The following is a 72089-nucleotide window of genomic DNA, read 5'->3' as shown; positions in this document are numbered from 1 at the left end:
GTAGATTTTTTTCACTTATTTCAAAATGGAAAATAATAGTTAATTCTGATTCAAGGGTGTTAATGAGAATTTAAAAATAAAGCAACAAAAAAAATGAGCTAAAAAATATTCTCTTTTGATGGAGGGATTGTACAGTGATTGTTTGAATTTTGAATTTAATGTGGAAGATTCAAATAAGACCTCTTTAAATAAAGAAGGATGCACCTCTGTCACATGCAATTCAATTTGACCAACATGAAATGACCTGTCATAATAAATGCACCGGTCATTAATGCGATCATTTATTAAAATAATAAAATTAAAATAAGATAAATGATTATTTATTACTATTAAATATTTTTTTAAAAATCAAATAAATCTTTTTTAAATTATTTATTTTATAAAATTAATAGTGCTCTTAGTTAAGGTAACTAACGTTTATCCTTGCGATATTGACTTCACCAAAAACAAGAGTTTATTTTTATTATTCAAAAGCGTTTAAATTTTAAACTTAAAAAGTAATTATTTAGAATTAATTTACTACGCCAGAAGTAATCATAAATTAAAAATAAGATTTAAAAAAAAAATACTAAACTCTCGCTTTTAATTAAAAACAGAGAGTTTGAAATGTTTCATCCTGAGAAACAGAATACAATAATTTTTTGATATTACATTTTTTTTAATTCTAAAAAAATAAAATAATCCGAAATTGAATTCTAAAACAAAAATAAATTAAATAAGTCTAGATATTTATAATATATATATAAATCACACCTCACCCATCATCTTACATAAACCCAGTGATTATGATTAACAAATTCATTAGTAAACTGAAACCAAAAAACTCCCTTAAAAAAAAGTTAAGATTTTAATTTTTTTTTTTTTTTGGAAAAAAAGTGGATAAACCACATGCATTAAAAAAGATAGCCAACAAACAAAGCTCCAGAGAGGAGCGCCAACAGTCGACCCACCAAAAGTGGGAGAAGAGAAGAACAACAAAAACAAAAACAAGGGAAAAAAACACAGACCACTAGGAGGACAGACCCCTCCTAGGAAAACAGGAACATCAAAGAGCTATCCCTCGCACTGAGGAGGAACCGGATCGGACTGAGCCCCCTGCTCCAAGTCACGAGAGGAGAGGAAATCAAGGCTTCTCCTGAGTTTGCTGCTTGGCTCCTCCAGTTTAGCTTTCTTCGAATCAGGAGCTGCATTCATCCACATAAGCACCATATGAATAATCTTAAAAATAACCGAAGTAGTAGATGAACAAGCACAATTAAAAATGCGTGCATTTCTCTCCAACCAAATATTCCAAGTTACAGCTCGAAGGATCAAATCCCAAGAGGGAATCAAGGATTTAGTAACCTGGGAACGCCAATTCCCCCACAGGTCCATCAGAGAAAAAGGGGTGCGATGGCCACCCAGTAACTGGCAGAAAAAACCCCAGATTTGAGAGGCAACAGAACATTGGGAGAAAAGGTGATCTGCCGACTCAATCGCGGAGTGACACATCACACAAGTGATATCCCGGAGGATATTACATCTCCTAATCGCAAGGTTTTGTAGGGTAAGAATTTTGTTGTCCCAAACCAACCAATTAAAAAGATTAATTTTCCTGGGGCAGCAACCCTTGAGAATGGAGGGAGTCCATCTACAACGGAGCCCTCCATCATTCAAGAAATGATAGAAGGATCTGACGGAGAACACCCCGTTAGAAGAGAGCCCCCAACTTCGATCATCTTTAATTGCGCAATTCTGAAGGCAAAGAGAAGTAATCAGACTACCCTCCCGAGGGAAGTTCTCGAAAGGGAGAGTCAACCCCCCATTGAGCAAATCCCTGACCGTGCCCTCCTTGTCCCTGGAGGACAGGAACAAATGGGGCCAGATGTCAGCAGGGGCACGACCCTCCACCCAGTTATCAAACCATAATAGAGTGGTAGATCCCCCTTTAACCAGAGAGCAAATGTTTTTTTTGAAAGCAGGTAAGATTTTGAGGATACCATTCCAGAAGACCGATCTTCTACCATACTGTTTATGGAAAAGATTCCAGGTTGGCCTGCTACCAAAATAATTTTCTCTAAAAATCTCGGCCCCACATCATCTAGCCCCCAGAATGATCTTCCACCACCACTTGCCGAGAAGGGCATTATTAAACACTTCCAAATTGAGAATATTCCAACCCCCTTACTCTCTAGATCGACATAATCTTACCCAGTTAACTAAGAGAATCTTAGGATGATGCAAGTCTGGGCCAGACCAAAGGAAGTCTCTCCTAATTCTATCAATGCTCCTAATCACCCAACAAGGCAGCTTGAATAAGGACATCCAATAGGTGGGAATGGCAGTAAGGACAGAATTCAACAACGTTAATCTTCCTCCCAAAGATAGAAATTTGGACTTCCAAATTTCCAGTCTGGATCTAACCTTATTGATCAAGATATCCCAGTCCTGCTTCCGTGGCTTTCCCCCAGAGATAGGTATCCCAAGATAGGTCAAAGGGAGAACGCCGACAGAACAGTGGAGCGTCCTAGCAAGGAAAGCCTAAGGTTCAAGATTCTTTTGTGAGGTATAAAGACATGTCTTTTCAGAAAGCCCCTCAAACACATAAAGGATCAATTTGATAATCCTAAGATCTTCCGCCCCTCCAGTAGACATGACCAAGAGATCATCAGCGTACTGTAGGTGACACATTTTGACCCCAGAAACCCCAAGTGGGATCCCATGCAGAATCCCCGTGTTAAGGGCATGATTAAACATTGAACTCAAAACATCCACCACAAGCGCAAATAGTAAAGGGGAGAGAGGATCCCCCTGTCTTAACCCTCTACGAAAGCGGACATAACCACATTGAGCGTTGTTGACGAGGAATTTAGCCTTAGAAGAGGCCAAAATAGTTTGAACCCAACCAATCCATCTTTCACCAAACCCTCTTGCCCTTAACAACTCCAGGAGGAAACCCCAATCAACAGAGTCAAAGGCCTTAGAAAAGTCAACCTTAAGAATAAGGCCCAAGAGATGATGCTTCTGCATGTAGAAGATTAGTTCCTGAGCAGTAGCAATATTGTCAGTGATGCATCTTCCTTTTATGAACGCTGACTGAGTTGGATCAATTAAGTCATCAATCTTAGTGCTAAGCCTGTTAGCAAGGATTTTGGTGATGATTTTCAGCGAACAGTTAATCAAGCTAATTGGGCGATAATGTGAGGGGTCTTGAGGGCCTTGCCTTTTTGCAATCAGTGCAATATTTGACCAATTAATCCTTTCAAGGTTGGCACGCCCCCAGTAAAAATCTTCACAGAGTAAAAAAAATGTCCGCCTTAACAATGTCCCAGAATTTCTGAAAAAACAACATAGGAAAACCGCCCGGACCTGGTGCCTTATCAGCACTCATCCCAAACACCGCCACTTTAATTTCCTCCAGAGTGAAGGGAGCATCCAGGTTAGACAAATTATGCATACCCTTGCTCCCCAAAAGTGTTGTCCAGTTAATCCGATGTCTATAAGTCTGCTCCGTGCCATAAAGGTTTTGATAAAAAGAAGTGAACGTTCTTCCAATACCCCCAAGATGTCTATATGTCTGCTGTCCAGTTAATCAGATTTTAATTTTACTCTTTATAAATTTTCATATTGACAAAACTAATTAATACTTAAAATGGCGCTTTAATTGGGTTTAAAAAAACAAGTAAATCATGTGAAATCCACCCATAACCTTATCCACATTAAATCCATACCCATAAAATAAAAACCAAAACAAAATCCCAAATCTCTCCTATATATATCACCAACACATTTTATTTATTTATTTACAAGAAAAACAAATTACATAAACAAAAACAATATAAACTCATACAACACTCCAATAATTATAAATAAATAAATAAATAAAAGAATGATCATCCGAGGCCAGCAACCACATCAATCCATTAAAAGTAACGAACATCACACTTGGTCCTCTCAAAGGTGGACACACCCCTGCTGCCACCGCTCGTCGGCGCCGGCAGCTTCAAAGAGCAATCAAACTCCGGCTTAAACCCATGAATCTTAAAAACCCAAACCTTCAACCTCATCCTCGTATAAACCTTAACATTCACATAAAAGAAACCCTCACCCTTCTCTCTATTATAAGTAGTCACAACCGAGTCACCAAGCACAGCTGTGCGGCTGCTGAACTCAGGGTGCAACACAGTGGTGTTCTTTTTGCCCTGGTAAAACGGGTCAAGGATTTTGAAACCAATCCGAGAGTCATCATACAAAGCTTGAGTTTCAATGTAATCATAGTAGAAGCTGATTCTTTTGTTGGGGTTGCGGATGCTGAGGTCCATGGTGAGGTTGTAGGTGAGGAAGTTGGTGGAGTTGTTGTTGGTGTTGGTGGAGAGATTGAAGGTGGAGAGGGTAGCGGTTTCAACGTAGGGTTTGATCTCGTTAGGGCGGAGGATGAGCCAGAGGATGAGGACGATGATGCCTACAGTGATGATGATGGAGAAGATGAACTTGAGGAGAGTGGTGATGAGGCAGCATGGGAAGCAGCAGCAATCGCAGCCGCCACGGCCGACGCTCCTGTGAGTTCTTGATGGAGGGATTGCCGGACCGTAGTAGGCTCCGTTGAGGTTTGATTGTTTGTAGTCTGCCATGTTTGTGTATGTTTGAGTGAATGATGAGGACTTATGGTTTGTGACTTGTGTGTGTGTATATTTATATGTTTGTATGCTGGGTTTAGATGGAAAGGGAGAGGAAGTTAGGGAAATGGTTGCTTGGGCGCGTGAAGAGAGGAACGCGTTTAGAGGATGGTGGGGGAAGGGAGTGGGGTGTTTCTTGGATGTTGTGAACCCGTGTGTGGGATTTTGACTGTTCGGTTTATTAGGATATATATTTGGTACGATAAGATTTTGTTAAAAATTTATGGATTTTTTTTATGAATTTTTTTTTTATCGTGAATAATTTAATAAGGCCGTTGCAATGTTTGATGAATGAAATTGGTCAGTCAAGCGTTTCGCATTTTGAATACATTATTCATTTATAAAAAAAAATACATTATTCATAATATTAAAATGAAAATTTAAACATAATTAATGCATAATTTTATTTTAGACAAACACAAACAAATTTCTCTTACTTCATATGGTTATTTGGTCTGAAATGAGAGAAGTACTACTCCCCACGATAATGAATTATTATATAAACCTACTTCCTCTACTTCTTTCCACAGTTCCACTTCAAGATTTTTTCACATTCTACAAAATGAACTTAAAAATTATTGAAAATGATATTAATTTCCAACCACCTCAGGCTACTTTCCTTCCGGTGAACATCCCATCAATTTATAAAATATTCTGCAATAAAAAAAATGGTCTTTTATTCTCCTCCTCACTCAGAAGTAGAAGATGACTTATCCATATTATAGAGTCTGGGGCACGACATGGTTAATAGGGCTCGACTTGTAATTGACTCGTCAATAGTGACTGACCTTCGAGGTAGGGCTGCTCGACCCCCAAAAAAAATTGGACTAGGTCAAAACTCTCCAATTCACAGGCCCCACAGCGCATTTTTTATTTATTTTATTTAAATAAAATTATAAAATATAATTTAAAATAAAAAATATGTGAAAAAATGGGTTGGTGGTACCATTGCTTTTTTATAGGCAGTTGATATGTCTTATTTTTTTTACCCTAGCCATGCATGTAAAGCTTACCTATTGTTTATATCTTTTAGTAAAAAAATAATTTTAATTAAAAATTTATTGATGGATTAGTTAGAGTGATGTTGTTATAAATGCATCAGTTTTATGAAGTTTTGAGTTCACCCTTGTTTACAACTATTCCTAAAATAATTTCAAATAAATTGAAATAATTAAAAATTTTATAGTTATTAATTTTTTTTTATTAAATACTTATTATAGAATTTTTGTAATAAATGTTTTCAAAACTAGATATTAGTTGATGTGGAATTAAATTTAAACCTATTAGAGAACCTTTGATTTAATTAAAGCGCATCATTGGATAGCGAGAATTTTAAAAAATTTACTAAATGAGAAATTTATTTTTAATTGTAAAATAGTTAAATATAGAAATGGTAAATCTAAACAATTTTAAAATGTTAATGGTTATTTGGTAATGAGACGATCGTTAATATAATCTTATAATGAATATTTTTATCCTAATTAAAATATATTGTTAATATGTAATTAATAAATTTTTATAATTAAAATATTTTTTTTATATAAATTATACTGGAGTGAAGAATTTTTTTAATCTAATAAAATTTTAATTTAATTATTTATTAATCAAAATTTAGAGAATATTATGATTTTAAGTTAATAATATGTTTAAAATTTTAGAGATTAAATTAAAAAAATACACAATTATTATAGAAAGAATTATATTTATTTAAACGCCATATAATATTGTAGAAATTAGAAAAGATTATAATTTAAGATTTTAGAGATTACATGAAAAATATGTTATTATTGTTGAAATGATGATGTTCACCAATTACATGTATATATATTATGTCTATTAATTAGAAATAATAATAGAAAGGAACGCGTTTAGAGGATGAGGCCGGGAAGGGAGTGGGGTTACTTGGACGTTGTGAAACCGTGTATGGGATTTTGAACGTTGGGTGTTGGGTTTAATAATATATATACTCCCTCCCTCCATTTGTTTTTATTTGTTATAAATCCATATTTTTTTTATATATCATTTTTTAATATCAAAAAATATTTATTATTTTTTTTAAAATTACCCTAATATTTTATTTAATTTTTTTCTTCAAATTAAATATGAGAAAAAAATGTGAGGATATAAGTTAAGAGTAATTTTTGAAAGATAACAAATTTTTAATAAAAGTTTGTGAAATAAGTAAGTCATGTGAGATTCGGTTAACTACAACAGATAAAAAAGAATGAAAGGAGTATTTTGTACGATGAGATTATATTGAAAATTTATGAATTTTTTTGTTTGTTATGAATTTTTTTTATCGTAAATAGTTTAATGTGCAACTTGTGAATGTTTGATGAATGAAGATGGTTAGTCATATGTTTGGAAAAACTGAAAAATAGTTAATGCATAATTTTGTATTTTTTTTTTTGTGCTTGAGTTGGTGAATTACTACGGTTAATACATATATGCCCTCGCTCGGGAGTATTTTATTTGAGAAATTAGTAAGAAAGTTACTGAAGTGAATTAATTTTTTCCAGGATATTCGTTTGCTCTGAAGTAAGTGAAATGTCACTTCTCCCGCTTTAACATTTCTTTTGAACTGAATCCACTTCTGCATTTTTTTATCGAGAAAGTGAAATTTTATATAAATCCACTTCTTTTCACTTTCCTTCAACTTCAATGACTTCATGTGGGCCCCACACATTTTTTTTTATTTAATTCATTTAATTTTTGCATGCTTGGCTGTTACGGAAGAGGAAAAGAAACTTTTTTTTTATTTATTAAATTTTTTTTTAATCTTATTAGGTTTTCAAACCCTAGCCGCCACCTCTTTGTTTCTCCCGATATAGATTTTCATTTGGACCAAGAAAGAGGGAGAGATCTTGTCTCTTTCTTCTTCTCTTCTCTTTTTGGTGTGTGGTGCCGGTGGCGAGGACGGAGATAGGCCTCTTCGTCAAGGGTTGTGTTGTTATCGTTGGGAGGTAAGCATTCTCTTCCTAGATCTAGGGTTAAGTGGTGGATTTTTTTTTTATCTCCTAGATCTTGTCGTGGCTTTGTTTATTGATCTTGATTAGGGTTATGTTGTGTGCTTAGTGGATTGATATTTCCCATGATAAAATTGGCCATTGAACAATAAATTTTCTACATTGATTTGCAAAATTGTTGTTGCATTTGCTCATGGTCAAGTTCTTTGTGTTAAAAACATTATTCTTGATTTGAAAAAAAAAAAAATATTATTATTTTTTAAATTAATATGGGATTAAGTGGTGCTGCCGTCCACTTTAGCACTCACAAATTTAATATATATATATATATATATATATATATATATATATATATATATATATATATATTAAATTTATTGGATTGGATGATTGTGTTCATGCAAAGTCAGGTTCTTAATATATTGTTAAATTGTATTGCTTTTTATAAGAAAACATAGTTTTGCTTTTGTTTATTAGTAATTTAGAATTTGCAGATGCTACTCAATTTTGATGGATGTAACCCAGGTTCTATATTCCACTTAGATATATGAGTATTAATTAATTAATTTTTTTTTAGATATTGTATTTGCTTAAGCTTCATAAGTGGAGTAGGACAACAGAAGTTTCGTTCCCAGCTCTCGCTGTGAACCGGATTGTTGCGGAAGCACACAACCCAACAAGAATATGATTGGAACACTCAATGATTATTCAAGAAAAATTATTGCCTAAAGCTATTACAATGCATTCTTAAATAGATAATAATGTAAACTAATGACAAAACAATCAATGCATACGTAAATAGGAAAGAATGCTAAATTTGCATAGAATACTCATGCATGGAAAGCTCATGCATGGAAAGTATCCATATGCATGAAAGATTTTATTTCAATCAATCACTGGTTGGGTGTGTGATTGATTCCACCTGTGTGATTTGTTCCACGTCATTCCCCTTCACTTGGAAAGGGCTCGTCCATGAGTCCACAACAGGATACAATGGCTCATCAGGAGAGTGATATTCAACTAAATCAGCAACATTGAATGTACGCGAAATAGCAAACTCCTCTGGAAGGTCAACTATATAAGCGTTGTCATTAATCTTCTTCAAAATCCGGCAAGGACCAAACTTCTTTGGCTTCAACTTGTTGTAAGTGCCGGTAGGAAATCGCTCTTTTCGTAAGTGCACCATCACAAGATCACCTGCGTTAAATGTCTTCAGTCGACGATGTTGATCCTTCTTCTCCTTATATGCGGCATTTGAAGCTTCGAGTTTGTGCTTAACTTTAGTTTGAATAGCCTCGATCTTTTCCGCCAGGTGCTCTGCTGCGACACTGTAGCCTGGTATCTTAGGTAAGGGAACCAAGTCCAACGTATGCATCGGGGGTCATTAGTACACTATCGCAAATGGTGTTTTTCCCGTCGACCTGTTCATCATATTGTTATACGCAAATTCTACTGGAGCTAAGGAGAGATCCCATTGTTTGGGACGGTCACTACAAAGACAACGAATGATGTTTCCCAAGGTTTTGTTGACGACCTCTGTTTAACCATCCGTTTGAGGATGAAAAGAACTGCTATATTGGAGATCGGTCCTGAAGAGCCTCCATAAGGTTCGCCAAAAGTGAGATAAAAATTTAGTGTCTCTATCGGAAGTGATCGTTTTGGGTACACCGTGTAGACGCACGATCTCTCGGAAAAACAGGCTAGCAATGTGAGAGGCATCGGAAGTCTTCTTGCATGGGATGAAATGAGCCATTTTGGAGAATCGATCAACTATCACAAACACAGAATCACAACCTCTCTGGGTGCGAGGTAAACCAAGGACAAAGTCCATTGTTATGTCTTCCCATGGAGCAGCTGGGACAGGAAGAGGAGTGTATAATCCAGTGTTTTGGGCTTGACCTTTGTTGATTTGGCAAATAAAACACTTCTGCACATATTTGTTCACATCTCTCTTGAGTTATGGCCAATGATAACGTTCTTCCACCAACGCGATCGTCTTGTCTCGACCTAGATACCCCCCAAGTCCTCCCCTATGCAACTCGTTGATCAAATGTTCCCAGAGTGAACCTCTAGGAATACAAAGGCGATTATTGAAAAACATGAATCCATTGTGCACCAAATAAGGGGTGATGGTGTTCTGCCAAACTTCTGCAAAATCTTCATCTTGGGAATATAGACTTTGCAAACAATCAAATCCGATGACTTCGTTTTGCATAGTGAGTAGTAACGCAGCCCGCCGGCTTAGCGCGTCGGCTACTTTGTTTTGAACCCCAGCCTTATGCTTGATGACAAATGTAAATTGTTGTAGATATTCCACCCATCGTGCATGCATCCTATTAAGAGTCTTTTGATTGTTGAGGTATTTCAATGCTTGATGATCAGTTTGAAGCACAAATTCACGTTGGAAGAGATACTGCTCCCAATGTTTGATGGCCCGCACGACTGCATATAACTCCAACTCATAAGTAGTCCACTTCTTCCTTGATTCACTAAGTTTCTCACTGAAGAAAGCAACAGGTCGCCCTTCTTGGGAAAGTACTGCGCCGATTCCGACGATAGAGGCATCCGTTTCCAACTCAAATGCTTTTCCAAAATCAGGAAGAATAAGGATTGGGGTAGTGGTAAGCTTCTCTTTGATTAGCACGAAGCTTTGTACAACTGCGTGTCCCCACTGAAATTTCCCTTTCTTCATGCATTCAGTGATTGGAGCCATGATGGTGCTATAATTTTGAATAAATCGGTGATAGAAAGTGGCAAGGCCGTGGAAGCTACGGACGTCGTTCACCGTTTGTGGAGTTGGCCAATCTCGAATAGCTTGAATCTTCTTTTTGTCAACATGAATGCCGTCAACGCCCACAACAAACCCAAGAAAAAGTAGTCGTTCAGTCATGAAGCTACATTTCTTGAGGTTAATGTATAATTGATATTCCCGCAACGTAGTAAACACTTCTCGCAGGTGCCGCAAATGTTCATCTTCAGACCTGCTATAGATGAGAATATCATCAAAGTAAACGACAATAAATTTACCTATGAAAGGTTTCAAAATCTGATTCATGAGGCGCATAAAGGTGCTTGGTGCATTTGACAATCCGAACGGCATGACCAGCCATTCGTAAAGCCCTTCTTTGGTCTTGAAGGCAGTTTTCCACTCATCTCCGGGGCGGATTCGAAGTTGGTGATAACCACTGCGCAAGTCGACCTTTGAGAAAAACCTCAATCCTTGTAGCATGTCCAACATATCGTCAAGGTGGGGAATGGGAAATCAGTATTTGACAGTGATTTTATTGATAGCTCGACTATCAATGCACATGCGCCAAGTCTTGTCCTTCTTTGGAACCAAAAGTGCCGGAACAGCACATGGGCTCTTGCTTTCTCGGATGAGACCTTTCTTGAGCAAATCTTCAACCATTCCCTGTAAGATTTCATGCTCTGCAGGGCTCATGCGATAATGAGAAAGGTTTGGAAGGTGGCTCCAGGAACAAAATCAATTTGATGTTGTATATCTCTCACAGGAGGGAGACCTTCAGAAATTTCTTCAGGCATGGTGTCTTTGAATTCCATGAGCAGGTCATGTAGCTTTGGAGGAGCTTCTGCAAGTTGCGCTTCTCCTTCTTTGATCACAACAACAAATATAATTGGTACACGTTTTGCCTCCACCAAGAAGTCTTCACGAGTGCAAAGCATGATCTTCTTCCCTTTCTCTTTAGCTGACTTAGGTCGATTCCCACTCGGGAAAGGACAACGTGTAAATTTTTGCCCATCCTTAGAAAAGGTGTAGACGTTCTCCTTCCCTTTGTGCACAGCGTCTAGATCAAATTGCCATGGTCTTCCCAGTAGAATATGACATGCCTCCATGTCTATTATGTCGTAGAGAGCTATGTCCTTGTATTTTCCCATTGAAAAAGATACTTCACATTGTTCGGTAACTCGTACCTCGCCAACGGCTTTGATCCACCCAATGGTGTATGGCGTCGGGTGCTTTATTGGGATTAACTGAAGTTGCTTCACGATGTCTCGTGATATAAAGTTCTCACTGCTTCCACTATCAACAATTACGTCGAAGACATCTTGTCGTATCTTACATCGAGTCCAAAAAATATTATGCCTTTGAGAATCTTCATAGCTTTTGGAAGTTGACAGCACCAACCTCTCGACAACAAAAGAGTATGCTTCTTCCTCGCATACTGCTTCTTCTTCTAAAGCCGCATCAGGTCCAATGATACAAGCATCTTCACTTGATTCATCATCGTCTCTTTCTTCTCTTTCCGCAATGTTGATGGACTTCTGGGCTCTACATTGGTTAGATGTATGTCCAGTTTGTTGACAATGATAACATTTGTTACCATAGTTCCTGGCATAAGGATTGTGAAATGGTTTCTTGGTTGTTTGTGCATTATTGGTTGGTTGGATTGGACTACTTGCCATTTCTGCCACCTTTGGAATGGACTTGGAGGAACTTGCCTGCACATTAGCTTCTGGCTTGCTTCTTTGGAGTGAGGAGTTATTCATGCTCCTATATGATAGGTTCCTTTTGCTTTGCCTAGCGAACATATGCTCTGCTTTCAATGCCAACCTCACCGCTTCATCAAGGGTCCAAGTAGTTTGAAGGGAAACAACATCTTGAATGTCAAAATGGAGGCCATTGTTGAACCTAGCAACTTGTTGGGCATCAGATTCCGTCAAATGATTTCGAGACGCCAACCTCATGAACTCCTCCGCATATTCAGTAACAGATCGCGACAACTGGCGACAATTCTGGTATTGAGAATACAAGGTTTGCTCGTAGTCAACGGGTAGGAAGCGTGCACACATCAATTGCTTCATCTTAGACCAACTTTGGACTGGTTGCTTCCTTAGGTGATGTCGACTAGCCTGAGCATTATCCCACCAAGGCAAGGCAGCACCCTTGAGTTTGAAAGCAACATATCTCACTTGAGCCTCCTCAGGGATGTTCATCAATTCGAAAAATTTTTCTACTTCAAAAACCCAATCGAGAAAATCTTCGAAGTGTAGTGATCCTGAGAAGACGGGAATGCCCGCCTTAATCCTCGGATAGTTGTCTCGTGGTCGCGTCTCCGACACGGCTCCTAACATCTCATCTTCATCAGAGATGTCTTGGTTGGTCACCGGAGTTAATGAATCTGCCCGTTCTTTGGTGTGAAGGTTCAGATTTGAAAGGGCTTCGAGGATCTGTGCATTTTGTTCACTTTGTTGTTGCATCTGCTGCTGCATTGTCTGGAGTAACTGGATAATTACAGTGTTGGGATCTCCCATGAGTTACCACGCAGGGTATAACCGGGTCTGGTACCAAATGGAGTAGGACAGCGGAAGTTTCGTTCCCAGCTCTCGCTGTGAACCGGATTGTTGCGGAAGCACACAACCCAACAAGAATATGATTGGAACACTCAATGATTATTCAAGAAAAATTATTACCTAAAGCTATTACAATGCATTCTTAAATAGATAATAATGTAAACTAATGACAAAACAATCAATGCATACGTAAATAGGAAAGAATACTAAATTTGCATAGAATCCTCATGCATGGAAAGTCTTCCTCCAAATCATTCTTGCATGGAAAGCTCATGCATGGAAAGTATCCATATGCATGAAAGATTTTATTTCAATCAATCACTGGTTGGGTGTGTGATTGATTCCACCTGTGTGATTGGTTCCACGTCAATAAGGAAACAATAATAGTTGTTATTTTATTTTCTGGTAAGCTTAGGTTAGTTTGTTGATATCATGGGTTGCTAAATTTTTGCGCTTATGTTGTAATGCTGGTAGATAGTTTCATTCAATTTCTGTACATTCTAGGAGTATGCATTAACTAATGGGAATGTTATGGATTGAAGCTAGCAAGTGCTCTTGGAAAATAGGGTAACTGATTGTGCATAATTTATTTTGGTTTAGTTTGGCAAGGCATCATTGTTTGTTTTCCTCTTATAATTAAAGACCATAACTCTGTTGTGTTGTTATTAATTTGTTTATTTATGTTTGACTGATTAAGGACTAAGTACATGGTGTGTGTTTGACTCAGTGTCTAAGTGACCAACATGGTTTGGTCAATGGTTATTGTTTTAATTTAACTTTGGAATCTAAGCCAAAGTGTAATGTTTATGTTTAGGGTCTTCTCTCGAATTCTGATTTTAGTGTCCAAGTGGATTATATAGCTTGGGGATTTTTCCAGGTAAGTAAACCACATATAAATACCCATATATATATATATATATATACATTTTGACTCTTGATAAATTTTCATTCCATTGAGTTAGTTTTATTTAATATTTATTTAATTTTTTATAGTTTGTATTTTTATTGGTTATTTAATTATTTAGTTTTTGATTTCTGGTATATTTAATAGTTTTGTGATTGGTTATTTATATGGTTTATTCAATAATTACTAAAGTTTAATTATGTATAGTTCAGAATCATGTGATCATTATAAACTTTTCATTTCAATTAAATTTTTAGCAAGTTTCCTGATGTCATATTTTCATCCATTATTTAAAAGGTTTTATATAGGAAATTACGGATTCATGATGTATTGATTTTGAATTATTTCATTTTTTAATTCATGAATATTTGCATTTACTTGAAGTGCTGATTTTTGTGTTTATACTATTCCAGATTTAGTAAATTGTTAAGTTGTGTGGAATATTCTGTTAATTGATATAATTGGATTAATTTTTGTAAGAAAAACGGGATCACCGAATTTCAGTATTTTTGTGTGGACAATAATTTTGGACATACCGACATATTTTTGTTATAGAAACTTGTAGTCCCCAATTAACAATGCAATAACTCTGTTACTGGCGGTTAAACACTGACCGTGTCGACACGTACTTCTGACATAGAAACTATAGTTTTGCACCGTTCCGTCGGTGAAGGATAACGGCTTCTGATATTCTGGCTCGGGTCACCGAGGGTAAACCTATGAGTTCTGAAATCTGACTCGGGTCACCGAGTTTAAATAAATGAGCTATGATATTTTGTTTTGGCATTAGTTGTTTTGGGGGACATATATGCTTGTTATTTTGGTAAACTAAATCTGTTATGATTTAATTCTGATTTCTGGATTTCACTTTGATATTTATTTCGCTTTGTTACATTTTGTACACTTTTTAAACTATTGAACATTTTTGTGATCCCGATGTTTTTTAGTGGTTGCTTACTGGGCTCCCAAGCTCATTAAGTGGTTCTCTCTATCTTTCAGATCAGGAGTAGGGTTGGGTGGTGGACAGTTTAGCGGGGTCGTTGAGCAAGTCGCCGCCTAGTTATATGTCAAGTTAATAAACTTTCTTTGTTGTGAACTTAGAACTTATGTCTTATGTTTAATGTCTTGTGAGACACTTGTTATTTGCTTCCATCATATTTCGGGCATTGTGCCTCTATGTTGTTTTTGAAAGTTAATATATTTGTTAAAGGTTGTTTTATCTAGTGTGAGACAGGTTTTGAGGCCTTGCGTGCCTACTTGGTCAAGACCTTGTAGGTATGCGGCCGTTTGTTAGTGCTCTAGGTTTAGGGCGTGACAAATCTAAGTGGTATCAGAGAGTTGTTGATTTCAATTAACTATGATCTTAGTTTCCTAGCAAAAATCTTCTGATTTAGTGTGTTAGGGCGATCAGATAGATGCTTAGTTTGGTATCCTTAGGTGCTATTGATCTGATAGAATCTTTTGTTTGAGTTTGCCTGATTGTATTTGGGTTTACCTTGCAGAATGCCTCCTCGTAGAGATACTAGCAGAAGTGTTGCTGATTTGATGGGACAGTCCTCTACTGCCGGTGGGATCCCTGCCGAGGGAGGGACTGGTGATAGGATTGATAACCACGAAATTCCTGCTGAAGAAGGGACTAATAGGGTTGATAACCAGGAAATTTTGGTGAATCTGGTTCGAGAAGTGGTAGGGTTGGTGCGTGATCAAAGACATCAGCAGTCATCAGCAGTAGCACCACCACCACTACCACCTCCTCCTTCGCCCTTTCCTCAGGAGCCTAAGGAGAAGACCATCATGGAATTCAAAAGATCTGGTCCACCACCATTCGAGGGAACTACTAATCCAGATGAAGTGGAAGTTTGGGTAGAAGAAATGGAGAAGGCTTTTGCTGTGATGAAGTGTACTGAAGAAGAGAAACTGAGGTTTGGTGTGTACATGCTCAAGGGTCCTGTAAATCATTGGTATCAAGGGGAGCTTCGCACTCGTCAGGGGAAACAGTTTGGTTCTTGGTTGCAATTGAGAGAAGCTCTTTTCTGCAAATATTTCACAAGGGACAAGATGGTCCAGTTTGAGAAGAAGTTCATCAATCTCACTCAGGGTAGTATGACAGTGGATGAGTATGAGATGGAATTTGACAGACTTTCCAGATATGCTCCGAAGCTGGTAGATGATGATCAGAGTAGGGCCAGACGTTTTGAGGAAGGATTGCAGGCACACATTCGTAGGGGGTTGGCCACCTTGCACTTGACTAGCTATGCAGAGGTTGTGAGTCGTGCCAAGTCTTTGGACACTGTCTGGAGTGATACTAAAGATCAAAATAGAAGGTTTCAGAAAAAGAGGGATAGAAGCTTTGACAATCAGAGGAACCATCAGTCAGGAAGTGGAGGAAAGCCTAGGTTGGAGGCGAGACAAGGTGAATCCCAGACTGTGAATGGGCCACCAGCACAGCGGTCTCGTGGGTTTGCACCTGTTCCGCCTCGTTATAGACAGAGATGTGCTACTTGTGGAGGTTCACATGCTACTGCAGATTGCAGACGTAATACTGGGGCTTTTTTCAAGTGTGGTAGTATGGAGCATCGTATTGCTGGGTATCTACTACGGTTTTCTGGTGTACAGAGGACATCTAGTGTGTAGGATTCGAGACAGGTGTCAGCGCCCAAGTTTCAAGCGTCTTCAGGTCAGCGTGCAGGGAAAGAGGTATCTAGTGAGCAGCCGACTTCCTCAACTCAGCAGAAAGCAAGAAGGCCAAAGACCCAGGGGCGTGTTTATGCAATGACTCACGAGGATGCACACGCCTCCAATGCAGTGGTGTCAGGTACATTAGCGGTTTACTCTGCATATGCTTGCGTATTATTTGATTCTGGAGCTACGCATTCATTTATCTCGTCTGCATTTATTCGTAAGCATGCCCTGCCTGTTATAGCTATGGATTATGATTTGTGTGTTGCAACCCCTTTGGGAGTTGATGTTGTGCTTAACAGAGCATGCAAAAATTGCCCCATTATGGTTGCCGGTCATGAGTTGTTAGCTCGCTTGCATGTTATAAGCATGACTGACTATGATGTTATCTTAGGAATGGACTTTTTATCTAAATTCCATGCCATAGTCGATTGTTATGCAAAAAGTGTAGTTTTTAAAATCCCTGGAGAAGCAGAGTTCACCTTTCTAGGGAATGATTCTGCATCACCGCCTCGTGTAATTTCTGTCTTACAAACTCGGAAATTACTTTTGGGTGGGTGCTTGGGATTTCTTGCAATAGTGATGGAAGACAAATCAGAAGGGCCAATGTTAGAGGATATTCCGGTGGTGAGGGAGTTTGATGTTTTCCCCGAAGATCTTCCTGGCTTGCCTCCTGACAGAGAAGTTGAATTTGCTATTGATTTGGTTCCGGGAACGAACCACATATCGAAGGCTCCTTACAGGATGGCACCTGCAGAACTGAAGGAGTTAAAGAAGCAACTTGAGGAATTGCTGGAGAAGGGATTCATACATCATAGTGTTTCTCCGTGGGGTGCTCCGGTGTTGTTTGTTAAGAAGAAGGATGGTAGTTTGCGGTTGTGTATAGATTATCGGGAGCTGAACAAGGTTACAGTGAAGAACCGGTATCCACTACCACGGATAGATGATCTTTTTTATCAGTTACAAGGTTCACAGATAATTTCGAAGATTGATCTTCGATCTGGATACCACTAGTTTAAGATTAAGCCGGAAGATGTGTCCAAATCCGCATTTCGCACTCGTTATGGGCATTATGAGTTCCTTGTGATGCCTTTCGGGTTGACGAATGCTCCTGCGGCTTTTATGGATTTGATGAATCAGACCTTCCAGCCATTCTTGGATAGGTCCATCGTGGTGTTTATTGATGATATTATGGTGTATTCGAAGAGCCAGGAAGAACATGAAGAACACTTGAGGATTGTACTGGGCATCTTGAGAGAGAGGAAATTGTTTGCAAAATTCTCTAAGTGTGAGTTCTGGCTGGATAGGGTAGCTTTCCTTGGTCATGTGATAACCAAGGATGGGATTTCTGTTGATCCTAAGAAGGTTGAGTCAATTGTTGAATGGAAGAGGCCAACTAGTGTGACAGAGGTTCGTAGCTTTTTGGGGTTAGCTGGTTACTGCAGGCGGTTTGTGGAAGGGTTCTCAGTCTTAGCAGTACCATTGACAAAGCTTACCAGGAAAGAAACAAAATTTCAGTGGTCTGATCAGTGCGAGCAGAGTTTCCAAGAGTTGAAGCACCAGTTGGTGTCTACACCTATTCTCACACTTCTGTCTCCTGGTGAAGGGTTTACTATTTACAGCGATGCTTGTAAAACCGGTCTTGGGTGTGTATTGATGTAGAATGGTCATGTGGTGGCTTATGCATCCAGGCAGTTGAAGCCATTTGAGGTGAACTATCCTAATCATGACTTGGAGCAGTGATCTTCGCTCTGAAGATTTGGAGGCATTATTTGTATGGAGAGACTTGTGAGGTGTTTACAAATCACAAGAGCCTTAAATATATTTTCACCCAGAAAGAGCTGAACATGAGACAAAGGAGATGGCTGGAGTTGCTAAAGGATTATGATCTGACTATCAGTTATCATCTTGGGAAGGCAAATGTAGTGGCTGATGCACTAAGCAGAAAGTCTTCTAGCAGTGTAGCTGCATTGATTACATCCCAAAGACCACTCCTGGAGGATATGAGAAGAATGGAGCTGCATGTGATTTTACAAGGTGCAGGTGGTTATTTGGCGAGTTTAGTGGTGTAGCCTATGCTCTTGGAGAGAATTAAAGAAGCACAAGCGAAAGACAGCTATTTCCAGAAGATTCGTCAGGAGATAGAAGCTGGCACTCAAGTTCAGTTTCGGATCCACCAGGATGGTTCAGTGAGGTTTGGAGATCGGATCTGTGTTCCAAATGACTCAGAGTTAAAGAAGGAAATCATGGAAGAAGCTCATTACACCAGTTATTCAGTTCATCCTGGCAGCACTAAAATGTACAAGGATCTGAAGAGTACTTTCTGGTGGAATAACATGAAACGGGAGATTGCCTAGTTTGTGGCACAGTGTTTAACCTGTCAGCAGGTTAAGGTGGAACATTAGAGACCAGCGGGACTTCTCCAACCACTTCTGATCCCAAAGTGGAAGTGGGAGAATATTGAGATGGATTTTGTGTCTGGTTTTCCTAGAACCCACAAGGGTACTGATAGTGTGTGGGTAGTGGTTGACAGATTAACCAAGTCCGCACATTTCTTGGCTGTGAAGACTGGCATGTCTTTGGAGAAGCTAGTAGAGATGTACATTGACCAGATTGTGAGGCTGCATGGTGTTCCCGTGTCAGATCGGGACACCAGGTTCGTGGCACACTTCTGGAAAAGTTTACATAAGGCTTTGGGAACTAAGTTGACTTTCAGCATAGCTTTTTACCCGCAAACTGATGGGCAGTCTGAGAGGACGATTCAGATATTGGAGGATATGCTTCGAGCTTGTATGCTGGATTTTGGGGGTTCATGGATCGACACTTGCCTTTGATTGAGTTTGCTTATAACAATAGCTATCAGGCAAGCATCCAGATGGCTCCCTATGAGGCACTATATGGCAGGAGATGCAGATCACCTATTTGTTGGGATGACGTGGGAGAGAGAAGATTGTTAGGGCCAGAGATTGTGCAAATGACAGTGGAGAAAGTCCGATTGATCAGAGATCGTTTGCGAGCGGCTCAGAGTAGACAGAAGAGTTATGCTGATAACAGGAGAAGACGTTTAGAATTTGAAGTGGGAGATCATGTATTCTTGAGGGTTGCTCCAACCAAAGCAGTAATTCGTTTCGGCATTAGAGAGAAGCTCAACCCTCGATTTATTGGCCCATTTGAAATTTTAGAGCGCCTTGGTGAAGTAGCATACCGGCTTGCACTACCGCCAGCTCTTTCCCATGTGCATAATGTGTTCCACGTTTCTATGTTGAAAACGTTCATCGCAAATCCTGATCATGTAATACAGTTTTCAGACTTTGAACTCAACAATGATATGACATATGAGGAGCGTCCTGTGAAGATCGTGGACTTCAAAGAGCAAGCTTTAAGAAGACGGATCATTCCTTATGTAAAGGTTCAGTGGAGCAATCATTCAGAGCGTGAAGCGACATGGGAGTTAGAGTCAGAGATGAGAGAGAGATACCTGTATCTTTTCATCTGATCAGGTAAGAGTTTAAAGGACTAAACTTTTTTAGGAGGGAGGAGTTGTGGGCCCCACACATTTTTTTTTTATTTAATTCATTTAATTTTTGCATGCTTGGCTGTTACGGAAGAGGAAAAGAAACTTTTTTTTTATTTATTAAATTTTTTTTTTAATCTTATTAGGTTTTCAAACCCTAGCCGCCACGCCACCTCTTTGTTTCTCCCGATATAGATTTTCGTTTGGACCAAGAAAGAGGGAGAGATCTTGTCTCTTTCTTCTTCTCTTCTCTTTTTGGTGTGTGGTGCCGGTAGCGAGGACGGAGATAGGCCTCTTCGTCAAGGGTTGTGTTGTTATCGTTGGGAGGTAAGCATTCTCTTCCTAGATCTAGGGTTAAGTGGTGGATTTTTTTTTATCTCCTAGATCTTGTCGTGGCTTTGTTTATTGATCTTGATTAGGGTTATGTTGTGTGCTTAGTGGATTGATATTTCCCATGATAAAATTGGCCATTGAACAATAAATTTTCTATATTGATTTGCAAAATTGTTGTTGCATTTGCTCATGGTCAAGTTCTTTGTGTTAAAAACATTATTCTTGATTTGAAAAAAAAAATAAATTATTATTATTTTTTAAATTAATATGGGATTAAGTGGTGCTGCCGTCCACTTTAGCACTCACAAATTTAATATATATATATATATATATATATTAAATTTATTGGATTGGATGATTGTGTTCACGCAAAGTCAGGTTCTTAATATATTGTTAAATTGTATTGCTTTTTATAAGAAAACATAGCTTTGCTTTTGTTTATTAGTAATTTAGAATTTGCAGATGCTACTCAATTTTGATGGATGTAACCCAGGTTCTATATTCCACTTAGATATATGAGTATTAATTAATTAATTTTTTTTTAGATATTGTATTTGCTTAAGCTTATTAAGGAAACAGTAATAGTTGTTATTTTATTTTCTGGTAAGCTTAGGTTAGTTTGTTGATATCATGGGTTGCTAAATTTTTGCTCTTATGTTGTAATGCTGGTAAATAGTTTCATTCAATTTCTGTACATTCTAGGAGTATGCATTAACTAATGGGAATGTTATGGATTGAAACTAGCAAGTGCTCTTGGAAAATAGGGTAACTGATTGTGCATAATTTATTTTGGTTTAGTTTGGCAAGGCATCATTGTTTGTTTTCCTCTTATAATTAAAGACCATAACTCTGTTGTGTTGTAATTAATTTGTTTATTTATGTTTGACTGATTAAGGACTAAGTACATGGTGTGTGTTTGACTCAGTGTCTAAGTGACCAACTTGGTTTGGTCAATGGTTATTGTTTTAATTTAAGTTTGGAATCTAAGCCAAAGTGTAATGTTTATGTTTAGGGTCTTCTCTCGAATTCTGATTTTAGTGTCCAAGTGGATTATATAGCTTGGGGATTTTTCCAGGTAAGTAAACCACATATAAATACCCATATATATATATATATATACATTTTGACTCTTGATAAATTTTCATTCCATTGAGTTAGTTTTATTTAATATTTATTTAATTTTTTATAGTTTGTATTTTTATTGGTTATTTAATTATTTAGTTTTTGATTTCTGGTATATTTAATAGTTTTGTGATTGGTTATTTATATGGTTTATTCAATAATTACTAAAGTTTAATTATGTATAGTTCAGAATCATGATCATTATAAACTTTTCATTTCAATTAAATTTTTAGGAAGTTTCCTGATGTCATATTTTCATCCATTATTTAAAAGGTTTTATATAGGAAATTACGGATTCATGATGTATTGATTTTGAATTATTTCATTTTTTAATTCATGAATATTTGCATTTACTTGAAGTGCTGGTTTTTGTGTTTATACTATTCCAGATTTTAGTAAATTGTTAAATTGTGTGGAATATTCTGTTAATTGATATAATTGGATTAATTTTTGTAAGAAAAACGGGATCACCGAATTTCAGTATTTTTGTGTGGACAATATTTTTGGACATACCGACATATTTTTTTTATAGAAACTTGTAGTCCCCAATTAACAATGCAATAACCCTGTCACTGGGGTTAAACACTGACCGTGTCGACACGTATTTCTGACATAGAAACTATAGTTTCGCACCGTTCCGTAGGTGAAGAATAACGGCTTCTGATATTCTGGCTCGGGTCACCGAGGGTAAACCTATGAGTTCTGAAATCCGACTCGGGTCACCGAGTTTAAATAAATGAGCTATGATATTTTGTTTTGGCATTAGTTGTTTTGGGGGACATGTATGCTTGTTATTTTGGTAAACTAAATCTGTTATGATTTAATTCTGATTTCTGGATTTCACTTTGATATTTATTTCGCTTTGTTACATTTTGTACACTTTTTAAACTATTGAACATTTTTGTGATCCCGATGTTTTTTAGTGGTTGCTTACTGGGCTCCCAAGCTCATTAAGTGGTTCTCTCTATCTTTCAGATCAGGAGTAGGGTTGGGTGGTGGACAGTTTAGCGAGGTTGTTGAGCAAGTCACCGCCTAGTTATATGTCAAGTTAATAAACTTTCTTTGTTGTGAACTTAGAACTTCTGTCTTATGTTTAATGTCTTGTGAGACACTTGTTATTTGTTTCCATCATATTTCGGGCATTGTGTCTTTATGTTGTTTTTGAAAGTTAATATATTTGTTAAAGGTTGTTTAATCTAGTGTGAGACAGGTTTTGAGGCCTTGCGTGTCTACTTGGGCACGACCTTGTAGGTATGCGGCCGTTTGTCAATGCTCTAGGTTCAGGGCGTGACACTTCAAAAGAAATTTTGGAAGCGGGTGGAAGTAAGTTTTTATAAAGGGTTTATTTCCCCCACTTCAGTGTAAAAAATACGTAAGTGGGGGAAATAGCCAGGGGAAAATAACATTAAAAAAAATCAATACATGATGACAAAAAAATACAAATTGAAACACAGTGATAAAAAAAAAATCGGCCATAACACAGTAATCACCTTAAAAATTTACCCATTAGTTTTTATACATCACATAGTGTACAAATTCAATAAGCACTTGGCTTTGAGGAAATTTTTCTAAATGTTGAATTAGAGAGTAAACATTTATTTTAACTTAAAAAAGGAACTTATTTCTTTTCTAAATAATAACAAATATTTACTAATATAATAATTTTTAAAAATTAATTATAAAATATATTTATTGAAAATATATTTATTGAAAATTAATTTTTATAAAAATAAAAATCATATTTATCATAAAAAAAATAGTATTCTTCTTCCACCTAAAAACAATGTTAAATGGTGATAAAACAACCAACATAGTATCCCCAAATATAATATAAAATAAACTAAAACGATTTAATTATGACATATGCTGACGTGTCCATACTAGCCAAGATTACTCTCTTGCAAATCCGGTACAGAGTATATAAGAATGGATAAATAACATTCCTTTGGAGCATAGCTATCAAGATCTATATACATATAGAATGTGATTAGTGGATGGGGTGCTTGTCTTCTAGTATTAAAATCAAGGTTTTAAAAACCAGACCGGGAACAGGCCGCCAGTTCGGTTCATAAGTATAGCTTAAACCGGTCTGGATTGAACCGGTCATGAACCGGCTTTAGACCGGAAACCATTGAACCGGACTGACCGGACCGACCGGGTTTTAACCAGAGATTCACACGCCACATCCATCAATGACCTCTCTTCTCCTCTCTTCCATCTCTCACAGCATCATCATTATCCATTATACCCTTCTCCTTAACTACAAATGCATACACCATGTCCAAATGCTTAATCCCTGCTTCACTCTCCACTGGTTCTTCATCACAAGGAATTGGCAGCAGTGAGGTCATGATTCTCGGTCGCAGCAAAGGCTGCCAAGTAGACACACACAGGGACGGCACACACAAGATCATGGTGGAGAGGACGAGTAGCGAAGGGACAACAAGTGGCGTCATCGTCACCGCAGGTCCAACGACGCCCAGTTTCTTCCCAATCCTCCAGCCACGGCAAAGCAAGCCAAGCTTGGGCGCGCTTCTCTCCGGCGAACTTAGGGCGGCCTCTTTCATTGTCTAGGGCTTCTTCTTTGAAGAACAACGATTTTCGATGAATGAAAGAGAGAGAGAGAGAGCTCGGTGCTGGTTCATTCTAAGTTCTCTTTCTGTGTGAGAGAGACACGCGTTGGAGGGTGTTGAGCACTTGAAACAAACAAGATACGTGGCCGTTGTTTGGATGAGTGAATATTGGCATTTTGCATTTCATTATACTTAATTTATATATATAACTCTTTCTCTAATAAATAATAATTTATTTATTTTTTTAATATATATGTTGAACTGGCCGGTCGAACCGGTTGGACCGGTTGAACGGCGAACCAGTTCCCCAACCGGTTCGTCGACTGGTCCGGTTATTAAATCCTTGATTAAAATATATATATGTATATATATAATTAGTGAAATTAATAAAAATATGAGAGTGAGAAAAGAGACATGATTATATTTTATTATTATTTTTTTAATTTTAAACGTTTTAAACATTTTTAGTAACACATGTCATGCCACCTAAACTGGCAATAATAGGGTTCATGTTAAGGAGCTTATGAAAAATAATAGAAGCTCAAAATTAAATAATTCTGGTTTATTTAAAAAATCAGCATGCCTATTCTTTAATTTTAATTTTAATAGTGATCACGTTATATTTCCAAACTGAATAACATCCTTAGCATAATTAAATTTTTATTTTTATTTTACTTTATTTTTAATTTAAATCTATTTTTTTAATAATGTGAATTGGTCACCGGACACTATTAATTTTCAACCATTCAATTCAAACAGCGTCCAACTTTTAATGCCCTATTTGACATAATTTAATTTTTATGTAACATTATTTGTTGTTGCCACAGTGATATCTGTTAGTTGTTAAATTTAATTAATTAAAAATTAATACTGTCTGGGAATTGTACAAGAGGTATATTCTCATCATGCAGTTTAGGGTGTGCAGTTTAGGGTGTGTTTGGTTTGGCAAAGTGGAGGCTAAAGTGGTTAATGATTTGATACTTTCATTTTCAATCAAACACATATAACTGAAGATTTTTCACTAAAATTTCCACTTCAAGCAAAGTGACATTTCAAGACTTCCACCACTTCGATAACACATGAAACTGAAGTCTTCCAATTGATATTTTTACTTCAATCGATGTGGCACTTCAAGATTTTCACAATTTCAGTGAATTACTTCTGAATCAAATATTCCATTGGATCCCATATGCTTTTCATGTTGATAACCAGTTCTCCATCGTACAATTTAGCCTTTTTATTTTTGGTAGCGTTTGGTTAGATGTAATTCTAAATGTAGTAGATTTTCAATTACAATGTAACTGAAAATACTTGGTTTTTAAAATACAGTACAGTCAAATTTTGTATTTGGTTAGGTGTAATTGGAATTACTGTATTATAAGATTTTTTTTTTGGAAGGATTTGTAAATTTGAAATTGAAAAACATGTGTATAAGTTTATGTATATGTGTGTATATGCACATATATGCACATGTATATTAGTATATACATATATATCTATATAAGTATATGTATATGTAAACATACTATGCATAAGTATATGTATATGTGTGTGTGTATATCCATATGTATATATGTATACATGTATATGTGTAGAAGTATATATATAAGTATGTATATGTAAACGTACCTATGTATGTTAATATAAAATTTATATGTGTGTATATGTATATATATATGTATATGTGTATATATGCATATGCATATGTGTATGTGTATGTGTATATATGTGTGTATATATATACACATATAACCTAAGGATTTTTCAAATATTGAGATTTCGACTTACGCCCAATTTGGGCATAAGCGTAAAACCAAATCTCTCATTAGATGTAATTTAAGTTACATGGGTTTTTGGAATCATGTAAAACAAACAATGGATTTCTAAAAACCAAATAACTCAAGTTACATATAATTCCAAATTCCTCCAAATAAACACTACCAAAAACAAAGAAAACTTCTCATCATGCAAAGCGTATGAAATCCAACAGACCAAATGAATTCAAAGACTGTTACAATTTGTCCTTTTGACCCACCAAACGGTTCGAGCATGCCAAAAATACTTTGCACTTTGCAGGCCATTCTAGAATTTACCCACATTTTTCACTACCTATCTATCAAGGGCATATATATAAGGGAAAAGTACAAAAAAAAACCCATGTGGTTTCCGGGTTTTGCAAAATAAAGAATGAGGAATTTTTTTTTCGATTCTATGATATGTGGTTTCCCAGATTTGCAAAAAAGGAAAAAACCGTTAACGGCGTTAACTTTTCCAGTTTTGGCAGGGGCAAAATTGTCTATTTATGTAAAAAATCACTATGTGGCTTAAAAAACAAGATTTTTCAACATGATTTTGTTTGATTTTTGGAATTTAAGTTTTTTTTTTCTTGTTTAGTGATATTTTGGAAGAGAAATAAATTTAAAAAATATTTTTTTTATGTCATATAAGTTGATTTTTTAAATAAAATGACGATTTTGCCCTTGTGAGTTAACACCGTTAATTGCTTGATAACGGTTTTTCCCTTTTTTGCAAATCTAGGAAACCACATATCATAGAATCGAAAAAAAAATTTCTCATTCCTTATTTTGTAAAACTCGGAAACCACATGGGTTTTTTTTTGTACTTTTCCCTATATATATTACCATTATGTGCTTATTAAAAATTATAATTTATCTATAAAAATTAAAGTTGATTTAATTGTAATAATAATTATTAATTATCTTGAATATATCAACTATTTTTTATTTTTCAATCATCTCTAAAGAACAAAAAAAAGAAACATTTTGTTTTTTCTTCAAAAATTTTTGATCTCTAATGGACCTCTTAATAGGATTCGAATCGAAATAAAATTACCGTCTGTCAAAGAATAAAAAATAAATTAATCTAGTAGGATTCCCCTAAATTCTTCAATTTTTTCAATATTATTATTATTATTATTATTATTATTATTATTATGATTATTATTAATCAACAATCTTATTAGATGGGCATGCATAAAAAAAAAATATCAACAATTAATTTAAAAGTCACAACCGTAATAACTGAGTGATAAGACACTATGAAATAGAAACAAAACAAAAGATGCTATGAAATAGAAACAAAACAAAAGAGCTACTGGCTTCAATTAAAAAAATTATAAATATTTAAAATTTTATACTACATGTCATTTTTTTTAAAATGGTCAAAAAAAAAAAGTCTATTCAAATGGGTTGAATGACATATTTAAAGTAGAAATTTTCTTAAAATCAATTTGTTTCTTTCTAAATTTTAAAAATATATTTAGTTAAATTATCTCTAACTATAATAATTACAAATATAACTTAAAAAAAATAAAGAAATTACAAAATATATTAAATTTAAAATTTGTGAAATTAAGCCTATTCGAAATTTTTTTTAAAAACTTAAATATCAATAAACCACCCAATACAATATTTATTAACAAATTGATGATCGCCTTAAAATTCAATGCAAAATCCAATATATATATATATATATATATATATTAATTAACTAGAGTTCTTCCATGTTTTGGTTCCCCTCATCCTCTCCCTTCACCACTATGGTTGCCGGTCCATTTGACCTTAAAACTCAATAGCCCTCAGGGGCTTAAATAAAAAGAAGGAACATAGCCCAAAATGTTGTTTTTAAAACTCCAAAGGGGCCAAACAATGGATTTTAACAAATATTTTTCTAAAATTATAGTTTTTTATATTTTATATACCAATTTATAAAAAAAAGTCATAATTTTACAATTATTTTTCTAAAATATATAATTTTTTAAAAACATATTTAGTAATTTATAAAATATTTTACATTATATATATATAATTATTTTTTAAAAAAAGTACCCCTTGGGGCCAAAGAGGTGTGCTTGACTCCTATGAAAGAGGTTGATGATTTAACTCTATCTCAATGGTTGAAGCGTAGTAATAAGAAAGCATGTGTAGGAGGTTTGTCCATATTATCAAAAATAATAATAATAATAATAATAATAATAATAATAATAATATTATTATTATTATTATTGTAATCTATCATTAACTATTTAAAATGAAACAAAAATTTTTGCTTATATATAATTAACACCCCCGAGGTACAACCCTTCTTTACTGGGTTTTAATTTATGTTCAGTATGCTATTTACTGCTAATGAATAACATTTCAATGTGAAAAATATTATGTTTAGTTGTTACGAGATAGTTATATATGAGTAACACTTTGATTAAGAATTCCTTGACTGCTTTCAAGTTTGAAGAGGAAGTCAATTAATAGAAGATGCTCAAGAAAATGTATTAGATTCTACTCATCATTTGTTGAACAAAAATAAATGGCTATGGAAAGGTTGAACAAATGGATAAAATCAAAATTCCATTGCAACAGAATTCATCCTTAAATTGCCTTAATTGATAGATCTATAAAATCTTGTCCTTTATATCAAATAGCAAAAAAGTTATAAATTGCCATTTACCCTGCATAAGCCACTTGCATCACAGGCATTCAAACTCATACATTCTTATCTCTGGAATTTATTTACCGTCAAATCAATTACCAGTGGAAATTATTTTTATTTATTATTAATTATTTTCCAAGTTTTATGTGGCCACATTTGCTGAGTTTTCAAGAAGTCATATTTTCTCCACCTCTTCTTTGTTTTTGGGCTCTTTTTAAAACATAGCTCAAGTCTTCCATGAAAACTCCTTAAACAAATTAGGGAGGTGAATTTGCATATCACTGCTGTAACTCCTACTTAATCTACCAAAATTGAACAAGTTCTTGAAATGGCAGAGTGAAGAGAAGACTGAAATATAGAGTTTACTCCTTCACGTAAGAATAGAACATGGGATCTTGTTCTCAGATCATAAGACATGCTATTATTGGCAATAAATGGGTTTATAAGACGAAATTGAGGGTTGATGATACTTAAGGGGTGTTTCATATAAGGTATGAAATATTATCATAGGGATGTGAGACATGCACAGATTCTTATAAATGATAGATTCAGTAATATCTCATTCTCTGATTTATTTTATAAAAAATATTCTCAGGGATGTGTTGCTAAACTAAAGAATATTTCATTCTCCTACATAATTCCTGAGAATATTTTATACTCAACCCCTATGGAAATAGAGAAAACCATCAATTGTGAGAATAATGTGTACCTAGGAATTAATGGCTTTTGAGGATAATTTCATAGATTTTATATCATATATGGAAATAACACATTTTCTCCTTTAAATTTCTGAAAATCTTAGATTAATTCCCACACCATACATGCCTTGGGAGAAACAAAGTGATGCTAATTGCTAACAATTACAATCAAACTCATGAGCTTGACTATTTGAGACCTTTAGTCCAACAGTAAAGCTAACAACAATCATAGTCGCTATCTCTCTTACTGTCTCATTAATTCCAATGGGAAATATGGCAACTTGAAATGCATAACAAGTTTCTAACCAGCGAGTTGACAAAGCAAGTATTTATAGAGTGGATAGATGGATACGTTGGCTTTGCAACACCAACGCGTATGCCTGCAGATTAAAGCAAGCTCTATATGTTCTTAAGTAGAACTCTCATGCATATTGCAACAAGCTGCACTCCTGTTTACTAGAGTTTGGTTACATTAACTCTAAATCAGCATTGTTTCTAAGACACAAACCAATATCTCGCTACTGTCTTAGTCTATGTTGATGATATTCTTGTTGCTGGAAACAATGCAAGTGTTATTCGAAGTCTAATAAGTCAACCCAAGTTCTAATTCTCTGTTAAAATCCTAGGATACCTATTGTATTTTCTTGGCATGAAGGCTATAGAGACAAACTCAAGTCTGACTAAGTCAAGTGCATCTGAGAACTATTGGAACAAGCTAATATGATCACCTGCTATCTTTTTTTACGACAAGAAACCTCCAGCAAATCCTAGTACATAAAAGAGTATACTAGGTGCAGTATCATATTTGTGCTGCAATCCTACTAAACATATGCTTTGTGGTTAACACAACCTGTCAATTCCGAAATCAACCCACTACAACACATTGGAAATTAGTAAAGAAAACACTACCATATCTGCAGAAAAAAAAAATACATGATGTTCATGTTGGCAAGGTCTTGGCCTTTGAATTTAACTCTATTTCCATTTATGTGGCTTAGACTAGCTGTCACTTGGACGAGAAAAGCATTAGTGGTTACAATGTCTTTCTAGGACAAAATTTAACATCCTGGTTATCCGTTAAACAAAACAAGGTCTCAAAATCTAGCACTCTAACAGAAACTCTTAAATGAAATATGGGTCCCTTTCATAGTTAGACCAATCATCCTGTGTGATAATATTACAGCCACATAACTTGCAGCAAATCTAATTCTTCATGCCAAAACGAAACATGTAGAGATTGATTAGCTCTTCATCGGAGACAACGTACCAAAAGGATTTCTGAAAACCAACTAACGTACTTGTTCACTAAAAGGCTACCAACACAATGACTTCGTAGTCTTAGAACTAAACTCACGACATTGACACAACTTTTGTTTGAGGGGGTCATCCAAAGAAATGGACAGATTCAAAATTATTATGCATTTGCGTCGTTTAAATATGAAAAACTTGTACCAGCAAAGAATTCTATTGCACATAATTAATCATAAATATATATATATATATATATATATATGAATAAAGGCGATTGAGGCATCACCTCACCTAAATCTAGTTACACCTTTATCGCTATTTTGCGTTTTCTCTCTGCTCAATAGCTTCTCTTCTTTTTCTTCTCTGTCGCAGTCCACTTCACAACTTAAACATTGTTTAAAATCTTTCCTGGGATTGCAAACATGACACCTAGTCCAAGCTCGGTGGATGTGTGGGCTAAGCTAATCAAGATAATGTATGCACACAAATAAAATTGAAAACGAAATGTGCATGAAATGCAAAATCTAATGTATCTCACACTGGTAAACAAGTGTAAGATGGTTAAGGATCAAGAATTCCCAACGTTATGGGTAATTAGTGAAATCCAATTGGCCTACATGCCACGGATTCTACTCATGATAGAGTATACCCTCAAGGTTGAAAAAGTACGGGAAATTTCCATTGCATTCAAGTTGATTTGGGATGTGGAAATACAATTATAAGCATAAATACTCAACAAAGAACCAATATATACTAAGTGAAAAGAATTTGTTCAAGTGTTTACTATGCCCTTCCCGTGGAAGAGTATAAGAAACACAAGAATGTTTTGAATGGTTCATCGACTAACTTCCCCAAAAAGATGGCAGTAAGAAAACCAAGCCACATGCCCAACTTAACAAGCAACAAGATTATGTTGCTCGCAAAAACTTGAAGAACCGGAGAGAACTTTCTTTCTTGTAACAAAAGACCACAAAATTAGGTTCTAGCTTAATGAGTTGGCTCAGAATTTCACAGCTCAAATGGCTTAGTAGCTTATGTGATTAAAGCTTAAATGTTGATTCTTTTCAGCCTTTGAATGCCATTAGAACTCTTTCATTGATTCGCTTTTATTTCATTTGAACTACAGCATATTGGTATCTTGGTAACAAGTGGTATTCTAGCTATGGTAAAGATTGATTCCTCATGTGTATATTGTTAAGGTGAAGCAATATAATGTAAATGGCTTGGCCAAAAGAATCAACATTTGAGAAAATATCATATGCGTTGGTAATTAGAAAAGCACTTGATGTGCCAATAAATATATATTAAAATCTCTTCATACCCACCCCTTCTTTTAATTAAATAAAGACCTTCTGGTAAGATAATTTATGTTGAGACACTGTTTCATAATCCTGCTTCCTTTCTTCTATAGTGGTCATGGTTAAATATCTTAAATACTGACATTTTTGGCAACAACAATTTCTTTTCCAACCCTAAGCTTTAGTCTGCGGTGTTTTTTCCATTCTATTTTTTTTTCAATGACAGATAAATAAAAGAAGAATTTCGCACACCTGAATACAATTAGTTTTAATTGTGTGGTTCTAACTCTAGAGACATTTTTGAACAGAAATATCAACAAAGTCTGCTTGAATAATGAGTCTGCCAACTGACCACATTCATATCCTACAGTTTGCAGCTGCACAAGGAAAGATCAACCAAACAAAATGCAATTAGATGTCGCATAATAAAATATTGCAGTCTGATTATTCATGTCTTCGGTGATTGAACTTTTCATTTTTAATAAACCTTGGATTTATGAACTAGCCTAAATCATGTGGTTCATTTTGCATAAAAATAAAGTTAAATTTCGAATAATAAATCTTACTGCAGTATACAAATTGGTTGAAATCCAAGCTCACTCGGCCCTGCCTTGAGGTATCAAAAGAGTTGAAAAGGTTGCTGCAAACAGATGATATAAATAAAAGATGAAATAATTAACTACGTAAGGCTTCACAATCACTAAGATTGTGACAACAATACTTTCATGCATTGTGCATGGACAATAAAATGAAAGTAGGTACGGTTGAGTTGTAGTCAATTTCATTTTTAACAAACTGATCACCAGGCTGACATTAAAAAGGTTGTGAATAAAGTATGAGGAACTACTCATCACTGAAATTGTTGTAATTGACTGTTGTTTGCTTCATTGTGTTGACCGATCCCTTCCAAAAGAATATTCAATCCAAAAAGGCACTAAGAACATTCAATTCACAGCCCAAAAAGAACTAAGCTTAAAAAAAGAAAAAAAGAAAAAAAAAAGAAAAAGATAAAGATAAAGAGGAAGAAGATAACATTGAAACAACAGTGACATCAATCATGTAAATTAATTTAAGATCAACAATAATTGCTCTTCTGAAGAAACAAATCCAGCTCAATTGAAAAGGAAACAAAACCACATATGGCCAAACCTTGAAAATGATGAATAGATATGCATTGTTGGCAGTTAGACATCAAGGCAAATCTAATCTCTCTACCCCGAATGAACCATTCTACATTATTTAAACTCTAAACCCTTCAGATTTCGTCTTCACAATAGAAAGCTCAGTCAACACTGGAGACCCTTGAACTAATCACACCAGCTCTCTACATAATCTGCACATAAGTTACCTCATAGTTGCTCTGCGAATCACAATCCTCATACCACATCATGATTAACTACTTTCGTTCCACTTGCTATTACTCTGCATTTAAGACTCATTCACATCACTTCAAAGGTACCAAACCAAGACCATTTGCAAGTACTATGACATTTAACTTGTTGCATGCACTGAAGGTGTGAATTTCATCAATCGGATAGTTTACTAGAAAATAAGCTACTCCGAAGGAGAGGTGTTTTTTTTTTGGTGGCCTAAGCTCAGTTGCCACAAAATAGGAAGCTTGACATAGAATAGTGGTGGGTGAACAAATGGCCACTCAGCTTCAAACATAGATCATTGAGAAAACAATTCTCAACTTCATGAGTTCCACTTGCAGATGCCTTGTTCACTGGCCAATCTTATGGAAATAGTGTGTATCTAACCTATGGATTTAATCGAGAATTTAGGATAGTAAACTTCCATGTTTTAATGGTCCTTATGTTTTTTACAGCCTCAAAAACGATAGGAATATTATCCTCAAACTAATTCCAAGCAACTTCTAACATAGCCAAATTCACAAGCACCTTAGTTCTTTGTCACTGATGTAGACTACTATAGTTTGTCCTGCAGCACTATTTAGTCTATAATCAGTCTCCCATGTGACAATTCTTCATTAAGGAATATAGAAGCAAACACTTTCACCCTCAACTAAGACAAATATGTCCCAATCAAATATTAGATTAATTGGAACTGCAATTGTACATGGGCACAAAGTGAAATAGAAGAACGCGGAAAAAGAGAATGTGCAGTGATAACAAGGTTGGCCAATCCGTGACTTGGTATCGACCAGCTCGTGGCTGGGTCTATATCAAGTGATGGGTCAGCCAACACTATCACCTCCCTGAACCATTAACTTTTACTCTAAAGTTTGCCAATTAATTAAACATTCTGCGGTGGCAAGTGGCAGTTCACATGGCATTCTAGTACATGATCATCATTTAAACCGGGCACTTTCCAAATTATCCTTTCAAATTGTTGAATCACAAGTAACAAACAAAAATTAATAAAGATTACAATCTTACAAAGATATTAGTCAGCAGCCAACTTCGGATAAAAAAAACAATGCTGGCTAAGAAAAATTCTCACACACAGCATACAGTGCAAAGTTCTGGATTTAAGTGGGAAAGCTGAAGTGCCGGTTGGGAATTAAAGGTTGAAGCTAGGACCAATGGAACTAATATTTGGACATTATGAGAGAGAAGATGAAAAAACACTAAGCATATTTTATAAATTATATTAACTTAACTTAGTTTTACAATCATCACACGAAAAGCTTTATATGACTCCAATAGGGTGGTTATGTTCTTAAAGAGGCGGTTATGGTTTTTCACAAATATGACATATAAAACTATGTTTTTGTAAAATGGTCCCACATGTTGTTTTAAAGTTTGTAGCTAACATTGCATTCTTTGTCATGGTGTTAAGCTGACGGTTTAGCATTTCTACAACCTTTCCATATGATAAAATCTCATGGGATGCCACTAGCAGTGCCATTTCAAACAGATGTCTCTCACAATTACAGACTTTGTAAGTTAGTTTAGAAAGACTTCGTTGATGCTGGATTTCAACATTCTCCCCCTCAGTACTAATTTGGTCTTGTTTAGATTTTCTTGATATTCTGATCATTTATCTGTTGCGCAAAAACTTTTCTTTACGCAAGGCCTATATGAAAATGTCTGCTAGTTGCTGATCTATCCTTGCAAAATCTCAATTGCGCTTCTCGACTCTCCACCACTTCTCAGACATAGTGATACTTAATTGCAATATGTTTTGCCCTGTTGTGGCCAACTAAATTTTTACTAATATCAATTACTCACTTATTATCGCAGTATACTATAGTCAGTCCTTATTTCTCGCCAATATCTTCTAAAATTTTTTTGAGCCAGACAGCTTGTGTTAAGGCTTGACTTGCTGCCAGAAGATGATACTTGCGCCTTCATATCACAGAAAAAGTATGCCAACAAGCATTTTGAAGAAATTCAAGATGCAGGACTGTGAGTTAGTGCCAACTCCTTTGATGCCAAATGAGATGCTGAAGCCAAAAGATGGAACAAAGAAGGCAGACCAAACAGTCTATTGAAGTCTAGTGGGGAGTGTGCTATATTTGACCACGACATGACCCAACATCATGTTTGCTGCTAGTATATTATCAAGATATATGAGTTGTCCGAGTCATTTATGTCTTGATGCTGCAATACTCGTATTGTGATATATCAAAGATACAATGGCCTGCAATATATGATACAAGCCAGTAGAAGACTCCAAATTGATCGATTTTACAGATAGTGATTAGGTCGGATGCTAAATGACATGAAGAGTAAGCCAGGATATGTATTCCCACTTGGCTCAAGTCTCTGCTCATAGTCAAGAAAAAAACAAAGCATAGTGGCTCCATCATCAATTGAAGCCAAGTATGTAGCAGCAAGTCGAGCTGTAACACAAGCCGTTTTTCTTAACAAACTTTTAGAAGATATCAGCGAGAAACAAGGACGGACTACAGTATACTGCGACAACACAAAACATATTGCAATCAAGTATCATTGCATTTGAGTGGCATGTTGTTCTAGTGTGTTCAGTTTTAATAATTGATAATCATTGGAGAATTATCTTGGGTAGGTCAAAAAAGCCTTATTACTATAGTTTTTCCTCTTGATTATGAAAGGATTCATGCCATAATGTTCAAGTGGATTTAATTAATCTTATGGAGTCATTGATGTGTAGATTTCGAACATTTGCTTGTGGAAAATTCAAAAAAAAATTAATTTTGGTGGATACTTGGTGGTCGTCAAGGTAATGATTATACTATTACAGTAATGGTGCTTATAACGCAAGGATATTTGTTAAACCCTTGTTTTTGTTAAGGCTTGAGCCCAATGTATGGCAGATATTGTAAACTTATTTTAATTTGAGGAATTGCCTTTTGCCATTGATTTTAGTGAGGCAACTAAGTAATCATTTTGGTGGTTGGTTAATTTTATTAGAAATACGGTTTTCAATTGATGAGGAAATTCAGACTGTTTTGATATTTTTGGACCTGCTTGGTTTTGATTCATGCAAATAATTTGATGATTTCTACTATGTTCATGAGATGCTATTGGCGATATCATGGAAATGGGTAGTCTCTATTTTATATTTCAGGTCATCATTTTGACAAGGTTTTCTTCATATGCTTCATAGTTGTAGAATTGGGTCTTTGGTTTTCAAAATGATGATGATGATGATATATAAATGGAGATAGTGTGTTTGAGGTTTTAATCTGACTGCTGATGACAACTTACCACAAAGGAAAGTTTAAGTAAGCTGTACCATGTAGCCCTCCGACAATTTTCTATATACTTGAAATTTTTGCATGTTTAGGGCTCTTAAATAGACTTCTTACGATGGGTGACTAATGAGGGATGAGGGATGCAAGGAGACAGATTTCTAACTTGTGTTTGGTGTCAATATCCTAAGAGACAACCTCTAGATATGTCTTACTGCTTCACTTCGTGTCTAGGTAATCATTGGCTATCCTTGTAGCTTTACCATAATCTGGGATTTTGTTTACCTGCCTCAGTATGGAGGGTTGTCATCCTTTCGATGATCAGGTATGAGTTTAAAGGACTAAACTCTTTTAAAGAGGGAGAGGATTGTGGGCCCCAACATTTTTGTCTCCATTTCTTTGTAAAAAGGCTTCAAAGCCTGGATTCCGGGCATTTTGTTAAAGTTTCTCAATTCCATGCAATCCTGTGAATCCGTGATAAAGCCATGTTTTCATTGTTTGTTGTCATCATGTCTTATAGGGAGCCAATAGCAATCCCTTCTACCCATCTTCTCAGAGAGAGAGAGAGAGAGATGTAATTCCGGGCCCGAAAAACCTCCAAACCTCCAGCGAAGACCCTTGTAGTCGAAGCTGCAAAAAATGTCTCAGCCTCATCCTTTCACTCTTCCAAGTAATCTTCTAGCCTTTCTATCTGAATAATAGATGTTGTGGTTACTGTAAATGCTTGGAGGAAGGTTGACCTTGATGCTTTAATTGTAGTTTATTTGAACCTTATCTGACTACCTTGCTTTGTGCTAAGGATTGGTGCATGGTGTGCGTGTATAAGACCTAGTGTATGCATCTCTTGGAGATGATCTAAGATACATCTTTCCCCTTTCTTTCTCCCTTCCTTTTGAGCTTGCTGCAACTGATGTATATAGCTATATATATATACTTAAATGATTGATCTGTAGCTTTTGAATATAGTTATATATATATATATATATATATATACTTATACTTATACTTATACGTTGATTCTGCATCATATCCCTTGGAATATGGTTATATATGCATGCATATATGTTGAGCTACAACCTCTTGAAAATAGTTAAATATATAAATATATATATATATATTTATATGTTGATTTCCACAGAGATATGTATATAGTTAAATATATGTATATACATATGCGTTGGCCACCAGCCCCCTACTGCCAAGATATTTTAGTAGATCTCAATTTCTCTAGACTCCTGATCTTGTTCTTGTTCTTCTCCATCTTCTTCTTTTGGTTATTATTATTATTGCTAGTAATGTTGCTCTATCCTTTGTGAGAATGGCCATTGTATAGTTGGCCCTACCACCCCCTTTCTTGATGACATCCTCTGTGTTAGAATAAGGCTATATAGAATATAGAGAGAATGAAGAGATGAAGAGATGAAGAGAGGAAGAAATATCTTCATGTTGTGATGTATACAAGTATATATAGACACAAGAAGTAAAAGGCTAAAATGGGCTATATAGTAATGATCTGAGACACAGAGTTTGAGAAGATGGAATCGATGTTGTTCTCGAGTTTGGGCCTTGGTGAAGAAATCAGCAACTTGAGACTCAGATGGCACTTACTGAAGAGCAATGGTCGATTGCTGACAATGTGAACGTGTGAAAAATGCATCAACACCAATATGCTTGGTTAATTCATGCTTCACGGGGTCATTGGCAATCTGTATAGCACCAGTGTTGTCACAAAGAAGAGGAGTGGGAGTATCACATGAGACACCAAATTCAGCCAACAACCAACGAAGCCATACAATTTCAGATGTGGTAGTAGCAAGTGCCCGAAGTTCTGCCTCAGTGCTAGAACGTGACACTGCAGTCTGTTTCTTGGACTTCCATGCAAGAAGAGAAGTGCCAAGAAATATGCAATAACCAGTGATGGACCGGCGATCAACAGGGTCACTCGCCCAAGTGGAATCCGAGTAAGCGTGAAGCTGAAGCGGACTAGAATGAGCATAAAACAGACGTCGTGATGCTATCCCCCTTAGATAACGCAACACGCGAAGTAAATGACCATAGTGGACAGAAGTAGGAGTACTAACGAACTGGCTCAGCACATGAACAGCATGAGCAATATCCGGCCTGGTAACGGTAAGATAGACAAGGCTGCCCACAATATGACGATAACGAGAAGGATCCTCTAGTGGTGTGCCATCCGTAGGTCGAAGCTGAACATAAAGCTCCATAGGTGTGGCGGCAGTCCATGAATCAGTAAGGCCAGAGCGTATAATGAGGTCCTGAATATATCGATGTTGAGAAAGATAGTAACCATCATCTGTAGAAGTCACCTCAATACCCAGAAAATAACTGAGAGGTCCTAAATCAGACATCATAAACTGTTGGCTGAGACGTTGCTTCACAAAAACAATATACTCCATATTATCACCAGTAATCAACATATCATCAACATAAAGCAAAAGCAAAGTGCGACCACGCTGAGAGGTATGGATGAATAATGCAGGATCATGATCACTGGGCAAAAAACCAGCTGCACGCACCACAGAACTAAATCGCTCAAACCAAGCACGTGGAGCTTGCTTGAAACCATAGAGAGCTCGACGAAGGCGACAAACATAACCTTTAGATATCTCAATGCCAGGGGGTGGGTGCATGTATACCTCCTCGTGTAAATCACCGTGAAGAAAAGCATTCTTCACATCCATCTGAGAGATAGTCCAAGAGCGAACAGCAGCCACAGCAATCAAAGTGCAAACTGTAGTCAGATGAGCCACAGGAGCAAAAGTCTCATCATAATCACGACCATGTGCCTGCTGACAACCACGAGCCATGAGGCAAGCCTTATAGCGTTCCACTGAACCATCAGACTGTCTTGACCTTGTACACCCACTTGCATGTAATTGGAATGGCGTGAGCAGGTAGAGGAACAAGATCCCAAGTGCCCGTCTTTTCCAGAGCTGAAAGCTCCTCAGACATAGCCAACTGCCACTCATGGATACCGGCCGCCTCCCGATAAGTTCCAGGGCTCATATACCGCACTCAGAGAATAGGAAAACCATATCTCGGCGTGCGTAAATAGTACTACGATCACGAAGGTCATACCGAGAGCGCTGAGGCGGTAAAAGACCATCGACGCTGCATCAGTGGTACTGGCCGGAGTATCGAAAGGAACAGAAATAGGGAGTTGAGGATCTTGGGGAACTTTAGGCCTATGACGATAGTGAAAAGGAAAGGTGTCAGGAGCTAAGGATGACGGTATAGCGGAAGATGGAGCTGAAGGTGGAACAAGAGATGAAGAAGGAACAACAGGAGACTTTATAGTAGGAACTAAGTCTAAAGGAGAAAGTCGAAGAAACGAATTAGACTCTGGGAAAGGAGAGGAAAAGGGAGGTCGAGTAGCTAAAGAGTAGAAATAAGGACGACTCTCGTCAAAAGTGACATCACGAGATATGCGACGAGCAGAAGGGTCATAGCAACGACAACCCTTATGTTCAAGACTATACCCAAGAAAGACACTCAATCGATTGAAGCACGTTAACTTAGTACGCTCACGAGGTGCAAGTAAGACATAATGTATACGACCAAAAGACCCGAAGATTATAACGAGGAGGAGAGCTGAACAAGATTTCTCCGTGACATTTACCCCAAGAGAAGATGATGGTTGCATCTTAATGAGATAAACTCGCGTGGAAGCGCCTCGACCCGAGAAATGAGCAGGGGAACAAAAGAGCGAAATTAGGGAGAGTCCGAGCAGTCTCAATCATGTGACGATGTTTACGTTCAGCGATCCCATTCTACTCGATGAGCACCGGACAAGAAAGTTGAGGAAGAGTACCCTCGGATGAGAGAAATTGACGAAAAAACGTAGAGCGGATACTTTCCCCGCACTAGAACGAAAAATACTGAATGGCGTGAGAAAACCGAGTGTGAACCATGCTAGCAAATGACTGATAGATGGATAACAATTGAGATCGATGTTTCATGAAGTAGACCCGTGTATATCTAGAGTAATCATCAATGAAAATGACATAATACTTGTGACCACCTTTGGAAGTAAAAAAGGCGCAGGGACCCCCAAAACATCGAATGAACTAAATCAAAAAGACGACTAAACTTAGAGATGCTTGCGTAATATGGCGGATATACTTGCTTGCCAAGCTTACAACCCGAACAATGAAAAACCAACATCAATGAGACACAGGGACCCAAGACACCTTGATGAACTAAGGAGGACAAACGTGAGCCACATAGATGACCTAGGCGATGATGCCACTCGTGGAAAAGGTGAGCGAAGTAGGGGAAAAGGATCCTGAACATGGATCGTAGAAGCAGGATCTGTGGAGAGCGTAGGCATGGTAGAAGAAATAGGAAGAGAAAGACGATCTAGAACGTAGAGTCCGCGAGAACCACTACGGGCGATGGCCGAGACTAATCACAGCTTTGGTCCAGACGGTCCTCGCATAGCAAGATCATCAAACCCAACAAAACAGATGAAGGCTCGGTAAGTCGACCAACGATATAAGATTCATAGGTGATCGAGGGAAACGAGGGACACATCGAGAACGATAGAATCGAGAAGTAGAAAAGAATCCTCGATGTGAGACGAACAAGAAGTTCCATCACGTCTAAATATACGATTCATCGTGAGCGAGGTTTGCAGGATGAAAAGTGAGAATCATCGAGGTCATGTGAAAAGAAGCCCCGAGTCTAAGACCCAAGAGGGAAAGTAGTAGTACCGAGGTCGACATCGAGGCGGCGGATCCGACGTACGGACCGGGAGGATCGAGAAGCCCGGGAGCAACTCCGCGACGAGATCCGAGTAGCTACCGATCCGAAAACCTCGCAGAAGCCGCTCGGATGCAACTCTGAAGCAGTCTTGAGCACAATGACTGCTCTTCTGCAATGGGTGCAGATGATAGAGTCTACAGAAGGACCCTTAATCACCGCAGGCCGATGAGAAGCTGCCAAAACAGTGTGTGAGGTCACTGGAGTAGTAGCAAGAGCACGAAGATGTGTCTCCTCAAAGAATCATAGCGGCAAGCGCTCAAAGAAGGCTCGGAAGAGGATTACGTCCAAGAAGCTGAATGCGTACGGGCTCAAACTCGGAGCGGAGGCGCATCACAAACTGAAACATGAGGTTTTGTTGCTCATGTTTTTCTTTTGCAGACAATTCTTGCAAACCTGAGCATCCCTTCGCACCATAGCATCTAATCGACCGATACACGAGTGAATACCGTGAGAATTCTCCACTCGATAGATCCCGTTGTTGAAGACTATGCGGTGTTTTGTAGTAGGGAGAACCGAGTGCCTCACTAGTGTGTAGATAACGCTGTTGAAGATAGTCCCAAATTTCTTTTGCTGATAAATGATCAATAAAGCTCATCCTGATGGAAACATCAATACTCATGCACAAGATAGCCATTACACGATCATCGGGCAACCCGCCAAGCCTCGACACCACCGGCAGCAGCCGTCAGCCTCATCGGGAGGATCGCTGGCAGTGATAAGAGGGCTAGACCAATTGATCGCAAAAGCATGCGCATCGAAAATGCCCACTCACGATAATTTTCGACCGCTAAGTCTAATGTCGATGCGAGGAAGAGCACCACTGCCAATAACCGGGTCAGAGGACTAAACTGGGATCGACATTTTTAAACATTGCGCACTATAATCTGTTTTTGTCATGCGCTGTACGTCAGTCTGTGTGTCAGATCATACATCATCTGTACGCTGCCATCGATCATGTCGCATCGTAGACATCATCGCTGTGGCCCTCATCATCGTATGTCTGTCAGTACACATCACTGCTACCGTCACATCGTATGTATCGATACTGTCGCGTCACCGTATGTCGGGTAGCTGAGGAAGGAGAAGAGGGCCAGGGCAACTTGAGGGAAGGAGAAGACCGGGCGCGACTTGAGAAAGAAGGTCGGCGCCTTGAGGGGAGCCGACAACTTTAGGGATGGGAAAAATACCGACGACTTGACGGAGGCCGTGGAGATGACCGGAGAAGATGACGATGACGACCGTGAGAAGAGAAAGGTCGGCGTCTTGAGGGAGGCCAACAACTTGACGGAGATCGGCGGAGATGACCGGAGAAGATGACGATGATGACCGGCGAAGATGACCGGAGTTAAAATTTCTAAACCCTCTCTGATACCATGTTAGAATAAGGCTAATAGAATATAGAGAGAATGAAGAGATGAAGAGATGAAGAGATGAAGAGAGGAAGAAATATCTTCATGTTGTGATGTATACAAGTATATATAGACACAAGAAGTAAAAGGCTAAAATGGGCTATATAGTAATGGGCTCTTTAACACTCTGAAGCTCAAATTAGTTGCTGGTGGCTTGGTGAAATTTGTTGGATAATTAATCAACTAAGATTGGAAATCTACCTTTTCTTTTGGGGAATATATATTTCATATAAAGTAACCATTTTGCAGAACGACCCCTTAAACCTCGTGAAATTTTCAACTTTAGGTCTAGACTTGGTAGAATGTTAATTATCATTGCATGTTTATAGCAATTTTGCTGGGGGCTGAAATTTGCTGTTCGGATTGGATTGGAATTTTGACCAGCATGCACAAGTTTTCATATTTCTTGCAAGTATAAAATTTTAGTAAATTGTGCATGGTTTATTCAACCATTTTTGTGATAGCTAATTATTACTTAAATTATTTTTGACAATATATTTATTTTTTTACTAATCCTGTTTATTACCAATAATTGAATTTTTGAAATTAAATAAGTACTTGGATTTTATGTCCACCGGCCATCAATATTGTTTATTTGTTTATTATTTTGCTATTTATTTATTCTTTAATCTGTCCACTTACCATATGGATTTTTCATGAAAAAAAATTAAAATGACAAATCTAAGAACCATACTAGCACAAGAACATGCATACCAACTTTCTCGCATTAAAAAAAAAAGAACAGACAACAACCGAATACATACCTGGTTGATTGGACAAATATGCATAATGATATGAAGTCATCCAACCGAAACTTCCCCATTTTTTGCTGATCAAAGCTCTGGAGAGGGAAGGAAGAAAAAAACACATGCCTATCAACAGTATTTCGGGTTGAAAAATGTAAGATAACAAGTGCTGCACTTAGCAGCTGATACACAATAAGCAACAAATGAGTTTCCAATTTAGTTCACTTCAAAATTACAAGTTAAATTAAACTATTTCTAGTATTCTCTAAAATCTGATGAGATTAGAGCATAAAGTTATCAACACATTCAATTCCTCAAGGTGACCATTGTCACAATACTTGATGATAGCCATTTCTTCGGTTAAGCCTGTAGGTGATGGTTGGTATGTTGGAATAAGTAGAAGCTATGGCCAACGACCAATTGGTTTATTGGTATACAGGTCGCCGATAGAGCTCTTCACCAAGTGGTGAGAGTTCAATTCTCGGCTGAGGGCACATTTCTGAGAGATGTGAGCGGTGGTTGTGTGCGGGTGGTCCCAGCGCCCATGTGTGTGCGGGCCTCGCCCTCACTTGCTCCACCGAGACTTGTGCACACCCCTGACGGTTTAGCAGGGCCTTCGGGTTGTCTGTTCCTCTTGTCAAAAAAAATAAGCAGAAGCTATGATGAAAATGCCCATGGAATGAAATGGGGAAGGCCATTCTCAAAAATTGACTGGGTAATACACATGAATAATACTTTTATCCAATCTCACATTTGGATTACCACTTATCAACATGGAATGGAATGTACTAAAATCTAAAAATTACATTATTCTGGAACCTTCTATTACATATCATAATTTTATATTACATTAACATCATAATTATAACAGTCTTCAATATAATAAATTTTTTTTTTCTCTTTGATTGCTTTCGCCTATAATTTTACAAATAAAATAATTATTTGAAAATATAAACTACATGAGATTAAGAAAGTTCATATGCATTTTCTTAAAATATGTTTGCTTAAAAAGATACCGAACAAATATGCACAGATTATAAGGGTCTTAGAATTACAATTCTAGAAAAGTATATCTGTAAGTAAATTAACTAAAAGGAGATAGGAAAAAGAAAAGAGTGTTTAACCGTAAATCAATACAAATATGATGGTTCTATGGGTGGTCTGAATGTGACAGAATTCAAGACACATTCGAGGGAAAACATTTATTTTGAACCGATGTATATATTTTGGTAAACAAACTAAACATATTAAATCTATAGATTGTTTTGAAACACATTATTTTTATACAGTAAATTAAGGAGATAATCCATGGGCTAAATTTTCTATACGGTATTTGCGTAAATTTAATGACTAATAAATAGTATGTGATTTCAAAGTTAATTGATGGATGGAGTAATAAAGTTTTTAACACAGGAGAAACAATTGAGGATACAGAACCATCGTGAGAGAGTAAAGTCAAGAGAAGTTAAGGCATGTGCGTTTGGTTGAGGATATCTTGTGTTATACCACAATCTCCATCCGAACATCCCAAGCCTTTTACTTTTTATCAAGATTTAATTATTTAAATGAATATTTCAGCTATAATTTTTCAAAAAAAAAATATTTATTATAATAGAAACCTATCATTAATTAAAAAGGTATACCTTTCATCTTGAATTTTTTTTTTAATTGTATTAATTAGTTCAAAGTTTTGACAACTCTAGATATAAGTTTTCCTCAAACAATTTTAAATGACCAAATCCTAACCATATTATCCCAACCCTCAACCAAACCCAACTTACATACCTTGATAAGGAACTAAGGCGCCGTTTGGTAGTTTAAATTGGAATGGAATGATCATTCTATCTTTTTAATTTATCTTCCTAGAAACAATGGGTATTCTAGGATTATTCTCTAATAATTACCACTCCCACAAAAAGTAAATGCTTATTAATTTTAATCAAGTAGAGAATGCTCAGTCACTTAACTAGAATTAATTTATACATTTAAGTAGAAATCCCTTCTTAATTATTTCTCCTATGTTAAAAACTTTATTTCTCCATCCATCAATTAAGTATGATTTTCTCAATTATGATTAGTCTCCAACAAAACAAAACAAAAACAAAAAAAAAAACAAAAAAACAAAACAAAAAAAATCACTTTCTTGTTGTAATAAAAATTTTACAAATGCTCTGAGTAGAAACCGTATATATTCTTTCTATCCAACTCAATATTGACTTGTCTACATTCAACTTAGAATTTTTTGATAACTAAGTAACATAAATTTTCGTGATTTCACCATGCCCAAAAACTTGTTTGAAAATACCCCATAAAATGTATAAAGACCGACATTGCTAAGATGGATTAATATAGATTAATGAATCGAAAGGCAATAGAGCTTGCGAAAAAAGGGGAAATCAGAAAAAGATAGTTTACTAGGAGAATGGGTTTATCCATCAAGTATGTTAACAACGAATGTATTTTGAAAAAAGCAAAGAGCAAAACAAATTCCTAAACAACTGGAATGGTGACAGAATAAGCATGCAACTAATAAAGATTCCATGATGAGAAGTTATCTTTCACAGCCCACTCACACAAGAAAAGTAGTCCAAATTTCCCTAGGTGAGAAAGGAACTAGTAGCATTATACTCTTGACATCCCAATGATGGGGGAAAATGGTTTAAATAACTAAATGATAGTAGAAGGATGAACTGCACAGCACACCAGAAACATAGAGAACATTTCCCAGAAGCTCAACCATCATGGTCAAGAATGGATACATTTGTTATCAAAGGAGAGATTCATTAGTGGATTTCAACAAAATGTTATTCAAGATCTGACAGAATTCTAAGCCAATTTAAGATGCAGGCACAACATGCTTTAGCTAGAAATGATGCCTATACACACAAATGTATATATGGCTGAATGCATTATTTCTGTTCTGATAATATGCATGAAGGCTTGAATTAACTATATTTTGTCTTTAAGCTGTTTGAAGAATCAAGTAATACATCTGTGGAGAACAAGCGAATATCCTTAAAGCTCCAAAATCATACACCGCGATAGAGAAGTGAGTGACACTGGGAGCAATTCAATTGAATCAATAGTAATTAAATTGAACGTCCTTGTCATAATTTTGCATGATTTATCAATGATACTATATTGGGAAAATGGCAATTCCTTTTGGATAAAAATAGGGACTGATTATAATTTCATTAACCCTACTTCTTATTCTAACAAAAGCAAACCAAAATTGTTGTTTTCTGTACTGTTGATGATATGTGGTTGAATTTGTTTGCGCAACCTAGCCCTTAAATATAAGCAGACAAATATGCTTTACAGTTAACAATGGAATAAACTTTAACTTCAATGCCTTCTTGAATTATAAGATCAAACTTCACAATGCAAGATATTGGATACTTTCTTGACTTAGCAGAATGAGGAAGCAAAGACAAAATCCAATGGAACTCCAACATTTGTATTTCTGGTCAAATCAATAGGATCCAAGGAGCATCATATTATTATCGCAGGGCCACTGTCTAGCTACATTGGAGCAAATGATGCATAAGCTGACTAAATATTGTCTTGGAAGATTCACTTTAATAAAGTGGGTTTGAAGTGCATCAAAATAAAATCAAAGGACTTCTACTATCAGTTTGTATGATACCATGCCCATGTTCATAACTATCATCACTAGAGCGCATGCCTTCAACAATCAGTAACAAATGACAAAAGAAAATATGTACCTCACACAGAGTGTAGAAAGCAGGAGAGTCAAGGGAGAAACCAAGCTTCACCAATGCCTGTAGCAAGCTTTAAGAACTGATGAATAAATTTCAGATGCAAGTATGCTGTTTATTTACCAAAACAAAACAGAAAACATGGTTATCATATATATATATCACACAAGAGTTAATAGGACATGGTTATGGGTATCAAGTATATCCAAGCATTGGAGAGTATCTGACACTTGAATTTGATGAAAACTGGATATGATCAACATATATATATATATATAAATGCACATGTTTGTAAATATGTAAACATGTGATCACATTAGTTTTCAAAAGATGATTTTTGGTAAAACTGGTTCTTTTTAAGTGTATACATAAAACACAAACATATTGTTTTTAGAAAAATAGATAACATTGTCGGAAAACAAGTTGTTTTTAGAAAAATATAACTTAAGACAACAAATTTAAATTATATTAAAATTTAAATTATAGTAAAATAAGATTTTTAAAAACATGAAATATCACTATTAAAAGATAAAAAATAAATTTATAAAAATAAGAAAAATATATAAAATATATGCAATTTAAAAAAGATAAAAAGATAAGACAATAAAAAAATAAAGAAGATTTAGATTGAAAATTAAAAGGAAAAAAATTAATATGGAGAGTAAAATGGAAAGGAGATAAAGTGAAACCAAAACCCCCTTTTCGAATAAAAAATGTAAAATAGGATAACATGTGGAACAAATGATACAAATGTGTCCCTAACTTATCACACCGTACCTAAAGAAAAAATTAGATATCTAATATTGTCGTTTAGTCTGCTCTTAACATTAAAAAGATCAAAAGAAAATCAAAATGCATTGTGTTACTAAGTTATGGAGTTGCATAGAAATGATAAAATTGCATGAAAAAACATATCACAAGTTTAGTCATTTTTGCCATTTATATGATTATCTCAAATAAGGGAGATCAATAAAAAACATTAAACGTCTAAGCAAATTGATAAGAAATAGCAATTTTAAAGGAACACAATTACAATTAGCACAAAAATGTTCAAAATATTTTTTATATGTGCAATTACATTAAACCATCTGAAACTAACATGACTTTAAATTAGCCATCTTCATGTTAACTAAATTATCTATAAAATGTTTCACAACATTGCCAAAAAATAAACATATAACAAAATCATTCCATCATGTCCAAACCCTCAATACCATTGAATCTATCCCTTGAATAAAAATAACAACACTATCATACATGTATTGATCTCACATCTAATTTGAGAGTGAGCCTCTAATAATCTGAAACCATGAGCAGCCACTCCAGAGATTACTAACTGTTACATCTTAAATTAAAAGGCTTTACTTCTAGAAGTAATTTATACAAACAGTTACAAAAATTTCTGTCAACAATATATTCTTCCTTTCTGAACAAATATGGATGCTTTGTGCATAATGAAGACGACTAGTTAAAACAAAATCAGATAAAACCAGTAGGGGAAAGAAAAAAAAACAACTATAAAACTATGGTCGCATTGCGTTTTATATCTAATTGTACCTCATAAACATCATCAGTTGAGAGAAATCCACAGTCCCTGTAGAATCGAAGATATAAGAGAAAAGATTAGGTCTTGACTATATTTATCCTAACAGGGAGATTTTAGAAAGCTCTTAAAGACTTAAAAATGATCAAAAATTTCTCTTTAGGTTTCATTATCATAAATTAGCTATTTTTATTCATTGCTGCACAAAGTTAAGCTATAGAAACTAAGTTGTACAAGAAACTCTATTTGACTTTCGAATAAATTAAGAAATATCATCTCTAGAAATACCAACATTGGTATATTTATTTGTACAATTAACTACCTTTTGCTTGAACAGATTCAGCGTTACATGCAAGCTGTGTATATTATATCAAATATAACCATAAAACATAATGCAATACCTGCTAAAAGTATTGCAAGCTTTCACTTTATGAAAATAATCTAAATTGTATTTTTAATGTTTATTTATATATTGATGCAAATCATATTTCATCCATAGGCCTCTCGTAGAGCAATAAAAATCATTAATATAGCATTTGGCGGTGAATAAAGAATATTCTAGTAATCCATTCTCCAAGGACCTGATTTTATTCAAAACTTCAAGTCGTCACATCTTTGTCTCATACCCAATTTGGTTAAATCTTCTCTGTTATGTTTTTCATTTCAGAAACATGAATTAACACATAATTCATCACATAGAGCACAATAAACAAATAATCATGGGCAATTGATTCAGTGTGGGCTCATATCAATCCTGAATTTTAACAAAAACACAACTTAATAGAAAATTCAAATTGACATAACTTTTACATCAGATGTTTGTTTTTGATAATTCTTTAAATATTGGATTGTATATTATGACTACATGATTCTAGCATATAATCTTAATCCTTTCTCATGCACACTAATCAATTATACATGATATATTGAATTCTAGTAAATTATGGTTGCAAAGAATAGATTGACACAGGAATGAGCTCTCATCATCTTAGGTTGCATAGCCCAATACCTGTAGGGAAATTTCCTAGTAAGCTAGTTTTCATTAGATGGCAGCAATCCAAATCACTCTAGATATATGGGAGGAGTGCATGGGTCCAACTCTGTCATAACAAGGTGGTTTATAAATAAAGAATTCCAGACTGAGGCTTATGTCAGTAGAAATTATGCATAAACACACTATGTTAAATTTGATGGATTTTGATTATCATATATCCAAGTTACACAATTGATGACAAAATTAAAAAAATCTGGAACTAACATTCTTTCACTCAAATTTATCACATAAATTGTAATTAATGGGTGATTTTTGAAATGTTCAGAGGACCATACAAAATTATAAGGTTTGTAACAGCATAGAAATTTTACAGCCTCAGAATCTAGTGTTTGGTGATCTGGTAGATTAATTTGAATTCATGGAAATATGTCATTGCAGAAATTAGGAAAGTCCATAACCTTAATTTTTCTCATAAAGTTCAAAAATTTTAGTTGTCGGAAAAAAAAAATGATGCTTTAGATAAAGTGTCAAGATGTGGCAAATAATCTGGAAAGGCATTTGAGATTGGAAATATTAAATTTGCAATCTCAATTTATTGGAACTTCATTTATTGAATTCCAAGTGATTTCTTTGAAAATCAGACATCACAGTAATAAATTGTTTGAATCATTCATATCTGAAAGTTCACAAATAAGCATAGTGTTACGTCATTTAATATTAAATTGTAATTAGAACATATTTTGATATGAAATTTCTAGCTCAAACCATAATATCCAATTGAAGTTTAAACAAGAAGAATAACAGCACAAATTAGAAGGATAGAAGCAAAAAAATACCTGTCCAGTGAAGCAAAGGCATTTTGAACCTACAAAGTTATTTGAAAACAGTTGGTGAAGTTATTCCGGAAAGAGAATCATATTTGCTCCAACTCTAAGAGCCAGCAACAATGCTATAATGCAATGTAATATGAAAGGATAATATTAAGAACAAATTGAAATAAAGAAACAAGTTGTCAAAGGTAGCTGAAATAGTCACCATGAGCACACACACGATACCATAAAAAACAAGGTCAGCTAGAGAACATGTCCATAAATCAAGCTGGCAACACAAATAAGTGAGCAAACCAGAATAGCTTATGTTTTAACCTGGTCACCAACACTTAGAATGTTTCAGTACTTCTTAGTTGACAAGGAAGGGCAACAAGGGTGCCTGCCAGAAAACCTAGAAGATATCTATCTGATACAATATTGAGTAAATTAACCACAAGAAATCAAGGGACATAAGACTTGCAAAATAAAATACCCTAATAACTTAAGCACAATAAGGAAAGAACTTGCAAATTACAATGCCCATAATAGATACACACATTAAGGAAAGAACTAAAGGAGCTCCTTTTTGCAGACAAAAGATGCTTCATCAAAAGCACGCAAATCTATCAAATTTCATAGCTCCTCAAACAGCAAGGAGAAAAATACCATTAAGCTTCACTCAAAAGTCTAATTATATCAAGATCTGAAAATATCATTGTTAACTTAAATTTTGACAAATAAAAAACCAAAATCATTTGCACCTGGTTACTAGCCATTTATGTTGCTCTGAAAGTTGCCTCGGGAAAGGCTAGCATTCACAAATGGTAGTTTACATGCTTCTATTTCAATTTCAGAAATTAGAGATTTCCCAGGCATGTTTTGCTGGAATGTTTTAGTGTATGTTCTACAGTATGTTGCAAGCTTAGTTGATCGTGAAACTTCCACGTAGGGAATCAGCTGGCAAATCAAAAGGCAACAATTAGCCAAAGCTATTGAAGAGGCGGCAACTAATAACGCAAATGCAGGAGGGACAGCCTAAAAAATTTAACTTCACTCAGCTTTGCATAATAGGTTGCTCTAATACAGACATTTAGTTGGCTATCATAGTTTTGCCTAAGTTCATTATTTCAGGGAGTAATAACATAGAGTACAAAATAGATTGCTTGAATTTTATTTAACCTGGGAAGAGAGAAAATACAGCAGAATAGCCAGCAAGTGTGTGTGTGTGTGTGTGTGTGAGAGAGAGAGAGAGAGAGAATTTTGGGGTGGGGATATTTAACTTGAGTGATCTTTCGTAACTGTGTAAGTGAGAGAACAAATAAGGTCCATACAAGGAGCTTGTTCAAAGCCTCAACTACAACCATAAAGCTCCTCATATGACAAAAGTTCTAACGCAATCAAGTTCACACTGATGTAAGAATATGCAATTGTTGCTGATGATATCAATGTACCTTATGAATGCACAATCTTAGAAGCATATGATTCCCCGAAAATGATGAGGAATATTGCTTTCTGAACAGAAGTCCCTCGGGCAGAGTTGACCAAATTTTTCAAAGTGAATCAGTTGACTAAGGATTTATATCCTGCGTATATTTAGAATGCCGGGTGTTGTTTGGAACATTGTAATGGAAGGGAATGTGATAGGAATGAAATGCACATTGGAACGCAATGGAAACAGTGACTCTCATTCAAGGTTTTTTTTCTCTTTTTTTAATGCAAACATGGAATACAAAGCTCATTCTGGCTTCCTTGTTTATAGTTTCAATTCAATGAGATGAACTACAACAAATATATAATATTTTGAGATTAATATACACTTACACGTATTATAAACTTAATTTTCTTTTGCAAAGAAGTAAAATCAGATAGGAAGCGTTTATGATGGTGAGTAGAGAGTAGATGGTATTACAAAGAGAACAATGCTGATGAAACCCAATTCACAGAATTGAGAAATGCTTGCTGGATTTTCCTAGATAGAACAATAGCATGAGGAAGTTTAAGAATTTAGGGATGAAAAAAGATCTAAGATAAAATACGATATATTCTCACTATCAATAGATGTTATTACCTCTAACCATGATTGCTAGTCTATCATTAAGAAGAATCACTCTAGAAAAGCTGAAAATTTTATTCAAATAACTCTCTCCTTGAACCAGCCAACATTGATGCAACTAAACACCTTGAAGGAATTTAAGGATTATTTACACTAACTATATCTACAAGGATAAACATCCCTAATAAATTAAAAACAAAAATTAAAAAGAAAGGTGACAGCCACAACAGAAAACAAAAGAGAAAACTATCTACCGCGTAAACCAATGTTGATCACATTAAATATTGGAGAGAGTGGCAGATAGGGCAGTTAAAGAGGTTAAAAGAGGATGGAAATATAACAACACAAAAGGTAAAGTTCTTAAAATAATCACCAAAGCAGAAAATTTCATTATCACCTGTTCTGTTGCCACCAAACATAGCAATGGGTGAAAGGGGCAATCAAACCGCCAAGATCCACTTATCCTTTTCTTTTTTTACGTACCAAAGATCACCTTGATGTTTGTGGTTAAAGACCATTCTTTAACATTCGATACCAATTATATATAGATGTTATTTGGTTATTAGCTTCAAGGATGAGATTTTTATGAGAATGATGAAGGGATTTTAAGGAGTTAGATTTGAAAGAGTTTTCTACAATAGATTTTACTATTCTTCTCTTCTTTAAAACTCCTAACTTATGAATTAATACAGTTGGAGTGTCTTAATTTTCTTACAAGTGGAAATGAGTTGGTTAAGACAGATGCTTCATGTCACTGGTTTGCAAAAAAGATGGGACAACATGGACAACACAGAAAAATTGTACTTGTATATGTTTGGTAAACCATGGCCAGACAAGTAAACAATCATGCTAAATGTCCAGAATAACCGTACCTTGTCATACCTCTAAGTTTTTAATTTTAAAAACATGCCATGAATTTAATACACCTAACCTTAAACCCTAGATTTTCGCTATTTTAATCAAAATAATTTTCACCAACGTCCAAACATAAATTATAAACTATTTTCAAAGTGATTTTCAACCAAAGTAAAATTCTAGTAACCAATAATATACAAAACTTTGCATATATAATATGTCAGTACGAAATTTATGAATGCTTTTACACCCCAATAAATAAAACTTACAATATGCATAACCTAGCAAATGTATATATTTCAATAGAAATAATAGTTCTATATGCAATTACAAATATAGCAAGAATATATATGGAAAAATCAGCTTATATGCATAAAAGAAAAAAGGCCCTTCATTAAATATAAGAACATCAAGAACGAAAGGCTTATTGTGCATACACACCTCTGCGTAGGTATGAACGCAAGAATCATGGTTTGATATATATGTAATTTATGCATGGTATATAATGAGCTTTTACAAGGGTATATATGCAAAAATCAAAATATGTATTTAAAAGCATATGGAATGAAATAAATGGGGTAAATGTGGTAGCTAGTTTGTATCAAAATCGGACAATTTTTCTCTTGGATGAGTGTGAAATAAAAATAGTAGTGTTTTTGTCCAACAAGGATACACTTTCTCGTCATGTTGCTAGGTGAAAAAGTAACAAGTAGTCATATCCAGTCTGTCATGTCTATCTTTGTCCTATATGCCAAATGGCCACTAAATGGTTACTATAAGAGGGAGATGCAGGTGCTCAGACAAAGTTAAAGCATTGCCAAGTAGAGTGGCCAAGACTTCACTTGGAGGATGCCTCGAATTGTAGGAATTCCTAAAGTCTTGGTTGTAAACTCTTATATCTTGGTTTCTTTGAGTTCTTGGTCGTAGTTAAGTTAGCTTCTTACCTAAAAAGGGTGAAGGCTAACTTCATCGAGGGAACTATCAATCAAGTGCTGCATAGGTCTTTGAGGCAACAGTCACACCCATGATCACTAGTATCAAAATGAGGATTTCTTAAGGCGAAAATCACAATGGTTAAAGGGACAAAAGACAATCTTGATCGCTTTGATGAGCAGATGGAATGGCTCTAGCAAGTCATTGACGGTTGGACGACGATTCTTACTTGAAAGAGGCCCCTTTCATGCCCTTTTGTCAAAAGTATAAGGACCTTTTCAACCAGGATTTTGGACTTAATGGTTCATTGGAAATATTCCCTCTAGCAGTTCAAGATTTTTCTGTGGACATCAACCTTCTCAAGGACACAAGTTTTATCCAAAGCAAGTCTCACTGATGGGGATGTATTTGACTAAGGATGCAAAAATATAGTGGAAGACCAAGCAAGCTGATGATGGTCAAGTGAGCCAAACAACCTTCAACTCGTTGATGAAGTTGAAGTAATTACACGAGCAATTCCTCCCCGAAAACATAGTTTGAGTTGCTTAATTGGCTTTGAAGAAATTGAAGCAAACTAGCTCAACTAAGGAATATGTCAAAAAGTTCTCCTTCTTAATGCTGGATATATAGTGCATGTCCAAGGAATACAAGCTATTTAATTTCCTCACAAGCTTGCAACCTTAGGTATAAATTGAAGTAGACACGGGTCGAAGCCATCCGCCAAAGCGATAGTAGCGGCCCTAGTGGATTATCGAACCATCTCCGCATTGGAGGTAAAAGAAGAAAAAAACCAAACCAAAGGAAAGGAAGTTCAAAAAGAAGGCAAGGAAAGGTTTCCTCAGAGGCCTTGGGAAGGCTTAAGATGAAAGTCAAAAACCGAGACCAAACAATCAAGTGGGCCAAACACCAAGGTGTCCGAATGCTTTACATGTGATGGTCATCATCGACGTAGGACTGCCCAAAGCAGGAGAAGCTGGTTGCACTTGTCATAAAGGATGATAGTGATACAAATTTCCCATCCAAAATCAATCCTCTGTAACTATTAGGGACACTGAGGACAGTGAAACATAGCTCTTCTAAACTCCTTAATATGAACATGGACGAGGACCACTCGCAACTTCATCAGCGAGGCTTCAATGTCTCAGTTGGGACTTAGCATGGGTGCATAGTCCAACAAAGTGAGAAATTAATTCCAAGGCCCATGCCGTAATTGGGAAGATGCAAGTAGGAAGACCACGTGCTGGTTAACCGGGCCAAACAGGCCTGACCAGCCGGATCTAGATCAATAACAACCAAAGCAAAAAGCGGCTCGTGCTACAGGACAAACCCATCAGGCCGCGTTACTCAACAAGCCCGCAGGGTCTGGTTCACCTACAAAGATAAACCGGACTCTGCCCATGCTACAGGACATACCCGCTAGGTCCGGGCCAAGTCCGCCAGACCCGGTGGGTTTTAAATATTCTTTTTATTTTAAACATCATTCTAATATAAAGTCATAATTTCTTATTATCAAAATAAATAGTGAAGGAGATTGGAACGTGGGCTATAATTTTTTATTATCAAATTAATTCAGAACATATAAAAGTTGTGAGGGAGATTCAAACAGGGTGCCATGAATAAAAACTACGGTTGTCAATTTGCCCTGGACACAACAGCGAACCCAATTCCCTCCCCAATGGGGTCGGGGCTAAAATTTGAAAATAGGGGTCAGTGCCGAGACAGGGATGTAAAAATGGGGACGAGGACGGGGAATCCATTCCCCACACCGCACCATCTCCGAATATATAATTTTAATATTATAAAATTACTTATATTAAATAAAAATAAATATAATAAGAAGATAATATATTTGATGTACTTGATAGTTGCCAAAAAAAATTGGGAATAGGGAGTCCCCAAACCCGGGTAATCCCCACAAGGATGGGGCGAGGAAAAATTATCCCCGCGCCCAGGTTCGGGGATGGGCTTGACAAGTCAGAGTTGGGGAATACATTCCCCGGTAAATCCCAACCCTATTGACATCCCTCATAAAAACCAAGCAACTTAACCAACTGCCCCACATGTCATTGGTGCTAGAAGGTTAAAACTAAATAAATAAAAATAAATCACAAATTGATTATTTGAATGTTAATTTAAAAAAAATTAAATAATTTCTAATAAAATAGGACAATTTGATAGAGTCAAAATCATTCAAAATAACTAAAAAATAAATAAATTGTTGCATATAATTCATTTACCTATCAAATTAAGTTATCGACATATCTACCTATGTAAGAGAAATTAAAACTCATGAAGTTCCCTTGCTTAGGATCGAAGTTGCAATCCACTTATCCAATCGTCACAATTGGGATTTGGCTCGGTCTTAACTTCGATTTCAAACTCTTCAAGGGTTGTTGTTGTTGTGCCCATTATGTTGTTATTGATGAAGAAGTCAATAGCTTCGTAGCTTCCCATCATAGAACACGCAATAACATATTTCACAACTAATTAAAAGAATGTGGTGCGAGTTTTTATTATGCCACCACTAGTGAAAAGCATTGAAATTCATATTTATGTTGATGTTTTCAATAAATTGGAAGATTGTGTTTAAGTGTAGACGATATCCTATAATTATATACATCTATATATATTCCCAAAAATATGACAGCATTCATGACCGTGCACCTAGGGACTTGAAGCGGCTAGGTCAACTTGTTGCCTGTCCATCTCGATAACTTCAAGCTAATATTGGGCATTGATTTCCTCACAACTGCTAAGGCAACCATGATACCCACATTTGGGTGGACTAATGATTGTGAAGGAAACCCATCATTGTTTTGTAGCAGGAGTTCGCAAGGAAAAAAAAGGAAGGAGACGCTCCTCTCAACCATACAGCTAGAGCATGTGCTGAACTGACAAAAACTGACTTACCTTGTAGCCATGCTGGAAGTAAAACCCGATCTAGTGGTAAAAGTACCGGATGAGGTGGCTAGAGTCCTAAAAAAATTCATTGATGTGATGCCTCCCGAGCTGGCCAAGCATCATTCACCTCAACAAGTTATCAACAATAAATTGAGCTAATATTTGGAGGCAAGACCGCAACAAAGGGCCCTTATTGCATGCCCCCATTAAAGTTGCATGAGTTACAAAGGCAACTCATCGAATTGCTGGATGTTGGATACATAAAACTTTCCAAAGCTCCTTGTACTAGTTGATTGGTAGTACCAATGTTGATGATGCACATGTAATGATAAAGAGTTATGAGTTATCAATTCGGCTATAGGCATAGAAAGCTTGGAAACACGAATGACAAAGGCATGTGGATTTTGATGTGGAAGCAATTTTCCTTATTTAATAAAACATTGATGACAATCCTAAGCAAATGATGTTTCCTTCATATGCCATATACAAAAGATATTGCAACCTATACTTACAAGATAGTCTATTTCAAGATGTAAGGTTACCACCAAATTGCATATGCTAAAACTATGTAATAAGCAAATGGGTCAATCTTCCATGTAATTAATGTAAACTAATACAACAGCTATCAAGAGAATAGGCAATTACACAATGGAACTATGGCAAAAGTTAATTTAAGTTCTCATCAACTGATCTGAAATTAATTTGAGATAATAGTACTGACCTTTAGTAGAAACTTGTTAAGAGCAAGAAATTCTGCAAAATTATATTCTAGAATTAATTATAAAAGAAATGAAAGCAAGCTAGCGTCCTAAGAAAATCACAAACATATGAGATTAAATCCATATCTTTTTCATGCAAATATATTTGTTAAAATAGCTGTAAATGCATGGGGCTAAATTTATAAGATTGTAATTGTATATGATTAGGGGAATGATTGTAGGGATTGATTGTATAGTTTCCTTTTTCCCTGTACCATTGAGATTATATACACCCTAGAAGCTTGAAGGAATAAAGACAAGCTATTCTTCCCAATTCTCATTCTTCTTTTTCCTAGTTTATATGGTACCGAAGTCAGGTTCCGATCAGCTGAATTCTGGCCATCTTCTCTCATCACCAGCTACTAGAAAGCCATTTTTACAATGATCGAGGGATCTAAGGCAGTGGTGTCTACAGATTCAGGTTTTGTATCTATTAAATCTCCTTTTTCTACTGCTTTATTTGCACAATAATTAATAACAATTGTAAAATTACAAGACAATAGTAATTATGTGTCTTGGGTATGGATTAAGCATATGATGATCATTTAACAAAACATGCTAGTGATATTTCTACTAGAAAACAAATTAGAGTAAAATCAATGCTCACGCTCGCGTGTGCAGTTTATTATGGAACTCAATTAATTCCAAATTACTCACCCTGTTCCAGTGTTGTAAAACTTGTTTTAAAGTATAGGCCAAAGCCAAAAACTTGTACACTAATTATGTTCAACGGATGTACATGGTTGTTTCTAATATGATCCACCTACAACAAGAGAATGATTTGGCCACCTGGTTGGGTTAAGTGGAATCCTTTAAAATGACGCCTAATTCTGAAAGTGCTGCTGATCAGAAAAGACAAAGAGATTAGTTTTTCATGCTGAGAGCTTTGATAGAACTTCAATCTGATCTAACTTCCGTGCAAGAACAAATTTTGAGTGGTTCTAAGGTTCCAACTTTGGAAGATGTGTCTGCAAAACTCTTGCATCTCTCTATCACCCCAAATGATGCTACAGAGACTGATTCAAGCAAGTCAGCCGTGGCAGCCATAGAAACTGGATAGGGTAGGAATCATGGTGGTAACGGTAGAAACTCAATATTTCAATGCACATATTGTGATAAACTTGGACATATATCTGGGCACTTGATGGCCGACAACCACACAACAATCAGCCTCCTAGTTATAATTTTAGTCATTCACAGCATACTGCCATGTTGCTCACCCTATCCAGAATGGTATTCTTCCTTGACCAAATACAAAGCAGTTATCCTCCTCTTTCACCTTAACAAAAATTGATTGTGCAGAATATTTACAGTGTTGGATAACCAAATAGTCTTCCTCTGCCATTGCTTATGCTCCATCTAGTAATTCTTTTACCTGGATCACCCAATCTTCTACTATGGGTCCACGGCTTCTTGATTCAGGAGCCTTTGATCATACCTCTGGTAATAAAACTCTTCTCTCTAGTCTTGTTTCTCCTTTTTCTAATTCTAAAGCAACCTTAGCTAATGGATCTAAACAGTAGTTAAAGGAATTAGCAATACTCGTCTTCTTTTTATTTTTTATATTCTATTTTGTATGCTCCTGAATGCCTCCACAATCTCATTTCTATAAGCAAATTAACCAGACAATTAATTAAATTGTTCCATCACTTTTTGGGCTAACTATGCTCTTGTTCAAGACCAGGTGGCCCGGACAATTGGCGAAGGATTTGAGTCACATTGGTTGTACCTACTTTCCATCCACAAATCTGCAGTTGTTTGCAATACTACTATATCTCCTATTCTCGTTCACAGTCAATTGGGCCATCCCAACATTGTCTAACTCAAACAACTAAACTTATCTACTTCGTCATTGTGACTGTGCCCAGTCCCTTTCTCCTTGTTCATTCAGATGTTTAGGGTCCTAGTCCTGTCAATGCTCGTTTAGGATTCCAGTACTTCGTTACAATTATTGATGAGCATTCCCATTGCACTTGGTTATTATTAATGACACAAGAATCAGAATTATTTTCAAACTTTGAAAAATTTTCCGCCTAAGTTCATACTCAATTTAAATAAAAACCTACAATAAAAGTTCTCCATAGAGATAGTACCAGGGAACATTTTTCTAATCAATTAAAAAATTTTATGTTTTCTTATGGATTCTTCACCAGTCTTCTTGTGCATATATGCATTAACAAAGTAAGGTTGCTGAGTGTAAGAATTGCCATCTTGAAAAAACAGCTCGCACTTTACCTCATCACCATGTTCTACATTTTTGGGGGATGTTGTTCTTACTGCTTATTATCTCATTAATCACATCTTTCTTTTGATTTGCAGTCAAAGAACCCTCACTCTATTTTACTCCCTGATCAAACTCCTTATCCTCTGCCTCCTTGAGTATTTGAGTGTGTTTGCTTTGTTCGCCATCTCACGAAAAACTTTTGGCTGTCTCTTAAGTGTATTTTTCTATGTTACTCACATCATCAAAATGGGTACAAGTGTTATTCTCCAGATACCAATAGGTACTTCATTTTATCTGATGTTACCTTTTTTAAGAATGCTCCTTTTTTCTGTTAAACTTGGTCAATCTACTCCCTCTAAGGCTTTACCAGTACCATATACGGCCTCCTCAGATTTATCCATGCTAATTGCTCATTCATCTATTCCTTTCAATATTTATTCTTGTCGAGTGCATCAGGACAACTCTATTCCTGATCTAGTTGATGTAAGCCTATTTCATGTCCAATGGCTATCCTAATTGGCTCAACTCCTAGTCTAGCATCATCCCCTGCCGCAGTCAATCCCAGTCCTCCTATTGCCTTCCACAAAGGTGTCCATATCTCTCGTAATCCTCACCCTCTTTATAATGTTTTGATCTATAACTATTTATCTTCACTTCATTATGCTTTCATTTCCACCTTGTCTACTGTGTCTAGTCCTAAAACACATTCTAAAGCTCTGTCTCACCTTGGGTGGCATCAAGCAATGGCTGAGGAAATGAATGCTCTTCATTCTAATGGTTCATGGGATTTGGTTCACTTGCCACTTGATAAATCTGCAATTGGTATTGATGGACTTAAAGCTTGTCTAGTTGTTAAAGGCTACCCTCAGGTGTTTAGGTTGGTATATGGCAATACCTTTTCCTTTTTGCTGATTGAATATGTTTGTCTCTTTATATCTTTGGCTGCTATGAATCATTGACGCATTCATTAAATATACATTAAAAATGCTTTTTTGCATAGGAAATTGACCGAGGAATTCTATATAGAGCAACCACCAGAATTTGTTGTTTAGAAGGACTACAAATCAGTTTGTAGGCTATGTCCTCTCTATATGGCTTGAAGCAATCTCCACGAGTATGATTTGCAGACTTAGAACTGTTATGCAACAACTTGGGCTGATTCGCACTAAGGGGAAATCACTTTGTGTTTTATTCTATGATTCATCACAAAATGTCAATATATGGTTGTCTTTGTGGATCACATTGTCATCACAAGCGTGATCATGACAATATCAATCAGCTGGAGGCTGGAGCAACATTTTTTTTAGCCATTTCCAGACTAAAAATTATGGAAATTTGAAATATTTTTTGGGTATTAATATTCACATTGAGGCACTTTCTCTCATAATCTATAATTGAACCTTGCAACTATATGACAACAGAAGGACTCAATACATATAAGAAATGACTATCATTGGGATCAGGAAGAAATATTCACAACACAAAATGGGGCTATTGAGCTTGAAGGATTTAGAGTTTCAGAATTTTGATTTTCATCCAATTTGGGTATAAATTAAGTCATTATTTAAAGTCATTATTTTAACAATAAAGACTGGATTGTTATTATTATTTTTTTTTTTTAAGATACAGAATCCCAATCGTATTCTCCCAACCAAACACTACCTGTGGCGAACTCAAGATAATTATAAGAGTTTCAAGAACATAGCAAGCATGTCAAGCTTTCCTACAGAACTACAGAATAATAACTTTTAAAGAAAACATCAAATTAACATATAAATATCCAACCTTCAAAATTCATGGTCCCGTTTCGATCGAAATCATACATCCTGGAACAAAACCAGAAACAAAATCCACAAATATTTGAGACAGAGAAAAAGACCAAATTATGAATAAAAAAGAAGCACAACCTAATCATCTGCTGGACGATTGAGATAGAAAAATCAAGATTTCCAACAGCAAGAGCACTCTGAAATAAGGATTAAGCATTTCTGTTCAGAAAAATCATCAAAAATATATATAATATATATATATACCAAGAAAAAAAATTAGAGAAATTAAGAATTGAAACCTTGAGCTGGGGAGCAGTGATGTTGCCAGTACCATTGGAATCCACTCGCTGGAACCACTCGCGCAAGACCGCAGCGTTGTCCATTCCCTTTGCTCACGGTGTTCGACTCGTCTACGAGAGAGGTATGAAATATGAATATAAGAAAAAATTTTAGGATGGTTTATGCCGTCCCGGTAAACGTGGAAGTCATAGCCAGGACAATATTTGACTGGGCCATGATCAGTTGGGCCGAATTATAATGTTCATTTGGTTGCAATTGCATGATTTTTTATTTTTATTTTTATTTTTATTTTTATTTTTATTTTTTTATTTTTTTTTATTTTTTATGTCTAAAATGAACAAGCCATAGCCATAGGACAATGAGTGTCTTAGCCTATGTATAACCTGTCAATTGTGAGCACAGATTTTTTAATTAAACTACGTGTCCTCACTCTATCTCCTAGGATTCAATCCTCGGTAACATTTGTTACTTTTTTCTCAAACTAATTACTTAATTATTCATATACTCATAATTTATAAATGAAATCTTTAATAGATATTTTTTTTGCTAAGGAGTTAAAATTTGAAATCTGTCTAACATAATTTCTACTCGAAATCATAAGTTCTTAAATAATATTAAGGGAGTGTTTGGTTGTCAGGAGTGGAATAGAAGTAAGATGAGAGAGAGTGGAGTAGGACTGCTGAGGTAGTAAAGCCTCATAAAGATTTTTTTTTTCCATAAATGTTATATATATATATATATATATAAGAGATTAAAAGCCACTAACTTAATCACTACGCTTTTACCCGTTCAAGCACCGTCCATAGTAATATGACCCTTTTTTTTTTTTAAACAATATTGGTTGTGATTTGCCATTTTGAAGATATATTTTAAACATCTCTTTGTTGGACTAGATTGAATATTTAAAAATTTTAAATTAAATTAATTTAAAGTTCTGTGGCATAGAAACCTGACATCTCAGCAAAAATCATGGAACGAGGCCATCATGGATTGTTTAAAAAAAAAATTTATATATTTTTTTATAAAATTTAAAAAGTATAAAAATGTCATTTATAATACAAATACTATTAGTTTATAATTGGAAAATACAAAAATAAAAATAAGAATAAATATTAAAATTAATTACTTACGGTGATTAAAAAACTTATTTTATACCAACATCAATACAACTTTCTCTATTAAGTATATTGCTAGAATTAACTAAACATTAAAAATTCTATTTAAGAATAAGGGTTGGATAAAACCCTTACACCACATCATGCTTATCCCGCTCCAATCATTGAAACCATTTAATTTTTTTTATATATATGTGCATTTCACTTATTCCATATCTCCAATTACTTTAACTTCTTCCAACTTTATTTTCAAATTCTTTTTTAAAATCTAATTTCAAATTATTTATGTAATTTTCATAGTTTAGGAGATATGCTAATAGTTTAGGTTACACTATTACTTCTTAATATTATAAAGATGGAAGGTTTGAATTTTGGTGTAACTCTCTACATTTAAATGTCTATAATTTAGATTCTACTTCAATTTAACGAAAATTATATATTTTTATAAAACAAACCTTGATTGAGAATATTGCTATAACACTCTTTTGACAAGCATGATCCAAAATGTTGCTCTAATATCTATAGAGCTACTATGAAATGGTCCATTGAGTTGCTTGGATCAATTTGTATTATCTATAAAATTATTTTCAAATTGACTTTTACTCATCAAAAGAAAGAGTTGAAAATACTATTTTTTACCAGAATTTTTGACAACCTAACAATTATGCAATTCAATTTTTTCTTTCCCATAAGTGACAAGGAAATTAAAAACAAAAGATAAGATACCACTTTAAGAATATTTTATGGTATAATTTCACAAGTTGCAGCTAGCATGGATTTCTTTCAAAGGATCTAAAATTACAAAAGTGAATGTTGTTATATGATCTCCCTATCACTTTTGCTGAGAATCAAAATCACTTGACAAGTAGTCCTATGCATAAAGGTGCTATGCAAATAGGTAAATTCTAAAATCTATACATAATGTTAATTCTATTCCCTAGTGATCTAAACTGATACATGACACTATCTTCAAAGCACTAAGAATAGAGGTTGGCAATTAAATGGAAACACACATAAGCAAATCACATCACATCAATTTCACACACATTGTGCCTTGATGCAAACTCATTCTTTAATTGGAATCATAAAATAAAAAAAAAAATTATTCACTTCTAATCAATGCAAATAAGGCCAAAATAGAGCCATCTGCATCCAAAGACACCTTAAGGCTTGATGTAGACTCATCCTTTAATTGCAACCGTAATTGAATAAAAAATTATTCATTTCTAATCTAAGTAAATAAGGGCAAAATAGATATCAATCAATAGTTCCCTTCACACAGCAACCACAAGTGATTTATATATACATACTATAAAGTTTATTCTTAAGAGCCTTGACATGCCATTTGGAATTATTTGATTGGTTCTGAGAATTTTTTCTTTTAAGATATTTGGGAGGGATATTCAAGTTATTATATATATATATATATATAATTATATATTAATCTTAACTAATAGTACTCCATAGCCTCTTCAGCTGACATTTGGACCTCCAATATTGGTTTAACAAACTAAGTGAAAGTACTCAATAGCCATCAAACCCTCATTTGAATGTCTCCAATAATTTCAGAGAACTCAATTAGCAAACCATTTTTATTGTAGAAAGATAGCAAGATGAAGCAAGCATACCGCACACCTTGAGGTCGGGGTGGCTTTGTATATATAGCCGGGTAAAGGCCGGGATTTAGGCAGTTACAAGATCCTCAATTAGAGCTAGGCAATTAGAGGAGCTAAACTAGGCAATTTACAACATGTACATAGCTGTGCAATCTTATCTCTAATACCCGCCTGCAGTCGTATCGGGAGGATTCTGGACGCAAAGACTAGACCGAAACTCATTGAACAGCTGTACAGGTAGGCCTTTAGTCATGATGTCCGCGAACTGATGAGAGGAAGGCACGTGGAGACCTCGAACGTGCCCAAGAAATACTTTCTCACGGACGATGTCGATCTTAATATGTTTCATATGTCAATGATGGACCGGATTGGATGACATATAAACGGCGCTGACAAAGTCACAGTAGACCACAGTCGTCGAAAGCAATGGAGATGTGCAGATCCTTGAGAAGCTAGCGAATCCAACAACACTCAGCAACTGTATGCGTAACAGCACAGTACTCGCCCTCCGCGCTAGAGCGGGACACAGTCGTCTAGCGCTTGAAGGACCAGGAAATGAGGTTGTCACCGAGGTAGACACAATAGCCGCAGGTGGAACGGTGGGAGTCGAGGTAGCCTGCCCAATCGGCCTCGGAGTAGGCCGTGATGGAAGTCGACGGGGTGGTCGCAATGTGGAGACCGACGTCGAGCGTATCCTTCACGTATCTTAAGATGCGTTTGATGAGCGCGAGATGGGGTTTGTGCGGATCGTGCATAAAAAGGCAAACATGTTGGACTGCGTATGCCAAATCAGGTACTATAGAGCGCCCACTAGGCTCCGGTACTCAGATGGGTTGGCGACGGCAGTACCTTCGAAAGCAGATATCTTGGATCGAGTGTCCGTTGGTGTTGCGGTGGAGTGACACTCAGCCATGACGGCACGTTAAAGGATGTCCACAACGTATTGTCGCTATGAGAGGAAAAGGCGGCGGGGGAGCTCGTAACAGAGATTCTGAGGAAGAAATGTAAGGCGCCTAAGTCCGTCATGACAAACTCCGAGTGAAGATGCGCAGTGAGTCATTGAAGTAACGCACTTGAAGAAGTGGTAAGCACGATGTCGTCGATGTAGAGTAGCAAGTAGGCCATGTGGTCACCATCTTTGTAAACAAAGATAGACGTGTCGAAGGTAGAAGCGATGAAGCCTAGGCATCAGATGTACGTGGCAAACCAGTGGTACCATGCATGGGGTGCCTGCTTGAGGCCATAGAGCAACTTCTAAAGAAGATACACATGGTCGGGGTGCGCGGGGTCGACGAACCTGGATGGCTGCTGGCAATACACCGTTTCTGTGAGGGTGCCGTGGAGGAAGGCATTCTTGACGTCAAGCTGGTGTATGGGCCAGGAGTGGGAAGCAGCAATGCTGAGGACGATGCGGATGGTGGCCGGCTTGACTACTGAGCTGAATATCTCGTTATAGTCGATGCTATGCCGTTGAGAGTAGCCTCGTACAACCGAGCGCCCCTTGTGGTGGGCAAGCGTGCCGTCGGTGTGGAACTTGTGTTTGAAGATCCACTTGGGTGTCACAATGTTGGCACCGGACGTACGTGGAACGAGACGCCAACTGTTGTTGTCGAGTAACGCTTTGTACTCATCGATCATAGCTACTCGTTTATGGGGATCAACGAGGTCACTGCAGTAGTTTATCGGAATGGCGAGACCGAGTGCACAACGAAGAGGTTTAGTCGGGTGACGGGCTTGACGATGCCGAAAGCAGCCCGGGGTGACCATCGGATGTTGTCCGGGGGCCGGGCGGGGAGCTGGGTGCGCTGCGGGAGCAAGTGGCGGGTTAGGTGGAGATGGAGGCACCGCTGTTGGTGTCAGAGGGATCGTGGCCGGTGAGGGCCGCGTGTGCTCAACAGCATTGGGCGATGAAGCATGCGTGGGCGGTGGATGAGAGCGTGCTATATCACGAGCGTTGGATGAGGCGGCGTTGTGGCTGCAATGCGTTGCGCTGGTATGACGAGGTCATCGTTAAGAAGAAAATCCAGCGAGGCCTGAGCGGTGGTGCTGGAGGCCGTTTAATGGGTAGCGAAGGGAAACGAATCTTCATCGAAGACAATGTGGCAGGAGATGATAATATGTTTTGTCACACCCACCCCTTCTATAGAGGTAAATGTGGCACCCATCAGTTAAAAATCCATTTTAACTGGAAACTGACATCCCTGTCAAAGAACAAAATCTGACTTACAGATCTCAATTTACAACTTTACACAAACTACAGGTTCAAGTACATAAATACAGCAAATATAATTACTCCAATTTGCGGGTACAACCGCTACAAGATCACGACACCAACAAATAGAAAGAAAAGGGACCCACTGCAATCTTGGACTCAACCCTGACTAGCTCTGTACTCAAACAGGAAATCTAGTAGGGTTTTGCTCCTACAGCTACAACACATTCAGTTGATCGATAGTGGCTCAATAATTTCAAATAATTAAATGTAGCATACATAAAGTATATAAAGATCAATTTTCATAGATAGCTTCCAAACTTTCACAAAGACCATAATTAAATCATATATACATGTATTTTCATTGTTTGCAAATGTGTATAATTATACAAAACAAATGTATCAAAACGATGGTCATGACACATCAACGACAAATAAATATAAGTATCTTTTAACATTATACACAATTAAACATAATAAAATAAAATAATTAAACCATTATTTCCAAAATACTAGCTATTAAATAATTATTTCAAAATAATAATAATTAATTAACTATTCAAAATAATAGCCACAATTAACTCACCTGGTCTCCTTTGGGTATCTTTCTAGACATGGAACTCCCTCCCAAGCCTGAACAACACCTAACAGGATAACAGATAAAATAAATACATATAACAACCTAAAGATATAACTGAACCCAAAAAAAAATACAAGAAACCAATAACTTACTCTATAATTGGGCCCACTCGCTGCAATCGATTAAAACCCGATATTGCATAGTTACACTGGTCTCCAATTGCACTTAAACGAACTCAATTTGGGATAAACCATTCTGAACCAACCTGAACCAAACTTAATTTCACTGAACCAAGTCCAATTTAACCAACCAGCCTTGAACCAACTCAATTCTTATAAAAAAACTGTTGAACCAGCTTGGTTCAACTGAACCCAATTATCCTTGAATTGGTTCAGCCCAAAGCCCTTAGCTCCATATCCAAACCAAGCCCAACTCAACCAAATCAATTAAACTCAACCAACTTACTCCAACTTGGTTTGATCCAACCAAATCAATTGGACTAACTCAACCAATTCCAATTTAACCATCATCATTAACATCTTAATCATCATCATTAACTTAATTAAACAAAACAAACCCTAATCCCGGTTGCTACAATAACACTACAGTAAAACAGAGAAGTTCTCCTCCATTTCAAGCAAGAATCCACTCAAATACAAAGGCTTTCCAAAGGAATTTGAAGCAACTATCATTACTAACAACAATCTCATCATTTCCATCATAAACCCTTCTTTCTCAAGGAAAATGAGATTTTTTCAATCCAAAATACACCCACACATACATACATACATCTAAATATGAAAATACAACACCAAGAAATTCTTACCAAGCCAAGCCACCACTCCGGCGAACTCTCTCCGCGATCTTCAAGCCCCAAACTCCTTCAAGCCTCCCATTTTCCTTTTTCTTTTTTTTTCATCCGGAATACTGTAGCACTTATGAAGAAGAAGGAGAAGAAGACCATCCATCTCTAGATTTTTCTCTCAACTTAAGTTTTCTGCCGAAATTCACTGTTAGTTCCTAAAAATATAATTTCTTACAAAAACATCCCTAAAAAGTTACCAATAGTCCCCGAATCATGAAATAGTATTTCCAAAAGGTCCTTGCAAACTTACCTTTCAGTCCTTCGTCTCTGGAAATATTTCAGATCAAATCCTTTTCATTTACTTGTGAACCCAAAATCTTTTATAACCCTCACACTTAGGTCCATGAGTTTCTACTTGGGGTTTCTCAGTAGAATTGCTTTGCAGGACAATCTTACTATAACTATTATAATACCTTGAATATATTTTCCAACAGGTATCCAACGGTTCTAGGTATTACACGTTTCGTGGCCATGTCCATGCAACAGTACCCTTTGTGTGAAATCGGATAGCCGAGGAAGATGCAGACAACGGAACAAGGGGCAAGTTTGTGCGGGGTAGTGGAGGCGAGGTTTGGATAACAAAGGCAGCCGAATACTCGGAGATGATTGTAGGTTGGAGGAGTGTAATGAAGTAATTCGAAGGGTGTGGAGTTAGCAATGGTAGAGGCGGGTAGACGATTAAGGAGGTGTGTGGCGGTTGAGAGTGCTTCGGCCCAATATAAAGACGATATGTGGGCATAGATGAGCAGAGTATGTACCACAATATTCAATGTGCGAATGACAAGCTCGGCTTTGCCATTCTGCGACGAAGTATAGGGGTAGAAAAGATGTAACAAGATGCCACAAGATGCGAGGAACTAGGAGAACTCGTGATACACGAACTCGATGCCGTTGCCCGCCTGAAAAGTTGTAAGAGGCAGACCGAATTGTGTGCGAACATAGTTAGAAAAATTGACGATGTGCATAAAAACTTCGTATTTTTGTTTGAGAGGAAAAGTCCACTGAAATGAGTGAAATCATCGAGAATGACCAAATAATATAGAAAACCCGAAATATTGGCAACATGTGAAGTCCACATGTCAGAATGAACTAATTCAAAAGGCGCTGAAGTGCGTGAAATGGAATAAGGAAATGGTAGGCGCACATGTTTACCAAGCTGCAAGAGTGGCAAAGCATGCGGTTGACTTTATTACACGCAATAGAAGAGGATTTATTGAGTGTGTCGAGGACAGTAGGACTGGGGTGCCCGAGTCACTGATGCCAAAGGATGGACGAAGTGATGAGGTGGGCATGTGCAGCAGTGGTGGCGGTAGTCAAGGTCAAGGTGTAGAGGTCACCGATACTATTGCGGCGTGTGATCACGCGCCGCGTCCGGAGTTCCTTAACAGAGAAACCCAAAGCGTCAAATTCTATGGAGCAATAATTGTCACACGTAAATTATCGAATAGAAAGAAGGTTATAAACAAGGGACGGAACAATAAGCATATTGTGTAGAACGAAATCAGATGCGGGCTTGCGAAGAAAGGAATGACCACCGGAAGTAATAGGAATAGTGGATCCGTTGCTGATGGTAACGACGGAATGAGAAAGGGGAAGGCGAGAAAGGAGTATACCATCATTGGACGCCATGTGAGAGGTGACGCCAGTGTCCATGATCCAGTTGCCAGGACCTTGAAGGGCCATCTGGTTCATGGCAGCGATGAGGCCGGCTTGGTCCCAAGACGGCGCAGTCAGTGGAGACACCTGTGAGGGGGCGAAGACCGTGTGCGCATGGGGGTGCGGGCCGAGGATGCTGGGTGCCGGGGGACGCCACTATGATGTGCCTTGGAGTGCGGCCCATGGGTTGATGCAGAACCACGGGCCTGAGGACGCTACTCCTTGTGGTGTGGGCACGCTTAAAGAGGAGGAGCTACCGCTAGTTTGATTGCAGCGACGGTGCTTGTCGCTGCGCCAATGGAGGCCGTGGCCGCCGTTACGGGTTAGCATGGTGACGAGGATGGAATATGCCGAGTAGCGGCACCTGCCTTAGCCGCAGGACTAGGAGGAAGTGACAAGGGCGGTGTCGGTGACGACCTTTATCTCATTTGCCAGACAGAGTTCCTTGAGGGTGAGTATGGAGCGCGCCTTGGCGAAGGAGGGGAACGACGTCGAATTGGCAATATTGTCGACGCTGTTGGAGTAGCGGGAGTTGAGGCTGTGCAGCAGGTTGAGGATGAGCTGTGGTTCGGAGACGCTGTGGCTGGCGTCGTGGAGGGAGTCAGCCAGCGTTTTGACGCGCTGATAATACTTTGAGATGGGTAGATCGCCCTGGACAATCGAGTGAAACTAGTTGCTGAGGAAGATAGCTCGGGTTTCTCTGTTGTTGTGGAACAAGGTCTCGATGGTGACACAAAAGGAGTGAGCATCCTGGCCGGGTTCCATGACGAGGTCGAGCATGTTGTCACCAACGGAGCTGAACAACCAACTGCGAATGGAGCAATCGGCCTACAACCACAACGCATCGTCTGGGCGTGCTGGAGCAGAGTCATCGATGTGATCCATTAGCCCAAATTTGTCGTACAAGGACATGAAGAAAGGAGACCACTTGGTGAAGTTGGGATTTCGAAGCTCGAGGATTACAGGGACATGGGACTTGACTGCAACAGTGTAGTAAAGGTGGATGAAAACTGGTGGTGCGGTGTTGACGAAGAGGGTCGCGCCCTCGGCCGGATTGTTGATAGCCATCACTAGGAATGAGTGTCGTGAGGGGAGGCGAGGTTTGGAGTAGGGCAGCGAAAGGAAGAAAGGATCAAGATACAATCTTGTCTGATTCCATGTAGAAAGATATCAAGATGAAGCAAGCACACCGCACACCTTGAGCTCGAGGTGGCTTTATATATATAGTCGGGTAAAGGCCGGGATTTAGGCAGTTACAGGATCCTCAGTTAGAGCTAGGCAATTAGAGGAGCTAAACTAGGAGCTAAACTAGGCAATTTACAACCTGTATATAGCTGTGCAATCTTATCTCTAATACTTATCACTAGAACAAGTGTCACATAGGTATTGGTCTCTCTCTTTTTTTTTTTGGCACAATTAGCAAACCATCACTCTCTGCTTCAGTATATCGAATCTTTCGCTTCTGCGTGACGGATCTTTGTAGATGACTGCAATTTGCTCTCTTTTCCTATCCAGCATCCTCTGAATCACTAGACCCTATCACAATTGTTTTGCTTCTCTTACTATTTTGAATTTCCACTTGAAGGTTTTGGTGTCTGCTTTCTCTTATTTTCCACTTTTTCAAAAGGATTCAAGCAATTCAGGCACTGCAGAACTTTATTAAAATATCGATATCTCTTGCTACACGATTTGAATTTCTACCTGAAGTTGCAGAAGGCTGCAGCTGATTTACACGATTACGACATGTGTTGGTGGTGATATTTGGGGCCCTTCCATTTGCAGGTTTAGATTGTTTATGCACATTAACTGTCCTATTCTGCTAAGAAGACTACCTAGAAGGAATGATGTTCCAT

General features: G+C 36.6%; 3 protein-coding genes across 3 annotated transcripts; all 3 read right to left on the bottom strand.

The window, feature by feature from the left end:
• Nucleotides 1-3727: 3727 nt before the first annotated feature.
• Nucleotides 3728-4656, bottom strand: LOC120275323 (NDR1/HIN1-like protein 10). Its single transcript, XM_039281857.1, has one exon. It carries the CDS (start codon nucleotides 4608-4610, stop codon nucleotides 3903-3905), a length of 708 nt encoding a protein of 235 aa, XP_039137791.1. The 5' UTR covers nucleotides 4611-4656; the 3' UTR covers nucleotides 3728-3902.
• A 6227-nt stretch (nucleotides 4657-10883) lies between these two features.
• Nucleotides 10884-12895, bottom strand: LOC120276074. Its single transcript, XM_039282811.1, has 2 exons — nucleotides 11132-12895; nucleotides 10884-11033 (listed from the first exon to the last, which is right to left on the bottom strand). The coding sequence occupies exons 1-2, from the start codon at nucleotides 12893-12895 to the stop codon at nucleotides 10884-10886; spliced, it is 1914 nt and encodes a 637-aa protein (XP_039138745.1).
• A 19068-nt stretch (nucleotides 12896-31963) lies between these two features.
• On the bottom strand, nucleotides 31964-62348 carry LOC120275503 (sorcin-like). Its single transcript, XM_039282108.1, has 10 exons — nucleotides 62192-62348; nucleotides 62031-62089; nucleotides 61909-61949; nucleotides 57863-57894; nucleotides 50427-50455; nucleotides 48611-48647; nucleotides 47060-47116; nucleotides 43353-43429; nucleotides 32322-32395; nucleotides 31964-32132 (listed from the first exon to the last, which is right to left on the bottom strand). The coding sequence occupies exons 1-10, from the start codon at nucleotides 62273-62275 to the stop codon at nucleotides 32113-32115; spliced, it is 510 nt and encodes a 169-aa protein (XP_039138042.1). The 5' UTR covers nucleotides 62276-62348; the 3' UTR covers nucleotides 31964-32112.
• Between the last annotated feature and the right edge of the window lie 9741 nt (nucleotides 62349-72089).

The sequence above is a fragment of the Dioscorea cayenensis genome, chromosome 14 (genome assembly GCF_009730915.1).
Source record: "Dioscorea cayenensis subsp. rotundata cultivar TDr96_F1 chromosome 14, TDr96_F1_v2_PseudoChromosome.rev07_lg8_w22 25.fasta, whole genome shotgun sequence".
NCBI lineage: Eukaryota > Viridiplantae > Streptophyta > Magnoliopsida > Dioscoreales > Dioscoreaceae > Dioscorea > Dioscorea cayenensis.
This window is presented reverse-complemented; position numbering and strand designations above follow the sequence as displayed.

What these genes read in the sequence shown, in the direction of transcription:
- LOC120275323 (XM_039281857.1), bottom strand. Translation starts at nt 4,610, where the DNA reads ATGGCAGACTACAAACAATCAAACCTCAACGGAGCCTACTACGGTCCG.
- LOC120276074 (XM_039282811.1), bottom strand. Translation starts at nt 12,895, where the DNA reads ATGGGAGATCCCAACACTGTAATTATCCAGTTACTCCAGACAATGCAG. An exon ending in TTTCTGAAGGTCTCCCTCCT is followed by an intron (nt 11,034 to 11,131) that starts GTGAGAGATATA and finishes GAAATCTTACAG; the next exon opens with GGAATGGTTGAAGATTTGCT.
- LOC120275503 (XM_039282108.1), bottom strand. Translation starts at nt 62,275, where the DNA reads ATGGACAACGCTGCGGTCTTGCGCGAGTGGTTCCAGCGAGTGGATTCC. An exon ending in CGGGACCATGAATTTTGAAG is followed by an intron (nt 57,895 to 61,908) that starts GTTGGATATTTA and finishes ATAATTTTGCAG; the next exon opens with AATTTCTTGCTCTTAACAAG. An exon ending in GCCTTTGCTTCACTGGACAG is followed by an intron (nt 48,648 to 50,426) that starts GTATTTTTTTGC and finishes TCGATTCTACAG; the next exon opens with GGACTGTGGATTTCTCTCAA.